Source organism: Quercus suber, unplaced genomic scaffold (genome assembly GCF_002906115.3).
Source record: "Quercus suber isolate HL8 unplaced genomic scaffold, Cork oak 2.0 scaffold_957, whole genome shotgun sequence".
NCBI classification, from domain to species: domain Eukaryota; kingdom Viridiplantae; phylum Streptophyta; class Magnoliopsida; order Fagales; family Fagaceae; genus Quercus; species Quercus suber.
Genome location: NW_027070377.1, coordinates 21,054 through 93,142, shown reverse-complemented (window position 1 = coordinate 93,142; position 72,089 = coordinate 21,054). Strand labels below are relative to the sequence as shown.

Here is a 72,089-nt window from a genome sequence, read left to right as displayed (position 1 = left end):
TTATAGAGAGGTGGATTAATATTATACGTTTATTAATAAAAGTTTGCTAGAGATGTTTTCTCTATTATTTTGCCTACTAGCCTAGTGTTTTTGTAGAACTTAGGTTTCATGGAAGAGTTGTAGTAATTGTGTGTTATAAATTCTGCTTCTACACACCAACGCTGTATCAAAAGCTATGATCACCTCCACAAAAACAAATAACCAATTTACCATTAACTCTTCTTGAGGCCATAAACAAGAAACCATTTGATCAAAACCAATTAAAAAAAAAAAAAAATCCTATTGAAGTCTTAACTCCAAACCTAGAATAAATTTTTAGCTATGTAAAGTTGTGATTTACAACTATGTTTTATGTTGGCTTTATTCCATGACAAAAAGTATTGTAATTGTTTTAATTTTGTTCCTTGTATTTTGTGGGATTTTATTGTATTGGGTTTAGTATTAAGTTGGTAAAGACTCAAGCTGAAATGAAGAATCAGTGGATTTCGTAAGAAGCTCGCGAGAAGCTAACCCGCGAAAAGGCATGTGAGGAGCACATGACTAGAAGCTAAAGAGTTGTGCCAGGCTGTCGTTTTAGCGAGTGTCTCGTGAGTAAGGCCTTTCCGCGAGGTAGTCGCGAAACATTCTGCCTGGAGGATTTTTAAGTATGACTTTCTTACCCTTCACCCATACTATATATACCCTCATTACCCACAAATATATGAGGGGGTCATTCAGAGAGAAAAACTCTAGATAGGTTTTCTACAACACACACACCTATCTTTTTTAGAGAGAGCTACTCATCCTTAGTGAGAAATCATTATAACCTCTTCTCCATCCCTCTCCCATTGTCATACCTTGAGAGGAGATTTGTACCCAAACACAACCAACACATATTCAGAGTGTAGAGAGTGTTTTGGAGCATGGGAAGTTTTGGGGATTTGCCAAAAGAAGCTGGTGAGGCTTGGTGGATGCAATCGGGCGTATTGCGGGATCCGGAAAGCTAGACAAGACACGGTTCTAAGAAGTCTTGTTGGAGTAGGAGCTTAGAGGGCTTAGGTACATCGAGTAGATTAGGCTTGGGGGGTCTCTTGCTAACTCATGTATCTCAACTGATTGTCTAGTGGATCGATTACCACTTGGAGGGCAGCGGAGAGGTTTTTCGCCGAGTTTTCGGTTTCCTCTTCAATAACACATCGGCATATTATCTTGTGTTTGCATTTTCTCCTCCCTTACTCTTGTGCTTTACTTTTATTGTTGGTTGTTCATGTTTATGCACTAGAGTAGTATCAGTTGTTTGCGCTTCATTTACTCTTGCTTCTACACTTAGATAAGTTAGAGTGAAATCAATCGAGCCGTAATCTTTTAATTTGGGGCTCTAAACAGCTCTTGTGTTTTCAACACATTTTTCGATCTTTCAAGCTACAACCTCATGGCTGGTATTGACAAAAGTAAAAGATCTACATTTAAAGTTGGGATTAACCTTTTTTTTTTTTTTTCCTTGAAATCCTTTTGTAGCTTAACAAAATTTTGCTAGCTGTTAGGCAGTTAAGTGAGAGTTCTACACAACTATTATATTATCCAAATTCTAAGATAAAAATGATAAAAATATTTTTTGGAAAAAAGAAATATTTTGAAAATTTCATACTCCCCCTTCATAAATAAATAAAAAGCCAGGGCATTTAGGTTTGTGTATTGATAGCTTGCCCAAGTCTAGCCATGTGTTTTGTACCATTTTTATTTTTTAGTTATAGAAAATCTTTTTGATAATCAGGTATAGCAAATCTTTATTTATAAACTTGGATACAAATTGTATGCTCCTAGTGTTTTTGTATTCCAATCATCTCGGGCTTGGTTCACCTGCACCCCAAACATCTAACATATAACTTGTTACAGTTCTTGAGCTTTAAAACAAAAAAAAAAAAAAAAAAAATTATATAAAAAATTTCTTGGGCTGTTCAAATAGAATTTTATTTTTATATTTATATATATATATATATATATATTTGTATGTATGTATGTATGTATATATAATTCTTTAATTATTGGTGTTTTGAATAAGAACTTTAAACCCAATGCAAATACCATGATAAGTTCGAAGGTAGTGTTTTGATTGACCTTGACCAACTAAAGTTTCCCACACCTTGAGAGCTTTAGGAGCGCAGAAGATAAGAATCCAAAGAAAAATGAGAGGGCACAATTCCATTTGGGTTGAAGAGCTTAGATCAAGAGGCATGGAGGCTCCGACAGTAAGATGGAGGCTTGGACAGGTCGAAGATGAACAATGAAGCTGCGGAAGATGAATGAATAATCATGCGAATTGTGGTTTTTGAAGTTATAAGTATTTAAAACTTTACATGAGGATGGAAACTACACAAACAAAATATCACACAGGAGAATATGTAAACACTTACTAAGCTTAATTCAAATTATCGAGATCAATGAGTTCTCTTAATGTGATCATGCGCAAAGGCTTTGTGAAAGGGGATTTCCAATTTAATAGCTTCTGATAAACTTATTGCATGGTCGGATGAGATTGTGGGCTGGTGTGTAAGCATGCTAATGCTATCTTTCCCACTAAAACCACCTTCTTTGCAACTCTCTTTGTAGGATGTGCAAGACGTTGATCCAACACATCTTCTAGTAGCACACCATGGGACGATGATGAAAATGATGATGATAGAAATGATGAGATCAAATCACCCGGATGCCTTCCCATAATTACTTCCATCGTGACTACTCCAAAGCTATAAATGTCACACCTTTCACTCACTTCCATTGTGTATGCATGCTCTGCTTTAATTTCATCAAGTAATTTAACTTACCTCACAATGTTTTCTACTTTATACAAATTTGTAATATATGCTAACATATATATATATATATATATATATTTCATATAGGAACAACTCTACAAGTTAAGTTGAAAGTACTAACCTCTTGAAAGTAATAGGATTTTGGAATTAGGTGGGGGGAGGAAACTTATGAGCGAATTTCATGCTGCAAAAATTTTGAAGGCCATATAAGAAAGGGTGAAAGCATGATGTTGTCAGTTTTAAGAACACTAGTCACGGAACTGCGCGTTGCGCATAATAATTTATTTTATGGTGATTGGATGTTTTGGTCATGAAATTTATTTTGTATTATTAGAGATTAGTATTTGAAATAGAAAGATGAAATTTTACTGTTGAATTAATTTTTTGGAACATAATTTCTACCATACTTGGTTTGCTAATTTGTACATTTCCAAGTCAATGGAGCACATTTTGCATGTTACGTGTAATTCTCCGTTTCTATAAGGGTAGGGCAGTCACGATCCCAATGACCCACTCCATTTTTCTTGCATGCTTGGTTTTTTGGGATGCAAAATGTGTTTGTTCCAAAAGTTGTATGTCGAAGGATTTGTCGATAGTTTTGCAACAATTGGTTCCCATCTTGTTGGTTTAGAATTGATAATAGTAGTTGGATTCCTTCCTCATTTGATTCACACAAGAGTGCAATTGCAAGTCCATATTTTGCATTTTTGTCCCCTTCTTTATTGGCTTGAAGAAGGATTTCTTTTCCTGCTTTAGTTTTACCTTGCACAAAATATTTGTGAGCTCCAACCCAAAATAGTGCTTGTTTCTTTGCAGCCCTAAAGCATCGATGAATGAGCATTTCTTCATCTTTTTGAAGGAATAAAGGATTTTGAAGAACTTTTTTTTTTTTTTGGTTAGCAGATTGAATCACTTGCTACTGTTTTTTAAAACAAAGAACACATATTAAGAAATTAATGTGCTAAAAAAATACATATTTTAATACTATATAATAAAATTGAGAAACATTTATTTTGCTTTAAACATACTTTTCATGCCTACAATTTGGTTATTTATTTTGTATCCCCATATTTAAAAAGTTAAATTTCATTCCAGAAAAATTATGACTTCTAAAATTTGTGTATGTAATACTAAAAATTTAGGAAAAAAACAAAATACCAAGTTAAATTACTGTCTAAAAATGTATAGTATGCTTATACCATTATGACAAAGCAACTACTTCCCAATTAGAAGAAATGTGAAACTTCATTTAGGCAAATCATGAAGTAATTAAGAAAGTATTACCCTGCCACCTGCGAGTTGATTTTTTGTTCTTTAAATTAGAGTAGAGAAGGGGAAAAGTTTATTCATTTTCTTGACTGTTTGAATAAGGAGAATAGCAAGCAACAAAAGTTCACTTACAACCGTTGGATATCAATTGATGAGCAAGTATTGAATTTTGGCAGAAGTAACTGAAAGAGAGGCATCCAAATGAACATAGATTAAAAGAAATCTCTACAGAATAGGACAAAAGACACTAACATATGTATCCTATCCTAATAATTTGTATATGCTAAATAGCACAAACTATAACGTTCCTAAGACAATATCTATACAGCAGTGACCCAAAAAATGTATTATTAAATACATGTAAATAGCTGCTGTACATTTTTAGACCCTTTAAAACACAAGTTGTTTAACCTAGTTATTTAGCCAAGTGATTACTTAGATAAATTATTCAGATCTAGGTTAACATAATCAAATCATATCATGTAAGTAATGTACAAATATAAAGAACACAAGATATGATAACCCAGGAAAACCAAACCGGTAAAAAATCTGGGGAGGATTTAACCTAGCTATCCTCAAGGTAAAACAAATTCACTATGAAAGAATTAAAGTTTGTACAATAGAACTTAGACCACTAACATTCTATTGCTACCTCGAGTAGAAAACTTACTACCACGACCACGTGATAGCTTTGACTCCACGAACTACTTCTTTCCCTGATCCACTACAACCACAAGTACTCCCACTTATGACTTTGAGACTCCACTCAAAGGTTTCAGATCTTCTTGAAATTCTTTATGCAGCAACTGAAGCGATCACCAAGTTCTTGATATAATCTTGATCTTGATAACCCTAAGTGTGTATGAAGGTAGACACCTCTAGATCTCACAAGAGATTCAACACACAACATAACAAAGATCTTAGAAAGCTTTTGGGTACAAAACCCTAGATCTACAAAAGAGGCACAAGATGAACTCTAATCTCTCTCTAAAAAGCCTCTTAAAAACGTGCTTAGGGTTTCCTTTATATACTAGGAGAAGTAAATTTGAAACCCTAGTCCTTAATGAGCTTGAACTGCTATTTGGGCTTAATTCAAATTCTACAGATACGATTCTAGATTGGTTGAGCCTTACTTTCGATCGATCAAGCTTTACAGTTTTGCACAATAAGTTTCTGCATTCAACTCGATTCAAACTATAACAAATAAACTTTGAGCAAGCCTAAACCTAGACTCATTGTTTTGATCATGGATTGCCAACATATACAAAGTGAAGTTCTAATACATTTAATTCCTAAATTCTTAGAACCTAACAGCTGCAAATTGATTAATGTCCACATCAATTACTTAAGACAAAGTTATTAATTTTGGTGACTGTCAGTTTGTTTTTTAGATTTATATCTTGCCCCATGATATGGTGTAATAACATAAACACGTGGCTACTTGAAGACAAACCTTGAAGTAGCATGTGAGTGGTGTTCATTAGTGTATGAGTCGTTTGAATTGTTCAATCTTCATCCTCTTCAACCTTTGCCTTTTTACAATAAAAGATATACTTGCCACCATTTTTTAATAGATTCATATAAATTTTATGTTTAAACAAGATGACATAATATAGATTTTTTAAATAATTTTAGTTGATAACAATAAAATATTTGTATGATTTTAATTGTAAGAATATTAGAATATTATGGAGAAGAGATGATAGGTTCATTATATTTTTAAAAATGGGAAATTGTCATAAATAATTGAAGTATTTGGTTGTGAGAGGCAAATGATTTGAAAGCTCCATGTTTGATTCGAACTGGGATGGTGTAAGTTTTGAAATAAATGGAAAGGTAATATACTTTCATGAACTGATTTATTAGATAATCGTTATTAGATAATCGAAAACAGAGGATGTTGAAGAGTCTTTGCAATAAAAATTTGTAAATTATGTTTAAAGGTAAAATAAAATATTGTTTTTGGCTGTTAAGTTATAGCACTATTGAGCAACATAAAGAGGTCCTTTTATTTTTCTACCGACATTTAGTTATAAAATTTGATATTAAAAATTACTAATGAATCAATTATTGAAAGCAGTATATGTGTGGTAATGGGTAAGATTTTGGCATAGTAGTTGGTGGTAGTTGAATGTTCAATATGTGTATAAAACACCCTTGAACGTTTAGACCCCAAATTACAAAAATCAATTCAAGCTTATTATCAAACAATTAATGTGCGGAACATGAACATAAGCCAAACATAGAATTGATAAACAATCTAAGCCAATTATAATCACATCCACAACAGAAAATAAATGGCAAAGATAAAGGAAGAGAGATGCAATCACAAGGACAACACACGATGTGTTATCGAAGAGGAAACCGAAGCCCTCGGCACAAAACCTCTCCGCCGCCCTCCAAGCGATCAATAATCCACTAGAAAATGTAGTTGGGATACATGAACAGCAATAGACCCTCCAAGCCTATTCTACCCAGGTACCTAAGCCCTCCAAGCTTCCTGCTCCAACGAGGTTGTGCCGAACCTTTTTCTTTTCTAGCTTACCGGATTCCGCTATAACCCATAGCATCAACCAATAACCATTGGTCCCTTCCAAACTGCTTCCCTTAGCACCAAAATACCTTCTCACAGACGTGGGTGTGATGAGAAAAGGATTTGGTCAATAACCTCTCAAGGATGTATCAATGGAGAGGAAGAGAGTAGAGGAATTTGAAGAGTCTCTTAGTAAAGATTGCGGATGAGGCAATCTTGTTTTTCTCTAGGGTTTCTCTCACAAATTTCTCTCTAAAAGCTCTCTACATTTCGTGAGTATAAAGGTCTATATATAGTCGTGTGTGTTTGGAATACGAAGAGTCAGTTTTTTCCAAACAGGGCTGTTTGGCGGCTTGGCCTCGCGACTGGTCTAAGTCGTGAGTTTAAGTCGCGAGACAACAGCCTGGCCAGCCTGGGACTTTTGTCCTGTAGTGCGACAGCTGGCGTGACCTTCACCTCCCTACATGCTTCTCACGTGTGCAGCAGTTGGCAGCTTGCAAGCCACGAGTCAGTCGCAAGTCCTAACCGCGAGCTCCTGCTTCTTTGTACAAAGTTGAGCAATTCTTCACACTCTCTTCACACACTACCCTTACATGAATCCCACCTAAATATAGGGTTACTAAGTGCTAAATTACAAGCAAATTGGCATGGAATAAAGCCAACAAGATAGTTGATAAATTTCAACCTTACAGTAGTATATTTGGGTACCTCAATCAAATGAAATCCACCTAAATGAATTAGATTTAATTTTTTTTTTTAAATACAACATTGTTTGTATTTTAACACGTTTTTTATAAATAAAAAAAAGTTAAAAGATGAGAGAAAAAAAAAATATTTTTTTTAATAGATTTGGAGGATGTGGTTTAATTTAGATGTTAAATTAAAAGATGATGTTTTGATTGTCAAATAATGAAGTTTGTAATTAAACTTAAATGAGTATATTTCATGAAATAGAAGTAGCTATAGTTGCTGGCTAGTATTGATTTTATCAGTGCTAATGCTTAATCAGATAACAATTTGATTTTCCAAAAGGCTTTTATTTAATGAAAGAAAGTATTTGATTTGATTTTTTTGACACAATATGAAGAAATAATACAACTCTGAAATAAGTTCATATAGGCAGGAAAATATAAAATTCCAATATCATTTGCGTCTTTGAAGCTTCTTCTTCTTTGATGACTTTTGTTTTGTAGCTTTTCGATGATTGGTCAGATCTTGAAGGAACATGTTATCGTCAATTGGTTCCGCATCTTCAACATTAGAGGCAGAACTCATTGATGGGATGGCACCATCATTGTCTTCTTGTTTTGATCCACTTGCATCATTATTTGCATTTGTTAATGGTTTTGTATCAAGAACTTGAAATGTGTTTTTTTCTAAAGTTTAATCTGCTTTTTCCTTGATTTCATAATTCTCTAATGTTTCCTACGCCAAAGTATGTTTATTAAATTATATTGTAGATTTTTTTTTTTTTTGAATGAATTTGCAAATAAATATAGTAGTAGAAAGCTTACTATTATGGTATCAGCATTATTTGTGGGTGGATCACTTGGATCATTATTTGTGTGTGGGGATGGTTTTCTATCAATAACTTCAAATGTTTTGTTGTCAGAAGTCTTCTGGATTTTTCTTGATGTTAGGTTCTAAAGATTTAGGATCTAAATGTTTTAGTACTTCAATATGTAATGTTGGCAAACCATGATCAAAACTTAGAGTCAAGAGTTAGGCTGCTCAAAGTATGTTTATTGTGAAGTTGGAATCAAGTAATTGCAAAAAATTACTATTCACTTTCTGCAAGGCTCGATTGATCGAAAATTAGACTCGATCAATCCTTGTGCAGAATGTTTTTCTGCAGAATTTTCCAACTCAACCTAAGCGCATATGATGTGTAGGGTTTTATGTTTTGCCTTAAGTATGAAAGGAAAAACCCTAGCCACGTTTTCAGGTTGTTGTTTATGCAGTGTGTGTGAATCTCTTGTGAGATCTAGAGGTGTTTGTCTTCATACATTCTTAGGATTATCAAGATCAAGATTGATGTCAAGAGCTTGGTAATCGTTTCAGTTGCTGCATAAAGAGTTTAAAGAAAAACACAAGCGAGAGTACTTGCGGTTGCTGTGAATCCAAGAAAGAAGTAGTTCGTGGACTCGGAGCTGTCACGTGGTTGTGGTAGTAAGTTTTCTACTCAAGGTAGCAATAAGATGTTAGTGGTCTAAGTCGCTATTGTAAAACTTCAATTCTTTCATAATGGATCTGTTTTACCTTGAGGATAGCTAAATTAAATCCTTCCCAGGCTTTTTACTGGTTTGGTTTTCCTGGGTTATCATATCGTTGTGTTCTTTATTTTCCGTATTGTTTACATGATATGATTTACTTGTGTTAACCTAGATTTGAATCATTTACCTAAGTAATCACTTGGCTAAATAACTATGTTAATCAACTTGTGTTTTAAGGAGTCTAAAAACGTACAAGTGGTGTCAGAGAAGGTTAGCTCTAGTATTTAGATCTTTTGATCTAAGAGTTGATCATTGACCCATGTTGTCATAGAACACAGTCACTCTCTTGTGATCCCACCTCACTTTGATGAGAACAACTATGCCTACTGGAAAGTAAGGATGAAAGCATTCCTGAAATCTATTGATGAAAGAGTTTGGAATTCTGTTGAGTATGGATGGGAGAAGCCCACTACTCCAATTAGTGAGTGGCAAACTTCTGAGAAAGAAGCAACCGCTTTTAATAGCAAAGCTATGAATGCCATTTATAATGCTGTTTCTATGGAGGATTTCAAGAGAATCTCTAATGTTAAGGTTGCTCATACTGCTTGGAATATTCTCCAGATTGTGCATGAAGGCACAAATGCAGTTAAGATTAACAAACTGCAGCAATTAACTACTAAGTTTGAAAGTATTAGAATGTCTGATGATGAATGTTTTGATGAATTCTATGCTAAACTGAATGATATTGTTAACTCTGCTTATAATTTGGGTGAAATCTATGATCAACCTAAAATTTTTAAGAAGAAACTTAGATCTTTGACTGAGGACTTCAAACCCAAAGTGACTGCCATAACTGAAAGCAAGGATGTGGACTCCATCCCTATTGATGAACTTGTAGGATCTCTCCAGTCCTATGAGTTAGACCCACCCAAGACAAACAAATCCAAATCAATAGCTCTTAAATCAGTTGATATGAATGGATTTGATGATGAACTCTCTGCTACAAAGATTGCACATCTTGCCAAGAACTTTAGAAACTTCCTTAGGAACAACAACAGAAGGGTAAAAGGTAAAAACAACGTTGAACCTAGAAATTTTAGGTGAAATGATCCTACTAAAGTGAACAATACTGAAAAACCTAAAGAGAAAGTAAGTCAAACCTCTAATAATTCTATTGGTCAACAATGTTTTGGTTGTTAAGGGTATGGTTATGTGAAATCAGAATATCTTACATTCTTGAGATCAAAGGGTAAGGCTATGGCTATAACCCTTAGTGATGATGAAGTTTCTGATCATGAGTCTAATAGTGATGAGGATGGAAACTTCATTACTTTCACAGCTACTGCTGTAGTTGATGAAAGTGTTGTGGTTGATGAGAACCCTTCTGATGGGGAACTCTCTGAGAATGCTGATTTGCAAGTAGCCTATAATAAGCTTTGCAAGGTTGCTGTAAAGGATGCTATGAATGTTGATTTAGGCTTATAGAAAATTGCTTCTCTTGAACTTGATAAGAAAAATTTACTCTTGAAATTGTTTGATGCTAATGACTTGCTTGATAAGGTGAAGATTGAGAATATGTAATTGCTTGATAAAGTGAAAATTTTGGAACTTGAATTATCTGTTGTTAGAGAACAAACAAATAGGTTTGCTAGTTCCAAACTTGAACACATTTTGAGTATTCAGAAGTCTCCCTTAGACAAAACTGGTCTAGGTTTTGAAGATAGCATCACTGTTCCTAAGACTCATTCCACAAACTTTGCTTCTTCTTCTGAGCCCCCCGTGAGTGAGATTGTCAAACCAGTAGAAGTTACACCTCCTAGGAAGATTAGGGTTGATCTTAAAGAGTCTAAGCTTAAGAATTTCACCCTTCCTAAGGATAACTTGCATGATAGACCTGCATGGGTTTGTCATTTTTGTGGAAAGTCTGGGCACATTCGCCCAAACTGTTTCAAGTTGCAAGTTGCTAAGCGAGCAAATAAGCCAAAAGTACCTATGCCTCGAGCACAAGATCCCATAATACTTATTGGTGAGTTGGTAAAGCCTTTAAACCTTTATTCCAATCTTGGAGTTGCTCATCATTCTAATATGAATAATAACTCCAATGCAAAAGTTGCATCTAAAAAGTTTTGGATGCAAAAGGCTTAATCTAATTGAGTCTTTCTGACATAGTCCTTGTACTTCATCTCTCTATTCTTTGTGACCATTCTTCGTAGCTGTTTTTGTTTTCTTTGTTTCTAGGATTTGCAATGCATAACATTCATGCATTTCATGCTAGGTTGTTTTTGTTATTTTTTCAAAAAAAAAAAAAAAATGAAAAAGGAAAGAAAAATGTGTTTTGCATTATTTTTCTTGGACTTGAAATCAAGGTTTGCCATATTATCTTTACATAACATGCTTATGTACTTTGTTTAGCTTGGATGAGTTTATTTTATTGCACTTTACTAGTTTGAGCTTTGTAGTGCATGTTGTGTGGGAGTTGTTTATAGTTTTTGATCACTTGATCTTGAAGTCAAATGCTTTTGATTGTAAGGACTAAAAAATCCTAAGAGAAAGACATAAATAACCATCTCACCACTGTTTACTAGAAAATCATGAACACCTTAGTGCATATCATATGATTTTGTGCTCAAAAAAGTGTAACACATGCACAAAAAGAACATAAAATGTAGTCTCGGCTTATAATAAAATTCAAATTGAAATAAAATTGGTGTGTAAATTATCTTGGCTATCTTAATAACTTTCAAATCAAATAAAATTGGTGTGTACATTATGAGGCAAATCAAGAAACTTACATGATTGCAAGCTTATTTTCTAGGAGATGTGAGAGTTATATGATGTAACTCTTTAGGTGATAGTCACTTTCAAACTTATGTGATGAATTTTGTAGAAATTGTGATTGATCACTATTTACTTATCACCTCACATGTATCTCAAGCTATTCTAATTGCACACACTACACAAGTTATTCTTTGCTAAGCTTAGTACATGATATTGTGTGTGATCTTGTTGTGGTCATCCAAGATTAAAAGTTTCTTGATTTTAATGCAAAATGTGTTTAAAGCTTGAGATTTGAGGACAAATTGATTGAAAATCTTGTTTTTGGAAGGTCTGGGTCAAATTCAAGGGTTTTTGAAAAACTTTTCATCTAATACTCATGCATTCTATTCATAAAACATTGTGATTTGAGGAGTTTCTACATTAAAATGCTTTGTTTTTCAAAAAATTGATTTTTCTAGATTTTTGATCAATCAAACCTGTTGCTCGATCGATCGAAATTGTGATAAAAAATTTGGTTTGAATTTTCCTAGCTCGATCACTGCTTGATTGATGCTGGATCGATCGAATGTGATTTTCGATTGATCGAATCTAATTTTTGATCTATCAAAAATCGTTCAGATAGTTTTTAAAATAAGCTTTTTTACATGTTCTTCACTATTTCAAACTTTTCAAAAAGCTATTCTCTCTCTCTCTCTCTCTCTCTCTTCAACCGATGCAGATTCAAGTCCACTTTTTGTCGTTTTCCTCCCAAATTTTTCTCAAGGTTTTTGTCTTCTTGTGCTGGTAAGGCATTTCTATCCCTTCTTTTTCATTTTATTCACATATTTCATGCATTTTTCATGCATTTTAGGTGTAATTTTCGGACTTAATGATTTTTGGGGTTTTTGATTTTTGAGTTGGTTTTTGTCCAAATTGATCAATGGGTTTTTGTTCTAAGATGATGTAAACATGATTCTCATGCTTTAATTTGATTAAAATTGTGTTTTGGGACAAATTTGAAATTCTAGGGCTTGAAACTACAAGAATTTGGAGATTTTGTTCAATTAGGCTTAATTTGGTAAAATTGACTTGTGAAATTGATTGGTTATGTCATTATATGCTGATTTCTATCTAGTGTAATGATTAATTACTCAATTTGGTTGAATTTTTTAAAGGTGAGTTTTCAAAATTTGGGGTTTTTGTTATAAACTCTATGTTCAAGTCAATTCTTGGTTTTTAAAATATAATTGGATTGTTCTCAATGCATTAGAGCATGCATCATGTGGTTATTCTGTTCATGCATCATATAGAGTGATATTTCCAATTGTTGTTTTCTCTCTAACCTTGTCTGATGCAGTTTTCCCTTGGTTTTTCTTTGTTTTCTTTCTTTTGTCTCTTTTCTACCTATCCTTTCCAACCCTTAGCATCATGGTTAGGAAGACTAGAGCCCATAGGACATCCACCTCCTCTTCTACTCCAGTCTTTGATAGTGATAGATTTCGTACTGAAAAAAACCAAGAAACCTATGAGAAGCTGAACATTTTTAGATCAATTTAGGCTGAGAGGAAGGTAATGTTAGATGAGCTAGATCCTACGATTAGGAGAAACTTTGAGCGTAGGGATTGGCTTCCTTTGTTAGATATCTCTCATCCTCCTCCGGCTACCTTGATTAGAGAGTTCTACTCGAATATCTCTGTCCACTCTGTAAGGTTGTATTTAATCAACCATCTTGTTGGCTTTATTCCGTGCCAATTTGCTTGTAATTCAGCACTTAGTAACCCTGTATTTAGGTGGGATTCATGTAAGGGTAGAGTGTGAAAGAGTGTGAAGAAATGCTCAAGATTGTGCAAAGAAGCAGGGACTCGTGGCTAGGACTCACGGCTGGCAAGCCACCAACTACAGCACACGTGAGACGCATGCGAGGAGGTGAAGGGTCACGCCAGCTGTCGCACTACAGGACAAAAGTCCCAGGCTAGCCAGGCCGTTAACTCGCGACTTGAACTCGCGACTCAGACCAGTCACGAGACCAAGCCGCCAACTTACCCTGTTTAGGAAAAACTGTCTCTTCGCATTCATTTCTCACCCCATTATATATAGACCCTTATACCCACGAAATGTAGAGAGCTTCCAGAGAGAATTTTGAGAGAAACCTTAGAGAAAAAACAAGATTGATTCATCTACAATCTTCATCTAAGAGACTCTTCAAATTCCTCTACTCTCTTCCTCTCCATTGATACATCCTTGAGAGGTTCTTGACCAAATCCTTTTCTTACCACACCCATGTATGTGAGAAGGTATTTTGGTGCTAAGGGAAGCAATTTGGAAAGGACCAATGGTTATTGGTTGATGCTATGGGCTATAGCAGAATCCGGTAAGCTAGAGAAGAAAAAGGTTCGGCGCAACCTCATTGGAGCAAGAAGCTTGGAGGGCTTAGGTACCTGGGTAGATTAGGTTTGGAGGGTCTATTGCTGTTCATGTATCCCAACTACATTTTCTAGTGGATTATTGACCGCTTGGAGGGTGGCGAAGAGGTTTTACGCCAAGAGCTTTGGTTTCCTCTTCGATAACATATCGCGTGTTGTCCTTGTGTTTGCATCTCTCTTCCCTTTATCTTTGCCTTTTATTTTCTGTTGTGGATGTGATTAAAATTGGCTTAGATTGTTTATCAATTCTGTGTTTGGTTTATATTCATGTTTCGCACATTAAATTGTTTGATAATAAGCTTGAATTGGTAATTTGTAATTGAGGGTCAAAACGTTCATAGTGTTTTATACGCTATTTGAACTTTCACACTCTAATGATTCCAACACTCAATTTGTGAAGAATTGGATACGGGGTGAAGAGTATGTCATTACTCCTGCAGTAGTGGCCTCTGTTCTTGGGTTGCCTAAGTACAGCATCCTGTGTACCCTTATGATGAGAACCCTCATCTAGATGACATTATGTCATATCTCACTAGTACTTCCATTCAGTGGGGTACTAATCCTCGGATTACCTCTCATGAGTTGACCGAAATTCATTATTTGTTTTTCCGAATTTCTTGTCATTCCATCTGGCCCATCTCTCACTTGCACACCATTCCTATTGAGAGATATGCATTTTTGTATGCTCTTGTCACCGATGCTTCTATTTCTTTTCCCTCTCTATTTATTAGCTCTTTAGTTGAGGTTTATAAGAGTAGCTCGAGAGCACATGGTCTTTTCTTCCCTATTTTCATACATCGGATTTTATTACATCTAGGTTTAAATGAGTTTTCTGCTTCTGAGCCTGTACACATTATAGCTCCCATAGGTGCCACCTTCCTTCGGCAGAGAGCTGCTCAGATGAGAGCTAGCTCTAAACGCCCTCGTGTAGAGTCTTCTTCAGGTGTTGCACCACCTCCTTCCCCTTCTTCAGGTGATCTCATAGTTGAGGAATATGTTGATCCAACGGCCGCTGTTGATCCTCCACCTTCTACTTTAGGTGATTCTAGCATTCGGAGTATGTTGGATACTGTCATAACCGTTCAGGCAATTCATGGTTAGCATTTGGTGGATGTGCTTACAGAGCTTCAGGCCCTGCATGCGGATTTGGTGAGCATTAGACGGACACCTCCACCACCTCCTTTTGATGATAAGACTTGATTGCCCTTTGGCAATTCGTCACAAAAAGGGGGAGTACATATGGATGGAGATAGAGGGAGATTTTGAGTTTTTGGAGCTTTAGATTGTATCTAGGTGCTTCATCTTGTATTTATTTTTTGGCCCATGATGTATTTATCTTGATGTAGTTATTTTTATGTGATATATATGTTAGGGGGAGACATTTTGTTTTTTTTTTTTTTTTTTTTTTTTTTTTTTTTTTTTTTTTTTTTTTTTTTTTTTCACATTGGGCTACATTGGCTATTGATTTATATTATGAGGTTATTCATGGTCTATGTCTTTTATTTTATGTTTTGTGAAATTAAGAATTTATTTTGTTTTACTTGTATTTTCTACACATGCGTTTATGTGTTTGTTCAATGTTTCAGGAATATACAAGTTAATTCAATCGTGCTACTGTCTACACTTTCAATTGATAGATAGTAGTTAGGTTGAATTATTTTTGGTTAGGCAATTTTATTGTAATGGGCTGTTTTTGTAACTTTGAGCATTTTGTTTTATTATGTGTTTTGTCACGGATTGTCAAAGGGGGAGTTTGTTAGGTTCTAAGGATTTAGGATCTAAATGTTTTAGAACTTCAATATGTAATGTTGGCAAACCGTGATTAAAACTTAGAGTCTAGAGTTAGGCTGCTCAAAGTATGTTTATTGTGAAGTTGGAATCGAGCAATTGCAAAAAATTAATATTCACTTTTTGCAAGGCTCGATTGATCGAAAATTAGACTTGATCGATTAAAGCTCGTGCAAAATATTTTTCTGCAGAATTTTCCAACTCAGCCCAAGCCCATATGACGTGTTGGGTTTTATGTTTTGCCTTAAGTATAAAAGGAAAAACTCTAGCTATGTTTTCAAGTTGTTGTTTATGCTGTGTGTGTGAATCTCTTGTGAGATCTAGAGGTGTTTGCCTTCATACATACTTAAGGTTATCAAGATCATGATTGACGTCAAGAGCTTGATAATCAGTTCAATTGCTGCTTAAAGAACTTAAAGAAAAACAAAAGTGGGAGTACTTGTGGTTTCTATGAATCCAAGAAAGAAGTAGTCCGTGGACTCGGAACTGTCACACGGTCGTGATAGTAAGTTTTCTACTCGAGGTAGCAATAGGATGTTAGTGGTCTAAGTCGCTATTGTAAAACTTCAATTCTTTCATAGTGGATCTGTTTTACCTAGAGGATAGTTAGGTTAAATCCTCCCCAGGTTTTTTACCGGTTTGGTTTTCCTGGGTTATCATATCTTTGTGTTCTTTATTTTCCGCATTGTTTACATGATATGATTTACTTGTGTTAACCTAGATTTGAATAATTTACCTAAGTAATCACTTGGCTAAATAACTAGGTTAATCAACTTGTGTTTTAAGGGGTCTAAAAACGTACACTTGATTTCATCCTTTTGCGGTGGTTCCTAAAACACAGTCTGTGGATTAAAACAAAATGTTTGATTTTGCAAATAATGGTAAGTTTGTAATTGTTGACAGCTTACTATTGTGCTATGATCAAGTTTCATTGCCGTTTGATCATGAAATATTGTCAAACAACTTTTCAATTGTATATAATTCCCAAGAAAAGTATAAAAATAAAAGGACACGGAAAAAGTACTATGGAAACCCAATGAGAGAAACAAAAACCATAAATACATGTGACCAAATCTAATAGTGGAGAAGTTCTTGAGTAAATGCAGCTTATTTGATCAGAGTAACGTAAAGAGTAATCATTCAATTATCACTAGCTTGGGCATGAACATTTTTACAAATGCCTCTGATTGAACAGTATGCAATAGTAGTCTAAAAATTGTCAAATTTAAAAGTTACATATCCCCTTTCAAGATACTGCAAATAAAAAATTGCCCTACAATTTAGGTCTTCCTTCCAATTTCATTAAAAAATTGCCATTAAAAATATATCATTCTCACATGAAATAGATCTATGAAATTAATTAAAAATATTTTCTCATAAATTAATTACATACTTTCAACTTCAAATATTAAATGGGAAAGACGTATTGAAAATATGTAGAAGACGTATTGCTCAAAAAAGAACTAAAGACATAATTTATATAATGTTTGAACTAAAGAACTAATTTGCTCTGCTTTCTATTTTTTTTAAACTAAGTTGAACTAAAGAACAATTTTTTTTAACTAATTTGAACTAAAGAACTAATTTTTTGAAGTATGTAATTAACTAATTAACTAAATAAGAGCAAAACATTTTACAATATGTCTTTCAAGTTAATTACATATTTAATGGTTAGTTGAAACTTGCAAGTAAGAACCACCCAGATTAATAGGATGCATAAAATGTTTACTATAATGTTTTGCTCTTCTTGAAAGACGTATTTTAATGAGTCCAAATCCTCTGTACCACTTTTTGTATACCACTCTATGTTCCACCTATCACTATTTGCCATGTTTTTATTTTACCTTCCTTATATAATAACTGAAGTTTAAAATGGAAAGCAATCATACACATGGTAAGTAGTGATTCGTGGAACATAGAGTGATACACAAAAAAAAATGGTACAAAGGATTTGGACTCTATTTTAATAGGATGCATCAACTTTCCAGATGTATTTCAAGTTAATGACATATTTAATGGGAAGTTGAAACTGATACATCTTAGGTGGGGAGAGAGGTTTAGGCCTTATAAATCTCGACTAAAAAACACAATCTTAGCACAAAATAAAACACTTGCACAGTGACTTAAAATTGAAACCATGAATATCAAACCATGTCTAAACCAAAGACCATGATAAACACAATTATGCAGAAATATTACCACAAAAATTGAAACACCAGGAAAAAAATTTGCTTTGATTCTAAAACCCAATCCATGTTATACAATCATGATATTGAAGTACGCTCTAATATCAATTGTTGAAAAACAACAGAAGCAAATAGAATTAAAAACCCAGCAATCAAAAAACTCAAAATGAACAGACCCAAAAGAGGTAGAGATCTAATTAAAAAACTCAACAATCAAAAATTCAACACCCTAAAAAAGATGTAGTAAACAATCAGCTACACCATGGCAGCCTTATAAATCTTGATTAAAAAACACAATCTTAGCACAAAATAAAAACACTTGCACAATGACTTAAAATTAAAACCATGAATATCAAACCAAGTCTAAACCAAAGACCATGATAAACACAATTATGCAAAAAAATTACTGCAGAAAATTGAAACACCAGGAAAACAATTTGCTTTGATTCAAAAACCTAATCCATGTTATACATTCATGATATTGAAGTAGACAATGGAAACAAACACCACAGCACTATGCTAAGAAATCAGAGTCACACTAAGTAGTCAGAATCACATAGAATTATAACAAAATCTAATAAGGGAAACAGAAACCATAAAGCAAAATAATGGGGCAAAAAAGAACTGAGATGTAGAGATACCTCAACCGAAGCAGGCAAGTTCTGTCAATATTTATACACCGTGTGAAAAGGAAGACATGAAGGAAGGAAATCAAATAGGCAGCCGTTACTGCGAAATGGAAGAGTAGGAAGGTGGGTAGCTTTCAAACTCTCTGTTTTCTCACGCAATACCTAAAGGCTTCAACATTTTTTTTTTTAAGCTTCCCTCCACGTTACAATCTTCAAACACTCTGTCTCCTCACGTTTCTATTTGGTCATGCAAAACCTTGAAGGCTTCAACGTTTTTTTTTTTTTTGTTCCTTCCTTTAAGCTGAAAAAGCTCACACAAAAACCTGAAGGCTTCAACATTTTTTTTTTTCCTTTAAGCTAAACTAAAAAGGCTTTGGGTTGGGCTTGATAGTGGAACTAAATAAATAAGAGATGGGCTGGATTAATTATACAGATTTATTATAGGGTGATAGTGGAAGTAAATAAATAAGTAGTGGGCTGGATTTATTATAGGGTGATGGTGGAAGTAAATAAATAAGTAGTGGGCTGCATTTATAGGGCTGGGATTTATAAGGCTGAAAATTGTAAAAACAATTTTTAAATTGTAGGACAAATTATATTAAAAAAAAATGACGTGGTAGCTAATGTGGCACAACATGAGAGCAGCAGCATTAAACGCTCAGCTTCAGCTTTTAGTAATACTAGTCGCTAACCCGTGCGATGCACGGGAAAATTCCAAAAGAGAGAACTCCAACACTTACGCTTACTTATTACACAATCTAGAAACTGTCCTACAGGATATCTGTCCTACCTATTTCACAAAAAGCATGAATTTGTTCTAACACATCCGAAATCTCCTTCAAGCATGGTTCCTACAACCCAATTAATGCCAGCAACTGAGTTGGCAAACTTCGCAATCAAATCCCCGATCCACAGTTCATGACAAGAGTGTAACACTCAATAGAGCATAGCAGCCATCCACAATGGGTTTCCTTGACAATGAATTAATTATGGACTATAATAGGAGAACCATGACTATCTCTAAATATAATGCCCAAACCTGCATAATAGATGGCTTTGAAAAAAGCCAGTGCCATGTCTAGTTTTGAGATGAGGGAAACATAAGCTGCAATTGTTGGGCTCACTTAATATTTTAGCTTATGTTTTTTAGCACAGTAAAGTTTAAAGATCTTTTGGGCTGGTAAGCAAATAAAGTTATTTTGGTATATGTGGGATAAGAATAAGTTGTCATCGGGAAAAAAAGAGTATTATTACTGTATTTATCCTTATTTGTGAGTATTAAATATTTGTCATTATCAATTCCTTTTGAATGGTTCAACAATCTTCTCTTGCTCAAGGCCACATTTCATCTTTCCTTGACTGGCTCTTCATTCACCTCCTTAAAGAGAAGTTCAAATTTCATACAACATTGGAAATTTCAAGTAGAAAAATAGCAAGCATATATTTGGAAGTCTATATTCAATATCTAAAAAGGCTAGTGCTCATTGATCTTTAAAATAGAATTACAAAACCTTATAAGAAAAACATATTAGTCCAACAACAAATGACAATGCACACTTCAATGCAATGTGCATTTCTTGTATGGCCAAAATAAAATAAACAAACAACTACTCAAAAACAAAGAAGGATTGCAATAGCATATTTTCTACACTTTTTTTTTTTTTTTTTTTTTGCACAAAGTCATAATTGAGACATATTTTTTTTGTTTGGATAAAATTGTACCTTAAAAAAAAAAATATATATATATATATATATAAGTCAACTTTATTAATATGAAAATAAGAAAAGAAAACAGTACCCAGTACACAGGAAGTGTACTAGCAGTGCAGCAAAATTAGAGATAAGTACAGCAGTCAAGAAAATCTAACAAACTAGAAAAGGAATGACTACTCATAGCATCCCTCCATTCGTATGTAGTGTTTGGGAACATCCGCATATCTCCATTACGATGTTTATAGCAAACCACCCCTCCAACATGCCAATTAATCCACTTCCCTCTTTGGTATAACCCAATGCATCCCAAACAAACAAAGAGCTAAAGTCCAAAGTTCTCTAGTCATGGAATGGTGTAATAGTTAATGATCAATGGATCCCCCCATCTTGCTTACACATGCAACACCAAATCACAATGATAATACCTCATCTTTGAAGATGATCAACTCCCAATTGAATTGAACCAAAGCACGCACAAATGCCTATAAATTAAAAAAAGACATACTCATTAACAACCCAAGGCCCGCAACTATGATCGACCAAATGACCAAAAATTACAATTACAGAATTATGAAAATACCTTTGATTCTTGCAAAAGCCAAATAAACCTAATTAACTACCATGGACACATATTCTTAGGTTTTGCCTTAATTTTAGGCTTCCAAAGAGGATTTGTTTTTACTAGACACACGATGGTTACATCATCAAATACACCAAGTTTCACATGAGCACTCTCTAAACAGTAAACTTTCTTTAGCCTTTCTAGAAATCCTGTAAGAATGATATCACAGAAGTAACATTATTTAAAACTTCACATAAATAATATGACTTCAATGACTAATAATTATAACTTATCAGAAGTTCAGAACTAGGATGATTTAAGATTCCAAAAATACCTAGAGAAAGGGGGAACTGGCTTCAAATTGAGCCATTTTCAAACTATATTATTGCCCAAAAAAGATCATAAGAAATAGAGTTCATTTTCACGCACAAACATATACAAAATATTACATCCATGTAATGGTAGAAGCAATATTTACACACAACACAAGCATACACATAGAAATTGAAAGAATTTTTCGATAACCCACTTTTTCTACCACCGTGTCCTGAAAATGTCTGGAGACAGGCACCTTTGCCAGCATTCCACATCCAAATCCAAACAGTGCAATCCTCTGATCCGGCCAGCTTAGCTAATACCAAATGTCCTCCCGGATGCCACTGTGATGGAACATAAAATTCATAGTCAATTTTCAAATAAAGGAAACAAAAACAACGACAATTATTATTATTATTATTATATGAAAAATGTAATTTAATAAAAATAATTATATTACATAATTATAATAGAATTTTTTATCTATAAATGGAGAAGATGTTATTAAAAGAACTTTCTTTAAATATACTATGATCAGTTGGCTAATTTGAACATATCCATGAATATTTTAAAAATATATACAACCCCATTCCATAGAACACATGTAACATGTTATATTAAGTTTAAATTATTATATGATTCTAAAAAAAATAGTTTAAATTATTATATAAGTTTAGAATTGTAGCATTTTTTTTTCCTTTCCAAATATAACTATAATGCCTATATTATTGAAACTTGAATTTTAAGGAAATTTGTGAATATTTATAATATTTATTGCTTTTTTAGGGCCCATAACTCTAATTTTTAATGCATTTTTTTGTTTGTATTTTTTAACCCAAAATAGATAAAATTACATACTTTTCAAACATTGATTAAGAATTACAGTAACTTGTTAGAGACTTTGATTTTATTTTTCAACCTATAGGCCATAGCTCTAACATTTGGTTTTATTTTTCCACTTGCTGGAACCTCCCACTTCACATTTTCAATGCCATTAAAGTTAAAAGTGTATTTGGATACCACTTATTGCTGAAAACTGAAAACATTATAGCAAAATAATTTTTAAATATGTGAGCAGTGCCGTGAGACGTAGTTTTGAAGTTGTTTTTGTTGAAAAAAGTACTTGCGGGTCCCGTAAATAGTGCACAAGACCCACTGGAAAATGTGAGACGCAGCTGAAAAGTGCTTTTCAGCACTATCCAAACATACACTAAGTGTCGTCTAGATATGGACTTCTTTTGCAAGGTTAATAAGTAAATATTCTGCTTCATGATGATCTACCTTTCTTGCTGTGGTGGGCCTTTTTGTGTCTTGGGCTGGATCACTCCTGCCATACTGTGGCCCTATGATTCTGGGTGGGAGAGTCAGGACTGGCCTAACTGAAATACACCTTAGGCTAGCTTGTGCACAAGTTAGAGCCCTAGTAGTAATCTTGAGCGTGTCATGTGCCCATGACAGGAAATACTGTTATAAAACATTATAGCAGGAAAAACACAATGCAGCAGGGTAGCTAAAATACTTTAACTAAAATATTCCTACTGATAACAATAATGCTTAAACAGTTCCACAAAGGAGAAGTATGATAATGTGATTACAACAAAAATAGATTAATAGCAGAAGAAGTCATGCTAGCTTTTAAACAACCATGGCAAAAGAAAATAAGATCAGTCTGCTAAAGGAATGGGCTTGACTCTTTGGTAGATTCAAGTCCAAGAAGGGAACCACCTTCTAATGTGGGTAACCTCAGAAAGGGATCTTGCTGTAGAGATTACTCACTTTGGAAAATGGGCCTATGTGGCTCGAGCTCAGATTTCTAATTTGCTAGAGAGTGGGCTATTGAAAGGGAGAGAAGTGGGTGGCCTACTGGTGCATGCTCTTATTCCTATCACTCATATTTTTTCTTCCTTACTCTTGGTTTCCTTTTTTTTTTTGGTATCCTTACTTGTTTTCCTTTCTTTTCCTTTGGTGTTCCCTATCCCTCTATGTTGTTCTGTGTTGTTGTTTACTGTGCACATCTATGGCCTTTTCTCTTGCCTGCTATGACAAGGTTTACCATTCTTACTCCTCAACTACTTTTGGCCTGTTGTGGGTGTCCTTCCAAGACTGCCCACTGGTCTACCGACTGCCCAACAACCACCACTACCTTGTGTGGCTACGCCACGCCTCATTCTCAGACAAAAGTAGTTTTGTTTTTTATTTATTTATTTATTTATTTTTTTTGCTTCCCTTGGCACTCCCATCTGGATAAGGGCTGGGTTTCTCTCTTACCAACCTCTATAGCATGCACCTAGTGATTCCAGTTCATGTTTACCTATTTTGGGTAGGATGTCATCCCAGCAGGAACTCCAAAAGAGCTTGAGCGGGAACCCCAAAATAAGCTCCCCTTTCTTCCCACCGCCAAACCACACCCTCTCTTACCTTTGACCCATGGCCCACCTCCCCCATATTGGCTGGGTACAAGTAGATGGTGCCTGAAGCTTGTGTGCGTGCTCCACTCCTATATAAGTCCATTACTGTTCTGGCATTCACACGTTTGCAATTGCTTTCAGATTTGTCTGATTCTGTTGCACATTCTGGGGCTTGTTTAACTCTTATGGCATGGATGAGCTTTTGGGTCTTCATTCTTTGTATCTCATTCCTTCTTTGGGCTGGACAATGCTTGGGTGTGGGCTTCCTTTTTTTTTAATTTGACTCATGTTTCCTTTCATCCCTTGTTCGTGGGCTGGCTGGTGCTCTTGCCACACCATTGCATTGTTTTCGTCATGATATCGTTTAAACTTGTTTGTTGTACTACCTCTAGGCTTGCGGGCTGAAATTCATGCCATCCCATTTTCATGGGTTACTCCTCCTTTTAGTTTTTTTTTACCGCCCAACATTCTTGCTGGACCAATTTACACAATATCTTACGCTTCCCCAACCCATTTTATTCCTTGGGCATTCTCAGCCCGTTTCATTTTTTGGGCATCCTCAGCCCATTTCGTTCTTTTCTACTTTTTACATTCCCATGGGTTTTTGTTAAATCATTTGGGCTTCCCTGGCCCAATTGCTACATTCTCTTCCTGTGAGTTAATTGGCCTTTGTACCAATCTCATTTACCAATTCTTTTCTTTGGCCTCCTTTAGCCCCTTTTTTGCTTTTTTTCTATTTCTTATGATTCCCATGGGCTTACTACTTCATTCTTTGGAACTTCCTTGGCTCGTTTGCTTTCCTTGGAGCCACTTTGTTATTTTGTGGGCTCATGGACCATTATTCTTGCCATTCGGGCTCAATGTTCTTTACTTTGCTATTTTCTTTCTTCACCTTTTTTCATATTGTTGGGCTTCTTCATTAGACCATTTTGCCAAAAATGGGCATCAACACTTGCTAACCCCAAAGGATTGGTTAAGTGGTTCCTAAGCTCTAATAATATCTATGAGATCTTGGGTTCAAAATATCTTGCTAGCATGTTGAGGATGAGATTTCTCACTATAATAACCTGGTTTGTGTGAAACAAGGGACTGCTACACTCTTTATGGTGGAGTGCTTCGAGTAGGATCTGATCCCATTACAGCAATCAAACCCCTTCCTAACCTGGCCCACTTGCCTCCAAAGTTGGAATGCCTTTATAAAGGAGGCTACCCAAGGAACTAAAATTTTTTAAGTAGGATGTAGAATGTGATTTTAGTGAGAGAATAGTCACATACTTGAAAGGTTTGAATACCGTCATTTGTCAACCAAAAAATATCTACCTTTCTTAGTACTTGTAGAGCTGCACATTTCGCTTGTTAAAATGAAGCGTGTTTCATTAGAGCAGAAACATATAAATCTAAATAGATGAATATCTGGACAAAAATTATGTACAGTACCTTAGGCGCTGTTCTTTAAATTTCTCTCTTAAGATTCTGCTATATGACTACTTAACTTAAAAAATATAATTCCATTCATGAGAAAAATGTCACATGGCAGAATTTTAAGAGAGGAACCTAAAAAGCAGCACCTAAGTACTGTACCTAAGTCTTGCTCATGAAAATATATATTCACCATGGCACAAAAGCATATACCCTTATGAGTTATCTCTAATCTCTATTTCTCCTTCTCTTTCCAATTTTTTATTAACCTTCGCATCACCACAACTCTTTAAAGCAAACCACTTTATGTTTCAAAATTCCAAGTATCAATTTTTTTTTTAGAATAGAAACATATCAATTAGAATGGATAAACATAACCACACAATTTTTGCAAAGCAGCACTCTTTATAAATAGGAAAAAATATCAGTTTGGTTTCCTACATTAGGGGTTATTGTAATTTTAGTTCCTACATTTGGGTAATCGTCAATATGGTCCATGTTATTTTTTAAATTTGTAGTCAATTTAATCTTTGCCGTCAACTCACTAACAGAAGTTGATTGCAAATTGAAAATAACATAGACTAATTTGACTGATACCAAAATGTATGGACCAAACTAACTGTTACCAAAATGTAGAAACCAAACTAATAGTGACCCAAAATGTATGAACCAGCAAGGTATTTTCATTTTATGAATGTGCATCTAGTATTGGCGGACCTGTTTGTCAAGTTTTTTCATCGTAGGTAGAATGTCATAAATGCAGTTTCAACAACTTCTCTACAAAATTGAGATGCAAAGAAATCGTACCCCCTAAGTTTTAATTCTTTCTTATAACTCACTGTGATTTTCCATATCCACCAAATTAACCTTTAGGACTAACTTTCATTAGCCCTTGTGAAAATGAAAAATTATGAGACTGTCATGTGATCATTGGCGTGAATCAGTTAGTAAGTATTCTTAATGTGATTTTGGGATTGTTATGTGATCTTTTCGTCCATAAAAGCTGACAAAAGTTAGTCTAAAGTGTCAATTTGGCGAATATGAAAACTCCATCAAGTATTTTTGCAATTGATTTAAACTCCGGTGGGTGTTTTTGTTTTCTAGCAAAACAAAATCCCTAATTTGGCTATCTGATATAGCTTTTAAAATAATAATAATAATAATAATAATTTTCTAGATTTTTTAAAATATGAAAAAAATAAAATTCTAAACTACATCACACTAACAATACTAAGAAATCAATTGATTTTTTATATAGGCAAGATTCAAATCTCATATCTATTATTCAACAAGAAGATACTTTACTAACTTTAATCTAACACCAAGTGTGAAAGTTTAAAGTTTGGTGAGTAGAATTTTGCTTTCACAGTCACCAACCACAACCACACGGTCCACACCCACACCTAAACTTTAAATAGTTCCTCTTATCAAATGAACTCTATAAATGAATTAAAGAAGCAAAATCTCATACAATTATGTACCCAAGCAAAAGAACAAAGGCAATGGCAACAGGAATGTGCATTAGTTCAATTGTTTAACTCATTTTTTGATTAATAAAAATGGATTTGAAAACAATTACAACACGCTCACAAGACCCTCATCTTTGCCCAAAATAATAAGAAATCGATTCAAAAAAACAGAACCAATGTGAATAAAAATAAATAAAAAGAATAAATCCTACCGATCAAGAGAATCAGAGTGGTAATGTGTGAAAATTAGAAACCCTAGAATACTAGAGATTGGAGTGGATGATGTCAACACCACCAAAAGAGGCTATGGTGGTGTTCATGGAGGACGGTCATTGTTTGGATTTTAATTTTTTGAAATATAGGTTTTTTTTATTAGAGTGATTCTTTGTATCCGGTTGTAATCTTTTAATTGTAAAAAAATGACGTGGCATGATAACTTTGGAGCTATAAAAATGGACTTTTACGCTCAGTCTTTATTGAATATAATCTCTTTAGGAAAAATGATTTGATTAGGCCGGATACAAGGTTGACAATATGACATAGGGAGTAAGAGTGGTTCTTGAACCATAATTCTTCCTTAAAACGTGGTAGATTGTAAGTAGTTAGCTATCACTTTTACGTGAAAATGCCATTTTTTCTCCACTGCTTACCATCTATCATGTCACAATTGTGAAAATGTTACGACAAAAAGAGTTATGGTACTATATTTTCTCGTTCATGGGGAGTACACAACAATTTCACCTTGTGAGAAGTCCAAGTCCAAATCCAACATACAAACTTTCACACAAAAAGTTGGCGCATATGCATGCACTGCAAAATTTATGTAGTTTGGCAATATGCCTACATCCACAAGTGGCGGCAAAAAAATTTCCACTATAAAATAATGAAATTACAATAGTAGCACACATACACTCTCACAATAACCAAACTCCAAATACATCATCGGCTCTCTCTCACAAAGAATAGAGCACCCTTATTGTATTTTGCGAGTGTTGCAACTGCCTCTCTTTCTCACATACAATTGCTACAACACACACACATCTACATAAAAGTTTGAGTTCAAGTTATACCTAATATAATTTTAAGTAATATTACACCACTTGATATTATTTAATTGAATGCATATTTTGACAAATCCATTGTTACATTACATTATTTTCATATATTCTCCATACTTGCAAAATTTCAATGTGATTAAAGATCAATAACTATGTCATCAAATTACACACACATCTACATAAAAGGTTGAGTTCAAGTTATACCTAATATAACTTTAAGTAATATTACACCACTTGATATTATTTAATTGAATACAAATTTTGACAAATCCACTGTTTAATTACATTATCTTCATATATTCTCCATTCTTGCAAAATTTCAATGTGATTAAAGATCAATAACCATGTTATCAATCAATTATTTAAATTCAAATTTTTGCAGTTCAAAATAATGCATAAAAGATGGATCAAATGGTAATGGGTAAATCTCAAATTACACCCTTGAAGTTTGAAGGTGTTTGGATTTTACACTTTAAAGTTTTAGAATTTAAAATTTACCACTTGAAGTTTTGGGGTATTTGAATTTTACACCCTAACGTTTCAAAATTTAGATTTTACCCCCAGAAGTTTGGAGGTGTTTGGATTTCATACCCCAAAATTCTAAAATTTTATAATATAAAATTTAAATACTTCCAAACTTTAGGTAGTAAAATTCAAATACTCTTAAAATTTATGAGGTAATATGAGGTAAAATTCAAATTTAAGGACTAAAATCCAATTTGTGTCAATAGTTATGTGGCTAGTGCGCTTGCTGTGCATTAATCCTTAAACTTGGATTTACCTGTTGCACAATCATAAAATCCAAGTAGAATTGGCCTACCTAACAAGGACCGAATTCTCAAGCTACACGCAATACTCTCACTATAAATACAGAAAGAAAAGTACAGAAAGCTTATATTTTACTAGCTAAAAGCACGTGCTGTGAGATTTTTTTTTTTTTTTTTTTTTAATTTTTTTTTTTTATAAAAATTTTTTGTATAATTTTTTTTTTTTAAACCAAATTTTGGATAAGTTTGTTTCGAAGGCATAGATTAGTAGAAAAGTATACCATTTTATAGGCATTTTTGATGGAATTTGAGATATACTTTTAACGGATTGTTCTCAAGTTTTTTTACTCTTAAACTTAAGGTCTAAGAGTATTTCTGGACTAAATAAAAGTCCAATCCAAATAAAAGGTAAGGGGGCTTGTGAGGTCAGATTTTTGAGCTTTTAATCATTTCGCGGTAGCCATTTTGTTGTCGGTCTAGTTGCAAGGGTTCATTAGGGATTTTGAAGATTACTTCTTATCGTGATCACAAGTTTGGTCGAAAGTCTCTAACAAGTTACTGTAAGTTTAGTTTGCTTTTGAAGTTGAGGTCTCTAAAGCATACATAATTACCTATATATGAATTAGTGGTATGGGGTCTATTGGTCCTCGGTGAATGTCAGGGGTGCCCCCATTGAAATACATAATTAACTCTTCTTCTTCTTTTTTCTTTTTTTTTTATAGGTAATATAAGAATTATTATTAATGAATTGAAAAAGAAACATACAATGTGTTCATCAGAATGAACACAGCAAATCACAAAACATAACACAACAGAAAACAATCAAGAGACTAAACTAAGAGGAGAAAAAAATTGGACAATAGAAGAACATTATGTAAAACCACAGTACCGAGACCAATCAAGAAGACTTTTCTGGCACACTCCTATTAACTCAACCCAAGACTTTTCAGAAACTTCTAAGGACTGGCAATTACGCTCCACCCAAACAATCCACATCAAACATCCTGGAATTAAATTCCAAATATCTGAATTATGTTTCCCAAGCCAATGATTCCAACAAAATAATAATTCCGCAACAGAGCTAGGTAATACCCACTGAATACCGAAAGCTTGAAGTATAAAAACCCATAAAGAATTTGCCACATGACAGTGAATAAGGAGATGATCCAAAGATTCCCTACTGCACCGGCACATATAACACCAATTTGCCAAAGGGCGACCTCTAAGCATGAGATTATCCAATGTAAGAATGCGATTATGAGCTGCCGTCCATAGATAAAAAGCCACCCTTTTGGGAACTTTTGCTTTCCAAATGTCCTTCCAAGGGAAGATAGAGTTGGGAGTCGCCCTTAACTCATTATAAAAAGAACGGGTATCAAACTTACCATTTCCTTTAAGATCCCAACACAAAGAATCACTGCCTACTCCACATGGAAGATGAGCTTGAATAAATTCAAGAAGAGAAAAAGAAGCAACAAGCTCCTAGTCTTCGAAATCCCTATGAAATCTCAAGTTCGAAAATCTAACATCATCCCCCTCTTGATGACTCACAACATCAGAAATACAAGCTTCCTTATCAGTTGAAATCACATATAACTCAGGGTAGAGGATTTCAAAGGGATCAACCCCAACCCTTCTATCATGCTAGAAACAAATCCGGGTACCATCACCCACAACAAAGGAAAAATGCTTAGAAAAGCTTTCCGACCCTTCATTAATACTACGCTACAAATCACACCCATGAGTTCTCCTACAAATTTTAGTACTCCAACCCGCTTGACCCTCTCCATATTTAGTGGATATAACCCTCCGCCAAAAATGAGTAACTCCATGCCTGTATCTCCACAGCCATTTCTCTAATAAAGGTTGATTAAAAGACACCACATTTCTTATCCCCAAACCTCCCATTTCAATAAGTGAGCAAACCTTATCCCATGCCACCAAAGGGTATTTGAAACTCCCCTCAAACAATCCCCATAAAAAGTTTCTTTGGATTCTTTCCAGCCTAGTAGCCACAACTATAGGAATAGTAAATAACGATAAAAAATAAGTAGGAAGGCTAGAAAGAATGCTCTTCAATAAAGTGAGTACACCACCCTTGGATAAATAAAGGCGTTTCCATCCTGATAATTTCTCCTCCATCTTCTCCAAAATGGGATTCCAAATAGAAGCTGTCTTGAACGATGTACCAAGTGGCATCCCCAAGTATTTCATAGGCAAACTGCCCACCCTGCAACTAAAGATATTAGCCAAAGCATCCAGATTATTCACCTCCCCAATAGGGAAAATCTCACTTTTCCCAGAATTATAGTAACTTGTCTATTGGTCCTTGATGTTTGGGAAATCCTATCATTGTCATGCAACCTAAGAAGTACAAAATCATTGATTAAGAATTCCTTGGTTTCTCAGAAACAATGTAGAAATTCACAACGAAACTAGGTTCCTTGTCCTCATCCATACAAAGGGCCAAGAAACCAATGAGCAAGCAATCAACTAAAAAGACAAACAACAAACACAAGCTTAACAGCACATTTTCTTCAGAAAATATAATAAATTTTCATCATTATCATCAAATACTATATCCCAGTTATATCATCAAATACTATATCCCAGTTATATCATCATGATAATCAGTGAAATTTATGGAAAATGAGATGAAACCATGAAAGGATTTTTAATTATGATCATCATCATGATCAAACTGCAGCTTGGATGGCCTTGTGCTTCTCAATCTTCTTCTCAAGCTCATCTTTCTTGGCCCCAACCACCCTGTCCACTTCCTTCCCATTCTTCACCAACACAAAAGTCGGCATCGCCTGCACCTGAAACTCCTGTGCCACATCCTACATACCATTTTGTTTCCCACAAATACCCAAAAAGAAAAAAAGTCAATAATCATATAATCTCAATAATCGTATAATAAAAACTCATAATAATCATATAATAAGGAATGCATCTATAGTGTGTTTACTAGAAACCAAGGTTAAAGAGATTAATGCTCAAAGAATCCAGAATGCTATAGATCCCGGTTGGAATTTTGTTCATAATTATCAATCTCATCGATTGGGAAGGATTTGGCTTTGCTGGGATTCTGACCTGATTCAAGTCAAGTATACCTGGCAATCGGAACAACTCTTACGTGTGAAAATCCTTATGCAGGCTGGTGAGTTTATGACTACCTTCATTTATGCATTAAATGATGGCATGGATAGAAGGCAATTGGAGAGATTTAAAAGATTTGAAACTAGCAGTGGGGGGTGACTCATGGATGTTAGCAGCAGGGGATTTTCATGTTGTCAAATCTCCTATAGAGAAATCTGGTAAGAAGGCCTTGACCTTATATGAGAAGGAGTTTGGGGATTGTTTGTATTCCATTGAGTTTTGGATCATAGTTTTAGTGGTCCTCTTCATTCATGGAGTAATAAAAGAGATGAAGATGCTTTTGTGGCCTAAGAAATTGGATCAAGTTCTTCGAAATACTGCCTGGTTCAATAACTTTAACCATGCCTCAGTGGAATTTTTAAGTCCTGGTACCTCAAATCATTGCCCAGTCTAGGTATCTCTTGGGGATAAGCCTAACTTTGGTCCCAAACCATTTAAACTTTTCAGCTATTGGGCTGATCACGAGAATTTCCTTGACTGGGTGATGGAAGCTTGGGATGGTGACTTCTATGGCTCTCCCATGTTTAACTTATATAGCAAACTTGAAGCAGTAAAAGCTAGATTTAAGATGGAGAACCAAAATATATTCAGCTGTAATTCTCAGAGTTGAAATGGCCAGAATGGCGTTGGAAAAAGTACAAAGCCAGATTATGTCTTCACCTAGCCATGAGCTGATCAAAAAGGAGAAGGAATGTATGCATTAATTCATCTCTATCAGCAATGCAGAAGAGGCATTTATGAAGCAGAAGTCTAGAATTTTGTGGCTTAATCTTGGGATCATAACATAGGTTTCTTTCATAGAGCAAAAAATGCAATCAGAAGCTTACTTAATGAAGAGGGAGACAGAGTGGAGGATCCTGAAGCTATTAAAGAGCTTGCAATAGCATACTAAAATAAAGCTTCTTGGTCAAACACCTGCTCCTCTCAGTGATGATGATGGGATTGCCAAGTTATATAATCTATTTTCTGCGGGATTAGAGATGATTAAATTTACCATATCCTAATATGCTGTAGCTTTAAATTTCATCCTAAAGGTGCAAAATTTGAAGCAACAGGTCCTAAAAACCCATTGAATAATTGCAAATGCAAAATTGGAGACAATTAATAAAATAAAGGAGGAAGGTACGGACAGGTAATTCATCGACGTCGATCTTTGCGAATTCGACTTCGGTGAACTTGGAGGCCATGGCGTGGATGGCGGGCTCCATGAATTTGCAGGGCCCACACCACGACGCAGCGAAATCAATCACCATCTGATAATTCATTCATTCAATCAAAGCCAACAAAGTGAATCAGATACCTAAATAAAGAGAGATTAAAAAGAAAAGAAAAGAAAAGAAAAGAGAGAAGTAGTACGAGTTGGGAGGAGTCTTTGGAGTTGTTGAAATGGAGCTGCCATCTGGCCGGAGAATGAAAGGAAAGGATGCGAGATGATGATGTCTCCGATGATGTCGCTGCTGCTGCCTCTGCGGTTGCGCCGCCTCCTAGGAAGCTTGATATTATAGATCCCATTCTCTCTCTTTCTTTTATTTTTCTCTCTCTAAAACTCCAAATGGACTAGTTTAAGACTTTAAGTGCGACTTTTTGGTTTTGTGTTTGTCTGTGTTTCAAACTTTCGAAGTCTCTTTCTTTCTTGCATGCCCTTTTTCTTTTTTTCTTTTTTCTTTTTTCCTTTTTTTTTAGTAAAATATGCAAAATATTTATGATATCTATCGCAACAAATTATAAATAACAGATTATTGCGAACTATTATTGACAAAAAAATTCAAAAAAAAATTAAATTAGAACCAATAATAATTTATTAGTTATAATTTGTTGTAAAAGCGTTATAAAAATATTATAAACCTATTACTTCTCCTAAAATATAGGCCGAAAGTCTTATCACAACGTCAAATTAATTTTTATTTATTTATTTATACTACCCTCATTACACACATTCTGCATGTACAATGATACTTTTTTTTTTTTATATAGTTTAATATAGTTTTTTAATTCAAATTTATCTATTGTTAGTGATATTACACAGGAAGAAAATTTTAAGAAACTAAAATTTAAGATTTGAAAATGAGTAACCTGGTGGGTTTAATGTGTGCTAGTTTTTAGGGAAAAAACAGGTGGGTTTATGATCAAAACTAACTTTTGATTTTATCCTTTCAATCCTCCAACTTTTTTTTTAATGGATAATCTATCAACTTTTTTTTAAAGAGTTTCAACCTATAATGTCAACTCTTAATGATAACTCTTTATCATCAGACTAAGACACCAATCAGTTTTTGGTATAAGCGAAAATTGAACTCCAAATTTCTTATACAACTATCAGAGACTTTACCAGTTGAGCTAACTAGAATCCACTAAGTCTACCAACTTTAAGTGTTAGTTATTTATTAGTTAATATAATAATTAATTAGTTGTCGGTTCCATTTAACTTAACTAGTAAAGTCTTTGATGGTTAAATCAATAGGTTGAAACTCTTTCAAAAAAAAAATTAATTAGTTAATATAAAGTGTTATTTATTATTATTATTATTATTATTTTGTTAATAAGAGGAAAGAAGAAGAACAAAAAGCCCAATATTATATTCAACGAAAACTTTCTATTCACATATTCAACGAAAGATTTCTATTCAAATGCAAAGAGTCAACCAAATACACTGTGGACGACTAAATTTCTCGGTTCGAAATAAGTCAAACAAGTAAGATAGTGTCACAAATGCGAATTTGTATTGATGAATGTGTGGTACAATTCTCTGTAATTACAAAAGAGTTATCCTCTGATTCGATCTCCTTGAAAGATTTGTTAATTGGATTTGTGGTAATGTAATTTTGATTTGAACACAAAATATCCTTCAATTTGGTTGAGGGATAGATCGAAGATTGTTGAAACAGAATTACAATGAATCTCTGGCTATGAGCTTGTTAGAAATCCCTTGTTCTTCACGTTCTTCGTGTTTAGTAAAATCAAAGTGTGTGTTTAGATACCGGTTATAAGCTAATTTTTTGTTGTTTGCTTTTTAGCTTTTTTGAACTCATTATTTCTTACCTTTTTAAAGTACAAGCATAAGCCATTCCCAAATTGACAAATCTAAAACTCAATTTTATAAAGAAATTCAAAATTAGTTATGAATCACCCACACCACAATCCAAAAATCAAACCCCAACATTGAGACCCACCTATAACCAATAAAATTTATGGCCAAATAAGCCCAAAAACAAATCACACAAAAAAAAAAAAGAAAAAAAAAAAAGGAAGGTGCCCACTCCATCAATTACATGTTGCCCACCAGCCATAGTCACATAGCAAACCCATACGTGCCTCATTGAAATCTTCCAAACACTAACTCGAGTACAATGAGAAGGTTTTTCCTTCGATTAGCAACGAGGCGATGATGTCCATGGTGGTTAATATTGTCATGGCCCGCGGAGAAGTAGCAATGGTGTAGTAGATGGCAAAGAAGTTAATGTTCGTGGTGGCAAGGGTTGGACCGTTTTGGCCTTTCGAGTAGAGAGACACAAGAGACGGAAATCAATGAAACATAAGAGATCAAAAATTAGTTTTTGGTACTAGAGAGAGGAATGATATTTTTTTTTTTGGTAAACTACATATTTGGTTCTTAATTTTTACACTATATATCAATATAGTCCCTAACTTTTCAGATGTGTCAATTTAGTTCTTAATCTTTTGATATTATGTCAATATGGTCTCTAACGTTAAGTGATAAATGGAAAATGATAATAGCTTAAAAAAAAAAAAGTTTATTGCTGCATTGACTGCCACATATACTAACATGTCAACATAACCTTAAATTAATTATTATTATTATTATTATTTTTAACAATCAGATAAGTGATTAACTTAGCACGTGAGGAAAAATTTAGGATCAAAAGTTGATTTCTCCATTTATATAATTCACATCTTTCAACCACACTTGTTTTGTACATATAGCTAGCCTCAAATCTCAACCTACCTACAAATAGAAACTCATGGAGATTCCTATCTTTTTCTTATTTTTTGTGTTGTTGTTGCACTATTTTATGGCTGGCTTAACTGTGGCAGTAAAAACTAGCATCACCACAGACCAATTAGCTCTTCTTGCTCTCAAAGGCCATATTACTGATGACCCTTACAAAACCTTGGCAAGAAATCGGTCTACCTCTTCCTTCGATTGCAACTAGATTGGGATCTCTTGCAATGCCAAACACCTTTGAGTCACTACCTTGAACCTTTCTCACATGGGTCTTATAGAAACTATTGCTCCACAAGTGGGAAACCTATCATTCCTCCCTCATTTATCCTTTAGAAACAGCAATTTTCATGGCTCTCTGCCCAATGAGTTGGCTTATTTGGGCCAATTGGAAGTTGTCTACTTTGGACTGAACTCCTTTTTTGGAGTGTTACCATCATGGCTTATCCCTAACGATTTGTTCTACAGTTGTGAGTTAGGGATTTTGATCCCAAAATTTTCCTCATGTGCTGTGTTACTCACTTATCTAATTTTTTTTTTTTTAATTTAAGGTTATATAGAATATTAGTACAGTTGGTAGTCAAATTGTCAATATTTTTTTTTTTTTTTTGGCTGTTAGCCACATCATCATTTTCCATCCATTACTTAATATCATGGACCATTTTGACACAATAACAAAATGTTAGGGACCAAATTGACATATTTGAAATGTTAGAGACCATATTGACATATAGCCTAAAGATTAGGAACTAAATATGTAGTTTACCATTTTTTTTTTTATTGAAATGCCAATGTTTAATTTCTTCTATTTATTTTGTTGCTTTTTTTTAATTAAATCTATGGGTTTATTTAGTTTAAGAAACTCAAAATTCTCTAAATTTTGGCAATCATGTTGCCGAAATCTCTCTCATTTTTTTACTATTCTCTCTCATATTTAGGCAATTGTATTGCTACAATTGCAAAAAAAAATTTCTCTCCTAATTGGGGCAATGGTATTGCTACAATATTTCTCTCTCCTCCCTCCAGTCACATCATTTTTTTCTCCTCTCTCCTACTTTTTCTCACAATTTCAACAACATTATTACTAAAATTCATGTATATCCTCACACGCCTAAATAACTTTAAATAGTACACATATCACAAATAAACTCATATTTAAGCAAAATTAGCTAAAATACTCTTACTCTTCTCCTCTAATATTTGTGTCAAAAGACTCAAAACCTTTCCCTCGTACAAATTTAAATTTTGCAAATGGGGTTGTGTGTAACATATTAATTTTCAATACTCTATATGGAGCACCTCCTAATTAATTTGTTAAACACAGATAAAAGAGCAAACTTAATTGATATTCATATAATAAAACACAACATCAAAAGGTATTTGTAGAGAAAATCTGGCAAATCCTTATTCTAGTCATATTAGAACCAGTTTTCTTGTCCTGCCAACTAAGTAGTACTCTCTTACAAGTGCAGCTTTACAAAGGCTTGGGTTTTATAATATTTGGATCCAAACACATTTAACATTGGGCCCATGGTAGATCCAACACTTACTATATACAAATCGACCTTCCTATATTTTCATACATATATCCCTCATTCAAAAAGATGCTTCTCAGACTGCTTTGTTAATTTCCAAGGCCAACTGATCAGTTGGGAGCTTAATTTCACCATCACCTTTATATCTGTACCACTTAGCACAAACCAAGAAGAACCCAAAGTTCAAGACCCCTAAAGCAGCAACCATGTGATAAAAATAATCTAGTTTCCCTTTGTTAAGATCCTGTGACAGCCATTTTCCAGTCGGAGCTCTTGCTGTGATCCTGTTAACTATGGAAATTAGAAAAGCACTTAGATAGTTTGAGAAAGCCTGGCCACAAAAGAATATTGATCCGCAATGCTCCTCATGTTCTCTGGGAATTCCTTACAGAGAAACTCAACTTGGCCAATGGCACAAAAAGCCTCACTCAGTCCAGTAAGTACTAGTTGAGGGATTAACCATAAGCCAGACATGGATGATATAGCACCACTTTCTGGAGCAACTCCTAGTGTTGGTCTTGTAAGAGCTAAGTTTCTTCTCTTCTCTTCAACCAAACCAGAAACAAGCATAGTCAAAACTGAAAGAACGATTCCAATGCCCATTCGTTGAAGAAGAGTGATACCACCTTCTTTGCCAGTGAGCTTTTGAAGAGAAGGAACAAGAACTTTGTCGTAGATTGGAATCCACAAGGAAACAGTTCGCATGGTAAAGACTGCATAAGATGCTGCAGGAACCTTAAAGTTGCTATTGCCAAGGCGTCTATCTGATTGAAGGGCTTGGAAAACTGCATAACTATTTTGAGACATAATAACGGAAAAAATTATTAATGATGCCCAAACGGGAATTACTCTTGCCAAGCATTTCACTTCTTCTACTTGTTGCAAGCTGCAAAGTTTCCATGGGTTAACAGCTGATCCATTGGGATTGATTTGGTCTTCTGCTGTAATGATTGCAGCCTTGTCAAGGAACCTGAGGCCACATGATCATTTAGTTTAGACTCAAATTAATATCACATACATTTTTTCATCTTAATTGGTATTAGTAAGAAGTGTGCAATGTATTGCAAACAGCTAATTAAGTAGGAAAAAGCGAGTAAGCTTTGTATTAGGAAAAACAAAAAGGATTTTTCACTATGAATTGCGGATATTTTGAGTAATAAGATGAAGTAATTAAAAAGAAACATATTATCTAAAAAATAAATTAATAGCAAAAATATTTTTCATCTTTGAAATAGTACATGTTCTATTTTGTTTTAAAATAAAAAAGTTCAATTTTCATCTCTAAAAATTTAAAATATCGTACATTTCGTTCTTTAGTTCACCTTTGTTAAAAATCTTTTGTTAGTGTATCTAATTGAATAGAAAAAAAAAAATAATAATAAAACCTAAACTATATCTTGGAACAAAAAACAAATATAATTTATGTTTTATTTTATCCCTAAAATATTATTCAAGTTTCATTTTTGTCCTTATAACTTAGCAAAAGTGGACGGAAGAACAAAATATAAAAGTTTTAAAGGGACAAAAAATGTAACTTCTTTAAATTTGAAGGACAAAAATATAATTTTAACTATGTTTAGAAACAAAAATAATATTTTAACCAAATAAATAATGTAACTAAATGTGAATTACAATGTAGGTTATCATAATCAACTACAAACCAATTTTCATGAAATGGAAGTTATTAGTTCAAATCTCATTTTCCCTCGGTCAAATTAAACTCACACTTATAAAGGAGAAAAATATGATACAAATTTTCTTACCTAAACTGATCGGTGTAAGGTAGTTTGGAGTTCATGGAAGTGCTTGGCATATAGTTGAAAGGGTTAAATTCGAGGTTGTGAGGCAGATTTAACCGTCTCTTCTTAGATGCAGCCACCACTACTTGTGCCACAATAGCTAAGGGGCTTCCATTGGGTTTCACTTTAACATAAAGTCTCGAGCCCAAGAAAAAAAGTACACATGAAATGAACATGAGGCACGTAGGATTTGCAAACCCAATGGCCCAGCTGATGTTTGACTGCACATAGACGATGAAGGATACTGATATCATGACAGCAAATGTGAAGGTAAAATAGTACCAATTGAAGAAACTTCGCATGCTCCTCTTGCCAGACTCGGTTTCTGGATTGAATTGGTCAGCACCAAAGGCTAGGTTACATGGCCTAATGCCACCAGCTCCGATGATTAGGAGGCTGAATCCGGCTCCCAAGAAGGCCAATTGCCCAGGCATCGGACCGACACATGTGCTACTGTATTTTGTTGCACAATGTGGAGGGTGCAATTTGGAGATTGCAGCTGTTAACGTTAGTGCTATCAGCCCCTTGGAAGAAAAAGGAAATAAACGTTATTGATTGTAACATATGGTTCTGATGATCATGTTGAAAGAACATAAGACATGAATGTACATAAAATTTTAAGTGCTTCAATCTGAAATTGAAATGATACATGGAACTCCAATCTTAAAATGGTAGACACGAATTGTCCAAATTTAAAGGGATTTAGCAATTTTCAGGTTCTATTAATCAATTGCATTCAAAAGTGACTCAAAAGAAAATAAGCCTTAGATGATGACAACTAGATTTTACCTTATTAATGATAAGTTGATAATAATTACTATATGAAAACCTCTTTTTTTTTTTTTTTTGGTGGGGGATATGACAACTGTACTAGGGCAAACAATATAGGACAATATGCTTCTATTAATGGAAACAATAATGAGATAAAATTTAGTCTCATTTGGATAAATTAAAGTGGTGAGATAAAGAAAATTTTACAATCTTTCTCTAAAAATATAGGAAAATTTGAACTTTCATGAAAATGTAAAAGAAAGGGAGCCAGGGAACGAGGAAAGAAAATCAATATAGCATCTCATTTTCAGTCCTTGTGTTGAAGAATAATTGGAAGATAAATTATATTAAAGCAAACAAACAAAAATGTAAGCAGAACTAATTAATAACTTTGAATAAGTATTAGTAAGTACAAACTACTAACTTTATCAGCGCTTAAGACAATTATAGTTTTGTCTTGTTAGCTAGCATTATTGAAGTCTTGCTTGCAAAGTTGATCCATAAAGCAAATTAAAAGAGATCCACGAACCTTTGAAATTGGGAAGAATTAAATCTGACCAATAGTCTTAACTTGGACTAGAAATATTCTTCACAGATAGTATTTATTTATTTATTTTTTTTCTTTTCCTTGTTTTTCTTCTTCAATCTCAACTCCCAAGATAGAACCAGAAATTAATCCAAATGCTTTTCCACCCAAAATTACTAGGGACAACTTTTATAATAATAATAATAACTTTTTTTTTTTAATATTAGGCAAGAATGGTGATGGGGTTACCAAAAGAGAGGAGATGGAAGCAAAGGCCATGGTCTTATAACGTCCAAAGTATGAATCAGAAGGGAATGCCCCAAGCAAGGGTGTCATGTTTGAGGTTCCATTGATGATGTTAACGATTGTTGTGGCTGTCACACTCTTCATGTTGAACACAGTGGTCAAGTAAACCAGGAGGTTTGATAGACTTCCATTTGTTCCAAGCTTCTCAAATGTTTCATTTCCTGCATTTTTTTTTTTTTTGGTTATTCATGAATAAAATTATAGAAAAGAAAGAGGTGGGTGCAATGAAATACCAATAGCTCTATCACGTTTTCTTTCTTAATTACCAATGTTAAAGGCCATGACTGTAATTCCTCTATAGTTGATTACAGGCTCATCATCAAGTGAAACAGCATTCTCCTCCTCTTTCTCCATTTTGTTTCTTCAATAATTAAAAAGGAAAAAAAAGAAATGTGGCTTTCTTTAAGTTCTAAACTGTGGTTTTGGTTTTAAGGACATAATTTGTAAAGAGTAAATAGACAATAGACAATAGCTGATTAATTACAGAGAGTTTATTAGGAATGAAGAAAATACCTGAGTCAGTTAATCTCACCTAATAGGAACACACTCACTATTTACTTTCTATTTCTCTCTCTTTCTTTGTCTCACTCTTATGAAGATTTAGCCTCTCTCAAACTCTATATTTATAGTCACATGCACATGCACATTTTTACCAAGTAGTCTCACATTTCAAATTAATATATTCCATGATTTAGATTAAATATTATAAATCTAAATGATAGAGCTAGTGGTATTAATTTGGTCACACCCATCTCTTTCTTTTCTTTAATTTTATTCATGAATAAAAAAAAAATGCAGGAAATGAAACATTTGAGAAGCTTGGAACAATTGGAACTCTATCAAACCTCATGGTTTATTTGACCAGTTGACCACCGTGTTCAACATGAAGAGTGTGACAGCAGCAACAATCGTTAACATCTTCAATGGAACCTCAAACATGAAACCCTTGCTTGGGGCCTTCCTTTATTATTCTTACCTTGGACATTTTAAGACCTTGGTCTTTGCTTCCATGTCCTCTCTTTTGGTAACCCCATCACCATTCTTGCCTAATATTAAAAAAATATATATATTATCATTATTAAAAAGTTGTCCCTAGTAGTAATGGGTGGGAAAGCATTCGGATTAATTTTGGTTCTATCTTGGGAGTAAAGATTGAAGAAAAACAAGGACAAGAAAAAAAAATACTATTGAAATGGTATTTAATGTCATGTCTAAAATTTAAATGACATAGCACCATATACAATAACAGATATAAGAATATAAGTTTTAAATGACATGCCGGCTTACCAATATATATCCATGTAATGTTACAGTTACTAGCTGAGTGACATTGCTTTTTAAGTTGTAGGCAGCTGGCGACCCATGCATATGGCGAATGATGGTGAACCTGGTAGCCTAGTACCGGTGTGTGGTGCAAAACATCTTGCACATTATATGACGTTTAAGCCAATTAATGTAAAATTACCCACATTAAGAAAAGGCAAAAGGTAGAAGTGAACAAGAAGGGAATTCATACTATCCTTAACTACAAATTAACTTGACTGCTCAAATAATTTAACGTCCCAAAAAGAAAGTAATAATTCCGAAATAACTCAACGACAGCTCTTGTGGAATCACTAACAAGATAATGACTAATGAGCACCATTTATTATGATATGATAATAATATGAAAGAAGTGAAAGCATATGGGAATGGGAGTGTTTAAGGCAGATATTATCATGCATGTACGTTTTTCATGAAGAAAAACCAATGCATGCTTTTTACAAACCAGTGTCAGAGGGAATTATTAATAAGATCCTATCAGAGGAGTGAGGAATGCTAAAAGGCCTCCTCTACTTAACTTAATGGACTTTTCTCTTCATGCAAGTGTAGTAATCTCATAGATTGGGCAGGAATGCTGAGCAAGGCCGACGTAGCTACTGTTCAGTGCTATTTTATCATATATATGGAGCTGGATTTGGGAGATCCTCAATGTTACAGTCACTAACAGTGCAGTATAAAGAGTTCTAAAACGACCAAGGTTTATGTTTTGTTTTTTGTTTAGCTAGATAGAAAGCATTCCAATTTCCTAAGTGCAAAAGTCGCATCATTAATGACTTTTTGTAAATGAAAGGTCTTTTTTGGAAGAATATCAGATACAAGAAAAAGCACCCACTATAAAATATGAGCGGTGCTTAACTAGATCTGAAAATATCAACGTGGAGCCATGTGTTTCATTCAAGATGGACTAAAAAACAAAGGGAGGATAGAAATTCATCTCACCAAGGCTTGCCTGTCTAAGGATTTCTTTTGCATCTCCAGCAAAAGTTTTGATTGTTAATTCATAGTTAAGATCTCAGTGGCCACTGGATGAAGTTTATAAAAATGAAATGACTGACGTTAATTTGTGGTTCATAGCGGAAAATTCAACTTTTTGTTGCATCACAAGCAAAAACGTCTTCTTCGGTGAAAAACAGAGAAGTCTGTCATTAATTCCAGCAGATTTGCATCTTTTTCCCTTTAAAAAAAACCATCTATTGTGATAGGATCAATTTGGGACTTAAAAGGAACCACCATCCACCAACCAATGTAAATGATCTTGTACACTTTACAAGGTGCTTGAAGATGAAGATGAAGATGGAATTAGCAACTCCACTATCAGCAAGTATGTGTGTACTCACAGCCACGCGTGTGTTTGAGAATTCTTTAAGCTCCATCAAAGAATTCAGGCATGTATGTTTTCATGACGCTGAACAGAACTATACATTTCAATGAAATGTAGATATGAGCCAGAAAATTTACCTTTTAACGTGCAGACAACCACTTTATGACATTATTCACTAAAAATTGGATAGAGTGGATGAATGTAAGGGAACCTCAAACTACAATAATCAGATGCCACCTAACAACCAATAGCCAAAACTGAACAAGTTGGTTTGGTGATGGCTTAAAGTTCTAATGTACATATAACATAACAAATGCCATGCTATAACAGACCTTTTACTGAAATGGAACCGGAACACCTTGCCTCTTGTTTACAATAGCCATTGCCAAATACCGGGTACCCATTCCTATAGGCGCCTCTTCATCAGGTCCCTCCCAGAAGGGGGCTTCACCTTCACCCACCAGACGCCAATATCCGGTTCTGAGGGACTCAGCTTGATCATCTGTGCAATTCTGAAGTAAAGCATCCACTCGGAAGTTTATCCCAAGAGAACCAAGAAACTGAGACTGAGTCATTGGGCCATGGACAGAAACATCTCCTGTAAAATGTTAAAATATTGAAATTCAGCTCAGATTCTCTGTTCCTCCTTTACTTTTTTAAGGGAGAGAGAGGGAGAGATTGAGAGAGGAAAATGTAGCTACAACAAATGCAATGGGGACATGCACCTGAAGCTTCCTCAGCGGAGTGCCGGATGGAAGCAAAATCAACATATGCACTGAGATCAGCAGATCCAGGATTATCCAGAATGTCGACAAACTTATGTTTTCGAATTGCCTGCAGATAATGTTATATTGGGAAAACTAATAAGAGGGGAGAAAAAACAAGAAAAGAGTATATCTCAGCAAAAACATCCAAACATTTTATGGTAAACTAAATAAATGCTGATGGACCAAACATGAAGAATTCATCCTCTGATATTATGGAAACAGTACAATAAAAATAAAACAGCAAGGTAACAGACCTGCAGACTATCTGCGACTACTCCATTCAATCCATAATCAATTATAAGAGCCCCACCTCCATCAGAGCTTATTCTATTGGCAATGGTTTGGGTCAACTCCATTGCCTTGGGGCAAACCTCAATGTGATCAAGCTTTGCTATCTCTTCAGTCGCAGCCCACTTGCAGCGCTTCATCAGGAACAGAGTTGCAGGTGTAGGCTGAGGAGATAGAACAAAACGAAACCTGACCGATATTATGTAAAGAGTATCAAATAAATAATTTGTTTAGCAATTGCATCTGCACAGAGGCTAATGTCAGATAAAGTTCTAGATCATTACGATGAATCTTCTGCCACATCAACCATCTTCTCACACCAGCCCCGAGATGCCTTCTGTAGTTGAAGATAAATCCAGGATGAGAAAGTAGTTGAAGTATGCCCATGCAAACAACAAGATACAACAGAGTTACTAGTATTAAACCTAATGGGCATAATGAAAAAAAAATTCTGTAAACCTTCAAAACCATAATTTTTTTTTTTTTTGGCAGCTGCTTGAGAGGCTATCACAGTACTTCACCTAGAGTCAACAGGTGGCATCTCATTTGATTTCAAAGAAGTGCGTAAGCATAGATTTCTTTTTTGGCTGGCTAGATAGTTGCTTTTTTTTTTCTTTTTTTTTTTTTCCCTCTTTTCTTTATTAGTAAGTTACACATGCATCCAATGCGTCATGAGACTCATGAGCCCACGACTTCACCCTACACCTTGTTCTCATAATGGAATGAGATGCCATTTGAGCTAGAGCTATGGTTAGCTGGTTCCTTTCTTATGGTTCCAGTTTGTATTTTACTAGCAGCTTCACTTTACTTGCTGTAAATTAACAGCTAGTTTGTACCCTACACAAAGGAACTCATTCATCCAAAACATATACCATAGAGATGGGAATCTTAGCCTAGGAAACATATATAAATGGTCAAAGTCAAATACACATGAATGTATATCCCTTGATTTCTTCCTTATTTGGAAACTAGTTTGGAGGTTGTATAACATTCCTCACATTTTCACTTCATCTAAAGTGGGGGGACTACTGGGGGCATAAACCACATTATTGTCTTAGTTTTGCAGGGTGAAGTTTATGTGCTAGTAAGCTATCATCATAAATTTTGAACTATCTATTATGATTAACTATTTCTTTTAACTTATTACACAGATGACATAATGGCTCATTGTTTATGAGCCATAAGGAACAATCTTGTATGAAATATAATAACAGCCACTAAATAAACAAGATTAAAGCAGAAATATGGTACAACATGTGACTAAACTAGACTACAAAAAGTCAAGGAACAGCTAAGGTTTCATAGAATTATGATACAACACTTGAATATCCAATATTAACCTAGGAATTTGATTAAACCTCTATCTCTTCCATTTTCATACAAATAACAGTTTGCATAAGTTTCCTGTCATTGATGGTAATTATATATAATATAACAAGAGACACAACTATCATCCAGAACAACTCAAATTAATAAGACAAACCTGAAATTGATGAACTGGTAAAGCATCATAAAACTCATGGGCAATGATGATTGTAGGCACTGGAATTTGAGGAAGTAGAGGAAAAGTTGGTCAGGAAGATAGGAAAACAAACCATCACATTGACTCTTAAAAATACAGGAAAACAGGACACAGTTTGGTAATATCCCTCAGAGTCAAAATCAGAATTGATAATGAAGAAATGCATTAGGCCACACAATTATAAAGCCTGGTCAACAGAGAAACTTCTCCAATATGATAATACATTCAGCATTTCATAAATATTAGACATGGAAACTCGAAATCTCTATCAAATTGAATTGCTTGTAGAATATAACAATAGCATCATTCCTGTCAAATCAGGCATTCTGCTTGCCAATCACAGCTGATTTGCAGAATTGTAAATAAAACATCTGCCTCCAAAGAACTGACATCAAACATCTAATAGTCTCTTTGCCTAGTATGATTGCAATTGCAGCACAAAACCTTTAAAAAGGAAAACATGAGGTAATGTAAGAAACAAGTGATTCATAGGATGATACCCTGAACATCTGGTTCATGTCCTCAAATATCATCCTATGAGATTACAGAACAAAAGTTTTGTCTAGGGATAGAAAATTAATATCTACTATCTAGAGAGATAAAAAGAGAGAACAGCTTAGAGATATTTTTACCCAATTTTCAGAACACATACAAACATTAATCACACACACACACACATATAAGAATTTATCTATTGACTTGAACACTATTGTGTGTGTCTGCTTGTTTTAGATATTTTCATACATCCTGAAGGAACCTGCTCCAGTGCAGCATGCCATGTCACAGGAGTCCCAGTCAATGTGCTGACACTCCTTTTGTTATCCTTGTCATCGGTATTATCTTCATCCTTGCATTTCAAGTTGCTGTGCTGAAGCTTCTGCAGTGTTGGGCTACATTCCACCATATGTATTTGTAATGATTCAGTGAAGTTCTTAAATTTGGAGGCACCCTACAATAAAAGCTACAGTTCTTCAACCTAAAACTTGAACCCATGCCATATGCTCATTAATTAAACAACAAGAAGAAGAACAAAAATCCAAGAAAGATGAAGGAATGTGAAGACAAACTAATGTATTCACTTGAACATTAATGATTAATCAAAAAACAAAAATCCAAGAAAGAAGCATGTCAAGGAATGTGGTCACTTACACGAAGAAGATCAACCATCAGAGTTCCTCGTCCTGGACCCAGCTCAACAAGGTTAACTTTATTTGGTTGTCCCATTTGCTCCCACAGGCACATGGCCCAAACACCAACCATCTGAAGTTACATAAGCAGGACATGAGAAATCATTCTTCTTGATTGCAGATCTTCAAAAATGAAAGCAACTCAGATAATAATGTTCTTTTTCCTAGAAATGAAAGCCTTCTTCTTCCGTACTTTGTTGGATTGGAGTGCTGCTTTTCTGTCTCCCCCTTGTTTTTCTCTCTTGCACTTGTTTGATTATTGTATTTTGAATTGACTGTACTTCTCTCCTAGTACACCGCTGGTGTACTAGGTTTGCTTTTTTCTAATAAAATTTTTCGTAACTTATCCCCAAAAAAAAAAATGTTCTTTTTCCTAATCTGTCCTAGAAAATTGAGAGGAGATATGAGTGACTGGAAGTTCAATAGTAAAAACTTACCTCCCCAAACATTTGGCTTACTTCAGGGGAGGTTATAAAATCACCCTCTGCTCCAAACACATCCCGATTAATGTAGAAACCAGCCTTAGGATTTGTCAAAACTTCCTCCATGTACTCAGCAATCGAAATTGGCCCACCACGGAACTGAGAACACAAAAGTAACAAGGACTAAGATCACAACTACAAGCCATTCCCTTATACAAACAGAGCAATTAAGACACATTTAAATGCTAAGTGGAAACAGAAATTACAAGAGTAGCACCAACATACCAAACTCTATAATTTGAATTTATCGCGGAACCAGAAATAAAAGCAAGTGAAATTCAATTTCAAAGTGTCACAACTTTTTGATATTCAGTATCTTCTTATAACTGAATTGAACAATGACATACAAAACATAATCGAACACAAACCCCACAATCAAAATCATTAACTAATATTTTGTTCCTTTAGTTCCAATAAAAAACAAAGAAAAAGTAACCACTCTATACCTCCATTAGTTCCGAAGTGCCAAACCCATTACAATTTGTATTGAATTTCAATCAGAGACACTACCAAAAACAAAAACCCAAAAAACAAAAAAGGGTATTTTCCATAATGAGCTTGTCAATTTTCATATTGATGATAATGGCAATGTCCACACATCACACCAAAAACTGCACCGTTTTACACACAGAAAAATGCAAAACATTAAAGAGTGAAATATGAACGAATTGCGAACCTTGATAATGCCTTTGAGGTGCTTGACGAGCTCGGAGTCCGAAGAAGGCTCATGAGAATGCTCTGTCATATTCAAAATTCACCCACTACAAATACGTATGTGTATATATGTGTAAGAAAGCTAGAGAGAGAGAGAGAGAGAGAGAGTTGTTATTGAGATTGATTGTTACCAGGTGGGTTGTAGAGGCCGGAGCGGTCGACGGAGACGGTGGCTGAAGGAGGAGAAGTGGAGTGGTTTGCATTGTCCTCAACGTGTTCGATGAAAGAACTGTTGGGGCTTTGGGACGATGAAGAAGAGGAAAAGAACCGAGGTGAATGTGATGGTGCGGAGTAGCGGTAAGCATTGGAGAGTCGACGACAAGAAGTGGGAGCTTGGAGCAGTAGACGTCTCAACATTTTTGTGATTTGTGATCTCTCTCAGTCTCCTGTATGAGCTTCAGAGGGAGTGGTATAAACTGTGACTTCAAATGAATTGAAAATTATAGTAAAATTCATTACAAGGGTTCAATGAAATAATGCGATGGGGATGTAGCTCAGATGGTAGAGCGCTCGCTTAGCATGCGAGAGGTACGGGGATCGATACCCCGCATCTCCACTTTTTGTTCTTCCTAAATTGCAATTGTTTTTAATATAACGTTTGTTTTTATTTTTCCATTTCTATTAATCTGATTTTTTTATAATAAAAAAAAATTCTTTTTTTCTTACAATACATGACAAGGAAAAATCCTAGCCACTTTATTTTAAATTAACATCCATAAGCAAACATAAGAAATTAAATGAAGATGATAAAGAAGATAATTCATGATCTTGCATAATGTTTGAACTCAACAGGCTTTGTTGAAACCACTTTTTTTTTTTTTTTTTTAATTTCTTTTCCTTTTTTTTCTTACAATACATGAAAAGGAAAAATCCTAGCCACTTTATTTTAAATTAACATCATTTTCAACAGGCTTTGATGAAACCACTTTTTTTTTTTTTTTTTAATTTCTTTTCCTTTTTTTTTCTTACAATACATGAAAAGGAAAAATCCTAGCCACTTTATTTTAAATTAACGTCATTAAGCAAACATGAGAAATTAAATGAAGATGATATAGAAGATAATTCATGATCTTGCATAACATTTGAACTCAACTGGCTTTGATGAAACCGCTTTTTTTTTTTTACAATACATGAAAAGGAAAAATCCTAGCCATTTTATTTTAAATTAACATCCTTAAGCAAACATGAGAAATTAAATTAAGATGATATAGAAGATAATTCATGATCTCACGTAACGTTTGAGCTCAATAGGCTCCGATGTAACCACTCATAAGTCTATGCGCAAATGCTTGCCAAAGATGTTCAAAAATATTCATAAAATATATAAAATGAGATTAAAAAAAAAAAACCACAAAACCTCAAATATGACCAAAATATCCTCATTAATATATAAAATGACTAAAATACCCCCTCATTAACATTTGTACTACCATTAAAAATAATAATAATAATAAATAAGCTTTAATATATAGCCACCATAGTTGAAAAGGATTTTTTTTGAAAATAACTATAAAACCCAAACTATTTTATTAGTTAACTAAGGTTTGAAACTAATTTGGTATTTAACGATTCTAGTTCTCTAAACTCGATTTTACTGTAGCAAATCGAGTTTAAGCCACTCGATTTTTGTTTTTAAATTTATTGTTCACCATCTTCTTCCTTCTTTTTTTTTCTTCTTCCCTTCTTTCTCCATTTCAGGTCCTGTTCACCATCTTGTTTTCTGGGTTTCTACATTGGTGTTTTCTAGGCTGTGTTGTTGTGTTTCTGCGTTGGTTTCTGGGTTGCATAGCTGTGATTTCTGGGTTTCTAAGTTGGTGCTTTCTGGGTTTCTGCGTTGCTGTTTTCTGGGCTGCGTTGCTGTGCTTTTTTCCTGCTTGGAAGAAGATGGTGAACAGGACCTGAAATGGAGAAAGAAGGGAAGAAAAAAGAAGGGGAAAAAAAAAATGAAGGAAGAAGATGGTGAACAGTAAATTTAAAAACAGAAATCGAGTGGCTTAAACTCGATTTGTTACAGTGAAATCGAGTTTAGAAGACTCGAATCATTAAATACCAAATTAGTTTTAAACCTTGGTTAACTAATAAAATAGTTTGTGTTTTATAGTTATTTTCTAAAAAATCCTAGTTGAAAAGGTCCTAGACTCTTTAGTGCATTCTAGTGAATGTGAAGTGACAAGAAAAATATAACAAGATTGGTATGTAAGTCTGTTTATCACGAGCTATTTTATTTAGTTTTTTAACTTATTTAGTTTATATAAATTTTTTTAAAACCTCACTTTTTCAAGTATAAGTATACTTTTTGAACTCACTTTCAAAATAATAATAATAATAATAAATGAAAGACCAAATAAACCGAAATTCGATGGTAACATCCCACCATGCTCCATAGCCGATGTTCACCATAGCTCACTCTAGCAACACTAACCCGATGATAGCCCTTTCTCTTGTTGGTGGCTTCACTCAACTATCAGTAATTTTAATATAGACTTAGGTCGCCCCCTCCAAAATCCTACCACAAAGCCGCAACTCATATGATCCCATACTAATGAGCTACATCTAATTCCTCGACATGGTGGTTGGCTCTGATACCAAATATTAAGAACCCATAAATAAAATTCACCCTTAAAAACCAACTTGCAAAGGGAGAGTGTCCAAGAATTTATAAACACATGGCTAATCTTACACTTAATCCATGTGGGACATTAGAATCATAACATTCTTGCCCTAACAGGGATACAAGAAAGCTCAAGATATGAACCTAACTATAATACTGATTTTTTATTGTATGGCCTACACTTCACCTAATGGATTCGATATTGGTCCTTCATTTTTTTATTCTATCATTGTTAAAATGGTTCTTATAACTTATGCTACCTTTTATTGGTAAGGATATACTTTCACAAACACCTCCTTCCTTTGGAGGCACTGAGGCGGTTAGCATAGAGTATCCAAAGAACAGGGCAGAGCAAGCTCCAACTGAAATCATTCTCATTCTCCTTACTCACGAGAAAATACACCATGTACTCGATGTATGTTTCTTCTCTCTTACATGAGGCGGACCTCACATGTGTGGGGTCCACTTCCATTTGAGAGGGAGGATACATGCACTAGATGCATGGTATTCTTCTCCATACCCACAACTGCTATATGGGGTATGTGAAACTCATTTCTATTAAATCCTTGACTATCATATTAACTTTCATTGGCCAATATCTAAACTCACAAACATATTCTCTTTCATGATATCTTTGGTAAGGGTACGTTTGATACACTGTAATAGCTCCTGTAATGTAATAGTTATTCATGTGTAATATCAATTTGGTCATTTGGTTGCATCTTTATTACATGGATTAGTTATTACATTGGAATAACCATTCTTTAAATTGAAGAATAGCTATTCCTCTTTAAAATTGATGTAATAGCTATTCCTTAGTGTATATAATAGGTTTTAAAATTAATATATTTCCAAAAATATAAAGTTTCTTTATACATCATCTTTTATAAGTTTTCCATATGTAACAATCAAACTTATGAATAAGAATAATTATTCCATTACAATGTCTTCTATTACCTGTAATAAAGATTACTATTCCTAATGTAATCTACATTCAGTATACCAAACGTACCCTAAATGTTTAAGTTCATTGGGCGTCGAGGCAGTTAGCATAGAGTATCTAAAGAACAGGGCAGTGCACAAATCCAACTGAAATCATTCTCATTCTCCTTACTCATGAGAAAATACACCATGTATCCGGTGCATATTTCTTCTTAAGTTCATAACTAATACACACTTAAAGACAATATTTTAAGAAAACCTTAAAACAGCTATTAGAAAAATTAAGGATTGCATATTAGATTAATTTATCTATTATAAATTTTATCCCAACATAAAACTTGAAAAATATTATACAAGTTGAAGTTCAAATCAAAATTATATACAAACCACCATGATGTTTCCAGCTGTCGTCTCAAATGTATCAATTGTCTTCAATTGATTATCAAAAAAATTGTCTTCAATTATATCGTATAACTCGGCAAATCAATGGGTCTTAAGTCAATTCTATTAAAGTTTTACTGTTTTGACTCAATAATTTAGTAGTTTCCATCAACATGTTTAAGCAGTGCAAATTTCCTTGATACAAAAGATACGAAATAATTAAATTGATAAATCATACCTCTGAAGCATTTACCACATACACCTCTCGAGACTCACACTGACCAGATCAGAAAATAATTTGAGGGGGAGGATTGAAAATAATAGTTAGGTTGAAGTTGCATCTAGTGAAACTCTAAATAATTTTATACCACCTAGCTAATATGTAGCTTTAAGTAATGTTATATCACCTAATGTAACTCTAAGCAATATTATTAAATTCATATTTTGAAAACTTCATCGTTGAATTATATGTTCTTTATATTCTTAACATGCATGTCAATTGGATTATTTAATCCGTTTGGCCCGCCTCGCCCCTTTTCCATCTCTAGCTCAAGACTCATGCTTTTCGATGTGGAGCATTTAAAATTCCCTTCTAGGAACTTAATCTCCCCCTTCTATCCTTTTTAATATTATTAGAGTAATGCTATATATATAAATACAAATTGTTGATATGACAAACTTTAATTGATTCTTATTTGAGTTCATCATTAATATCATATTTTTTTTACCAATAACCATTCATTACATTCGTAGTTTGTAAAATAGTTTTAGTTTTAACATTTTCCATATTGATTTTAGGGACTTTAAAAGTTCAACCACAAGTCAAAGCCGTGTGTGGAAAGCTAAACAGCAATTCAAAACCTTCGGTAATAAGTTTATTCTATTTAGTAAATATTTTTTGTTCATATATATGTGAATAAACTACGTATTTAGTTTTCCATTGTAAAGTTGTTGCTTACAACTATATGTTTTGTTAGCTTTTATTTCGTGCCAAATTTGATTATAATTTTATTCAATCTATTGCACCATGTATTTATTGTGAGATTTCATTGTAAGGGTTGTGTGATAGAGAGAGTGGTGTGAAGTCTCAAGCATTTGAAGACTGAAGAAAGTTTCGCAAGTATCTTGCGACTTAGCATCTCGCGAAGTATATCATGTGCCTTGCATATGCTGGAATACGAAGAGTCAGTCCAGATGGAGACAGCTGTGTCTCGCGAGTATCTCGCAGGTAAGGCCTTCCCGTGAGACACCTGCGAGACATTCTGTTCTGCCAGCCTGTCCAGTCTGATATACACTTTTTGTGCTTACACTATTTATACCCACATTACCCACAAATGTAAAGGAGAGCTTTTGAGAGAAAACTCTAGCCAAACACCTTGAGAGTTAGAGATTGTTATACCTACAATCCTCTACACATTTGTTTTGGGAATTTCTCATCTCCTATCTCTCCATTTCCATACCATTGAAAGGTTGATTGCCTAAACACTTACCACACCCTTTGAGAGTGTCAAGTGGAGTTTTGGTGCTGCTGGGAAGTATTGGAAGAAGCCAAAGATGGCAGATGCGACATGGAGCTTGTTGCGGGATACGGAGAGCTAGAGAAGACACGGTTCAAAAAGCTTTATTGGAGTAGGAGCTTGGAGGGCTTAGATACATCGAGTAGATTAGGCTTGGAGAGTCTCTTGCTAACCCATGTATCCTAACTGATTGTTTAGTGGATCGATTTCCGCTTGGAGGGCGGCGGAGAGGTTTTTCGCCGAGTTCTTCGATTTTCTCTTGATAACACGTCTCAGTGTTATTTGTGTTTGTATCTCTCTTTCCTACTCTTGTTCATTTTATTTTTACTGCCGTGTTACTTTAAATATGGATTAGAGTAGTTATCTTGCTTATACACTTGTGTTTACACTATTCCACACTTAGTATTAAGTTAGTGTAAAATCAACCAAGTTGTTTCTTTAATTTAGGGGTCTAAACAGTTCTTATGTTTTCGACACATTTTCGAGCTTTCATCCTTTACACCATATTTTAATTTAGTCTTTAACTTTCCAATTGTTTTAATTTGGTCCATAACCTTTCAGTGCCATGTCAATTTAACCCCTGCCATTATCTTTTGGATGAAAATTACTGAAGTGACAAATGGTTAAAATAAAAAATTAGTTTATTATTGCATCAACGGAAACTAATTTTTTATTTTGGCCACTTGCCATGCTAGTAATTTTCACTCAATACATAACGTTAGAGATTAAATTGACACAACACTCAAAAGATATGGACTAAATTGACACAATTGAAAGGATAGAGAACAAATTGAAATATTGTATAAAGAATAGGAACCAAATATATAGTTTACTATATATATATATATATATTTTAATAAAAGAAAAAGAAAAGAGTAATGATGGCACTCACTCCTTTCACCTTTGTGTCAAAACCTGTGGTACCCCTGAATTTTTAGTGTAAATCTCAACCATTAACATTAACACGGTGTTGTTTTAATTTTGACCGTTAATTTAAGTATAATATGAACCTGTTTACGGGTAGAACAGGTTAGTTTATAAAATGCAAAAAAAGAAAAGAAAAGTTATTCATCCTAAAATCGTTTTGAATTTTTTTTTAAGGTAGGAATCAAAAGAAACCCTAATTTCTCTACCACTGTTTTGTCCCTACCCCCACCCCCACCCCCCACCCCCCTTCTTTTTTTGTTGATTTTTGAGAGATTTATGGAATTTCATTGCACTCCCTTTTATTTTAAATATATGGGGATGAAAGACTGTGTTAAGTAGTTTGTTATTGTAGCACCAATAGTTGGAGCTTAGGGATTTTGTTGTTTGTTGATGCTGCCTTTCCCTTGTGAGGCCTTGTTGGTCGTTGTATCTGGATTCGGGGCTTTGTCCTATGTTTGCTGGTTTTTCCAGATTGGTTATTAAATGATTCTTGATTATCAAGAAAAAAAAAGGGTGAGTGAGATTGGAAAATCAGAGGCGATGGAATGCGTTAATATTGTATTGATAACATATTGCTTTTGAGTAAGAATACTGACTGCAAATCAAAATTTCCTTCAATAAACTTTTATACGTTGAGTTCAAATTACATAATGTTGTAACTTTAAGCAAAGTTACATCACTCAATTTTTTTAAATAAATTTTGACAAATTCAACATTGGATTTACATTATTTTTGCTTATTCTCTATATTTGCAATAATTTAAGGTGATCTAAGATCGATAGCCATCCCATCAATTAATTATTTAAATTCATGTTTTTGTAGTTTAAAATAATACATAAAAGATGAGTTCATGAATCAAAAAGTGATTAATCCAATTGACATGCATGTTAANACTAAAATCCTTCTGTTGCTAGCTCAGGCCTTTCGATCTAAATCATCCGATCACATCTGAAGTCTTTGAATTGAGGACTGAGGTATAGTTTCTCTTTCTTATTTGATTTTCAGATGCATTTTTTTGAGGTATACTTCTATTTTGTATAAGACTGCCTGAGGCTGTTGGGTGCTAGGTCTGTTTCTATTCTACTTGAGTTGCTGGTCATTAGGACATGAAGTAGTAGTTTGTTGTTGTTGTTGTTGTTGTTGTTGTTGTAATAAGATCTGTTTTGTTTTTAGTGGGTGGTCTTATCTAATAAGACGTGTGTGTGGCCATCTTCTTGTCTGGCTGGGCTTCTTAGTGGGCTTGGTTTAATAATATATTATATATATATATATATGTAAACGCAAGTTATTGGTAATATAATGAATAAGTCTTTATTTATGCAAGTTGAGATTGCTAAAAACTTGTTATTGTTTGGTGAAACTACAACAATACTTTTTATATAAATCAAGTTTTATTGCTCTACACTTGAAAGTTATTTTTTATTCTAATTTTTATAAATATATTGATTAATTAGAAATGTCTACTAGAAAATGTGCATCTGGATATGAAAAACTTAAAATTAATAAAATCATATCTAAGATCTACAATGTCCCAAGAAAGATTAAGCGGATTAGCTATATTATAGATTGAAAAGGAGATGTTAGAAGAACTTGAATACATAAATTTAATCAGTCAATTTGCATCTAAAAAGGCAAGAAAAATAGATTTTAAGTGAAATATATTATAATATGAAAATATTAAATAAATATTAATTTAATTAATACATGAATATAAAAAGACCCCATTTTAGTGCTTGTCTTAGGCCCCAAAATGTTTAGGGCTAGTCTTGCTTTGCACTGAGAGATGTGTTCAACTTGACCCACAACGGACGAATCCTCCTTTGAAATACCCAGATGATTCCAGCAGACCCATAAAATTGAGAGGTTTTCAGCTCACCTTCTTCAATGGTCTCCTTCTTCCTTAGTTTTGAGTGGGAGAAAAAGTGTGAGAGCGTTTTTGAGAAGAGAAGGTGTTTGATCTGTTTTGTGCTTTGATTTTGGCATATAAGATGTTAGTCTAATGGCAAGTGGGGAGGTGGGTTACAGAGTACTAACGAAAAGAACTATAGGTGGGTAAAGTGTCAAAAATCAAACCATCGGTACGTAAGTTGAATTTTGGGCAAAACATAGATGGGTAAGTTGTAATTTGCCATAATAAATAAAAAAGTAAGTATAATTTTATAATTTTACATTTGAGCCACTCTTCCAAAAATCATAGCCCTCCTCTATAGTAAATTTACATTAATTTTATTGTAAAAACATTTGCATTAGTTGCAAAATAGTATAAGATTCCAAATTTTCCTAATCAATCCCAAAATTCACCTACATCAATATATACATTATTGTGCAAAAATAAATTCATGCTATAATAACTATGTAAATTTACACATTAATATAGCTATACAAATGAATATTTTAGTAAATCTTTAGATCAAGGGTAGTGATTTTTGGTTGAGAAAGAGAGAGATGTGATTTGAGATGATAAAAAAAAAAATGATATTCTAATGAACGTAGTGTGAAATAGATAATCTAATGTCGAGTGTTTTGAAAAATAAGTATTAAAAAAAAAGGTTTTTACGATAAAACAAACAAAAAATTTTGGACAAGCTAATGTGAAATTGCAAATGGTCTAATGTAGTAAAAAATAATAGTGTTTTGTGTTTTTGTCTTTGTTAATATAGATGATTACATTGTAATGTATTATGAAATAATGATTTTATATCTTTGTTTTTATTTTATTTTTCTTTTATGAGATCGTTTGTTTTTATTATTATTTATGAGAGCATTCTTTTATTTTCTTTCATAATCACATGTAAATATGTAATAATAGCCATGATAAAAGTGAAATAGCAATGTGAACATCGACTAACTGCATCATTTTATAATATGCACAATAAGAGACAAAGGGGCTTCTTATTGAGTTATTGTGATATATAAAGTGAGGCGAACTCCCCCCCCCCCCCCCTCTTTCTCTTTTTTTCTTACTATCCTAAAGGGAGTTGAGGTGGTTTTTTTTCCTTATGTTAGTATTTAAGCCAAATTAGAGGGACGACTAAGGGTGGCAATTCATGTTCATGTATTGGGTTCGTCTCATATAAATATATAATAATAGCCACAATAAAAGTGAAATAGCAATGTGAACATCGACTAGCTGCATCATTTTATAATATGCACAATAAGAGACAAAGGGGCTCCTTATTGAGTTATTGTGATATATAAAAGTGAGGAGAACTTCTCCCCCTCCCCCCCCCCCCCCCCTCCTCTTTTTTTTTTACTATCCTAAAGGGAGTTGAGGTGGTTTTTTCCTTATGTTAGTATTTTAGTCAAGTAAGGGGCATGACTAGGGGTAGCAATTTGTGTTGATGTGTTGGGTTCGTCTTATGTCAATTAATGAGTATTCGACTATATGGATCAATACTAAACCGATATGTTTATTAAACAGGTTAGGATTCCTTAATCCTAACACTATATTGTTTATTAAACAAATCAATTGTGTTGGCCCGTTTATCATATATTATTAAAGTGAAAAAATATAAATTTTAGTATTAATTCAATTGATTTGAATTATGAAAAAAAAAATAAAGAGTTAAATATATATATATATATATATCAAATTCAAAACTAACAAAGTAACTGCATCACAAATAATTATTCAAAACTAAATCATATTTCAATATCACAAATAATTAATTACAGTATGTCAAACAAAATAATCCACAATAGCTAATGTTTGATCCCAGCAATCAATTTAAGGAAAATAGATAAAGGTAAAAGTAAGGACGATGACAATTAGGCATTGGTGGCAAAGAGTTCAAAGATCAAAGTAAAGGACAATGACAACTAGGGTTTCAAGTGATAGAGAGAAGTGAAAGATAAGGGCAATGATTACTTGGCCCCGCAATAACAAAGGGTGACAGTGGCTAAGAAAATAAGATAAGGTAAGATGAGATTGAGGTTTGAGAGTTAGAGGCAGCCACGGGGCTTAGGAAAATGCAACTAGGAAAGAAAATGAATGCATATACCTAGTATTTTGAAGAGTATATTGTTAAAATGACATTTAATTTAACGGGTCAAACAAATTCCGTGAGTTAGACACAAACATGACACGTTTATTAAACGAATTAGTTTTGTCAATCCAAATATGACACAAACTTGTTAAGTCTCAACTTGTAACTTGTTAACTTCGTATTGTATTGTGTTCACGGCTCATGTCAGATTTTGCCACCCCTAGGCACGACTTAAATTGATGTCTTATTAGTTTTGCATGCATTCATGGCCTTCTCTTTTAAGACAAGAACGTATGGCTAAAATGGTTTTTTTTTTTTTATTATTTTTTTTTTATTATTTTATTTTATTTTATATATATAAGATAGAATTCTATTTTAGCCTAATCTAAGTGTATATGTGTGTGAAGCTCTCTTTTGGAGACTTGAACCCCGGCCCTTCCCCCCCCCCCCCACCCCACAAGCATTTATACTTTTGGGGTGACCATCGCACCAAGAGTTTGTGGTGGTCGTATGGCTAAAATGTTGAAACATTACAAGTGTGGTCATTTTCTATCAGTGAAGAGCGGGCTTTTAGGTGGTGGACATAGTGTGTTTTGTTCATGTAACAAACACCCATTGTTGAGTGTTTATTTGTGATCGAGAAAATCACAATTGGAGCTTTGGACGTGTAAGGAATCTTGAGATATTGTAGAACAACCTTACGGATTTGCAACACTTATTATGGGCATAATTCGGTATACCAGTAAACTTGACTTACGTTCGATTTTTTTTAACATTGGTATCAGAGCTTCTTGATAGGTTGTTCTCAATATATCCATGATTTGTTCTGGATGTGTTTTGTGCTTTGATAATATGCCATGAATTAAAATGAATATTATGCACCTCACATAGCCTTCAATGGAACATTTAAATTCTGAACATTTCTAGGCTCCAAATTATATATGTTGTTTCGATAACATGTTTTGGCCCCCGCCTCGCCCCTTTTCCATCTCTAGCTCAAGACTAAAGTATCATGCTTTTCGATGTGGAGCATTTAAAATTCCCTTCTAGGAACTTAATCTCCCCCTTCCTATCCTTTTTAATATTATTAGAGTAATGCTATATATATAAAATATTTTACAAATTGTTGATATGACAAACTTTAATTGATTCTTATTTGAGTTCATCATTAATATCATATTTTTATTTACCAATAACCATTCATTACATTCGTAGTTTGTAAAATAGTTTCTAGTTTTAACATTTTCCATATTGATTTTAGGGACTTTAAAAGTTCAACCACAAGTCAAAGCCGTGTGTGGAAAGCTAAACAGCAATTCAAAACCTTCGGTAATAAGTTTATTCTATTTAGTAAATATTTTTTGTTCATATATATGTGAATAAACTACGTATTTAGTTTTCCATTGTAAAGTTGTTGCTTACAACTATATGTTTTGTTAGCTTTTATTTCGTGCCAAATTTGATTATAATTTTATTCAATCTATTGCACCATGTATTTATTGTGAGATTTCATTGTAAGGGTTGTGTGATAGAGAGAGTGGTGTGAAGTCTCAAGCATTTGAAGACTGAAGAAAGTTTCGCAAGTATCTTGCGACTTAGCATCTCGCGAAGTATATCATGTGCCTTGCATATGCTGGAATACGAAGAGTCAGTCCAGATGGAGACAGCTGTGTCTCGCGAGTATCTCGCAGGTAAGGCCTTCCCGTGAGACACCTGCGAGACATTCTGTTCTGCCAGCCTGTCCAGTCTGATATACACTTTTTGTGCTTACACTATTTATACCCACATTACCCACAAATGTAAAGGAGAGCTTTTGAGAGAAAACTCTAGCCAAACACCTTGAGAGTTAGAGATTGTTATACCTACAATCCTCTACACATTTGTTTTGGGAATTTTCTCATCTCCTATCTCTCCATTTCCATACCATTGAAAGGTTGATTGCCTAAACACTTACCACACCCTTTGAGAGTGTCAAGTGGAGTTTTGGTGCTGCTGGGAAGTATTGGAAGAAGCCAAAGATGGCAGATGCGACATGGAGCTTGTTGCGGGATACGGAGAGCTAGAGAAGACACGGTTCCAAAAAGCTTTATTGGAGTAGGAGCTTGGAGGGCTTAGATACATCGAGTAGATTAGGCTTGGAGAGTCTCTTGCTAACCCATGTATCCTAACTGATTGTTTAGTGGATCGATTTCCGCTTGGAGGGCGGCGGAGAGGTTTTTCGCCGAGTTCTTCGATTTTCTCTTGATAACACGTCTCAGTGTTATTTGTGTTTGTATCTCTCTTTCCTACTCTTGTTCATTTTATTTTTACTGCCGTGTTACTTTAAATATGGATTAGAGTAGTTATCTTGCTTATACACTTGTGTTTACACTATTCCACACTTAGTATTAAGTTAGTGTAAAATCAACCAAGTTGTTTCTTTAATTTAGGGGTCTAAACAGTTCTTATGTTTTCGACACATTTTCGAGCTTTCATCCTTTACACCATATTTTAATTTAGTCTTTAACTTTCCAATTGTTTTAATTTGGTCCATAACCTTTCAGTGCCATGTCAATTTAACCCCTGCCATTATCTTTTGGATGAAAATTACTGAAGTGACAAATGGTTAAAATAAAAAATTATTTAGGATTAGTGGAGAGAAAGAATGAGAAAGGTGGAGAGCAAGAGTTGAGAGAAAGAGGCAGAGAGCAAGAATGAGAAAGAGAAACTGTAATAATTTTAGAGATTTGAGATTTCTTATTTGTTTTGTGGTTACTTTCTTGGACCGGATTTGTAGTTTATCTTGTTGAATTTTAGTTTGTTTAGAGGATAATAATGTTATTTTTGGGACAATTGATTTTATTTAGACCAAAGATTTTTTAGTGGTACCAATGTTTAGTTGGATATATCAGAATTTATGTTCTTTGATCACAAGGACGTGCCAATTTTTTTTTGGATTCATTTGAAATTAAATTTTTTTTTCTACTACCTCTTCTTTTCCAAAATTTTGAGGCCCCCTTCCACTTGGGGCCTTAGGCAATGGCCTAATTGGCCTAATGGAAGGGCCGGCCCTGGCGCAAAGATCCGGATTATGATCATCTTTGTACAAATTTGATTTTTTTTTTTTTTTGAGCATTGGTTGGTATCCAAATGGACAGCTAGCATATTCGTCCAAGGGGCTTTGTAAAATTAATGTTTGGGCATAATTTGCAGGGAGCAATGATAGAAGGGGATTTCAAAAAAGTTGCATGGATGCTTTGAGAAATCCCAAATTGATTTTCTGATTGAAGCATGTTGATGCTAATTAAGCTGCTAATGTTAAGGTGTTTTGGTATTATAGGTGCATGATTTGTTTGTTTTGTTTGAATCTCAAGTCAAAACTAAGGTGCTTCAATCTTTTTAATTTCTTTAGGATAATATATGTTGGCTTATGTTTCTGGGATCATCATCTTCAGCATAGCTATGCATTGTGGTGAACCTGTCTAACCATCATCTGACATTTTAAATTATTTAGGTATCAAGCCCAACTTCAAGATAACTTAACATATCTAATTACCTCTAACATTGAGAGTACCACCAAAATTTTAAAGAGATAGATACACGTGCCTGAAAATAAACAGGGACTTAAATAATAAATAATTACATGAGAAATGCTCTGAGCCAAAAGTAATAAATAAAAGGATTAACAGCAGGCAATAAACAAAAACTTAAATCTTTAATGGTCTCATTCCTTTTCGGTTTTGAGTAGGTGAGCAAGTGTGAGAGTGTTTTTGAGGAGAGAGGATGTTCGATCTATTTTGTGTTTTGATTTTGGCATATAAGATGATGTTAGTCTAACAGCAAGTGAAGAGGTGGATTACAGAACAGAGAACACTAACAAAAAGAATCACAAATAAATAAAATGTTAAAAATTAAACTACAAATAAATAAATTAAATTTCAAACAAACTACGAATAAGTAAGATGAAATTCATCAAATCTATTATTATCTTAAGATCTTTTTTATTTATTATTATCTTAAGGTCAACAGCCTGTGTCCCTTTTAGGCCCCACATGGTTCCACAGGGGCGGAGCCACATAGTGGCTTGAGGGGGCTGAGGCCCCTGCAAAAAAAAAAAATTTCCCATTAGACTAGGAAGAAAAAATAATTAGGCCCCCCCAACATTACACAGCCGGCCCCCCTACCCATTTCTCACTCATTTTCCCAGCCCCCAATCAAAAATTAGGAACACCTCAAATTAAAAAAAAAAATATATATATATATATATATCAAAAAAGCAACACTGAGTCACCGACCAACAACAAAAAAGGATAAGATAAAGCTAAATTTAAAAAAAAAAAAAAAAAAAGACAAAAACACTAAAACATAAAAAAGCAAATTCAGCCAATCAGACTCTCAGAGAGTCACAATTCAAAAGAGAGAGAGACACTTACCGAGATGTGTGAATGTGTGATCAGAATTTAAAGATAAAAGAATAAAGAGTTAAGAGACTCTTCACTCTTCATAAATATTCTTTCATTTTTTCCTTCAGTGAGATAAAGAGAGAGAGACTGAGAGAGAGTTAGAGAGAAAAAGTGAAAAACCTTGTCCTTGAGAGGGAGGGCCGGACTGCCGGAGCAGAGCGAGGCAGGGAGCAACTGCCAACGTCAACGAACACCGCTGCACAGCCTGCATCGGAGCAGAGGCAGCACCGTAGCACGATCTGCGATTTCAAATTTTCAATGAGATTAGATAAAGAGAGAGACTGAGAGAGTCAAAGAGAAAAAGTGAGAAATACCTTGAGAGAGGGCTGGAGGGAGCACCGTCGCACCGAGGCGAGCACCGGAGCAGAGGTAGAAACTCTGCGATCTCCGATCTGCGATGAGCGGCGACCGAGCTGCGGCGACGATGACGGCGACGTCAACGTGACCGTGGGTTTGATGGAGTTGACGAGCTTTAGATTGCTGGAGTTTGATGAGCTTTAGATTTGGGGTTGGATGGAGTTGACCGTGGGTTTGCTGGGTTTGAGCTTTGATAAACACCTCTGTTTTAGTTTGCTGGAGTTTGATGAGCTTTAGATTTGGGGGTTTGATGAGCTTTAGCATTGGGGATTTGGGGTTTGATTTCTCTGCCACTGCCAGCGATGTGATGGGTTTCTGCTCTCTGCCAGCGACGACGCGACTTGATGCTCTGTAATGGTTTTTTTTTTTTTTTTTGGTTGAGAATCCGTGGGCTGGCCATGAGCGAGCTTGGGCTCGCCGTGGGCTTGCCTTGCCTTGGGCTTGGCTTGCCGTGGGTTGAGGCTCTGTTACATTTTTTTTTTTTTTTTTTTTCAGATTTTAGTTCAAATTTGTTTTGGGCTTTTTTTTTTTTTTTGCTTGAAAGTAGAACAGACTGTTTTAGACTTTTAGTGTTTTTATCTTTTTTTTTTTTTTTTTGGCTTTATCTTATCCCTTTTTGTTGTTGGTCAATGACTCAGTGTAGGTGTTTGGTGAAATATTAATTGTCATTTAGTGTAACATGTGTTATGATTTGTGATTGGCATTGCGAAATTTTCTGATTGCAGCTAGCTATTGTGATTGGGGCGCATTTTGTGCTTGTCTGTTGGCTATTGAGTGGGGTAGGGAGGGGGTAGATGGGCTATGGGCACATGGGGCCGGGTGCAGCATAATAATTAAAGCAATGTAATGTGCTACACATTACATTGCTTTAATTATTGTGCTGCACATGGAATGTATAATGTTCGGCTCTTTTAATGTAATATGTACGAGGGGCTAAACAATATAACAAATTAAAGCAGTATAATTAATGGCAAATAAATTAAAGTAATATAGTTTATTGTTAAACTAAACAATAATAATTAAAGCTATATAATTAAATTAAATAATACATTATAAAAGACAAATTAATTAAATTATTTTTGTTTTTATTTGAGGGGTTATTATTAATTAAAGTTGTATTAAAAATTGGCTGACTGTTTAAATTATAGTGAAAATTTTGTTTTTTTCTTGAGTATGAATAACATTCATATAACTAAATAAAAATTTCTAATTAAATTTTTTTTAAAAAAATTCTTTTCAGGTTAATTTTTGAGTCATATTCTTAAAGCTAAAAGAATTATGAGCAAACGAAAAACAATTGATGCATTCTTTAAGAAAAAAAAATGTTAGCAATTCAGAAATTAGGACACATGTAGCTGTAGAAACAAATGTTAATACTTCAATGCCTGATGAACACCCATCCAAATGTCCAAAACTTCAATTTGAAGAAATAGATCGTGATCCAGGATCACGTAAACAAATATGTGAATTTCCTATCAACAAACAAGATGAAATCCGACGAGCTTATCTCATAGAAGGTCCATATCAACCTGAAAATATAGAATATCCATACAATGATGATACTCATCGTCGTCGATTTCAACCTTCATGGTATGGTTCACATAAGGATTGGTTGGAATACTCACTTTCAATGGATGCGATATATTGTCTACCTTGCTACCTTTTTAGTAAGAAACCAATAGGTCGTCCCGGATCAGATGTATTCATTTCAAGAGGTTTTAATAATTGGAAAAATGTGAAAGATGGAATGAATTATCCTTTAATTCGTCATGCGATATAAAAGCCTTTTTTTTGTGATTAGGGTTTTGTCTTGTTGTTGTTTTTAAGAAAGAAAAACACTGTAGCAGCACATTGTAATTTTCTTTGATAATAATGAAATTCCTGCAACTCTGTAGACGTAGGCAAATTGCCGAACCACGTAAATACTATTTTGTGCGTATTATTGTTTTTCTTTTGACGTTTAGTATATTTATGTTACAACTCGACCTCACCTTGTATTTATTCCTAACTACGCCCCTGTGGTTCCAGCTATTGATAAAGGGAAGGTATGCGGGAATACGAGTCTTCCCTCTCACAAATGGGGTCCCAGCTGTGGGACAGTGGGAGTGAACTCATATTTCGTTGAGATGGTATATTTTTCCCTGGATAAGACGAGTGGAAGGTTCGAGTGTCGTGAAGGAGGGCAACTTATTCTTTTAATGGTCAGCTTTGTTAACATTTTTTTATTGCTTACCTAGGTACCTAGCTATTTGACTTTGAGGGTGACGGGAGTAGTAGTTGGAGATGAGATGATGAATTGCGTACGGTTCGTACTGCATGACTGGAGCAAGGGGATGACCGGCTGATGATAAAACTTAGATAGTGTGTATCTGATTGAAACTGGATGTGAGGCGAAGATAAATAACTGTCTTTTATGATTTTCTTTTTTCTTTTTTTTCCAGTTAGTCCAATATATATGATATTAACAACGTTTACACCGTCTACAAAATTGTGACTAAGCTCCTCGTGCACAGACTTAGACCTCTTCTACCTAAGCTCATTTCTCCCATGCAAGCTGCGTTCCTTGAAGGCAGAAGGGGTTCTGATAATGTTATTATTGCCCAAGAGCTCATCTATTCCTTGAGAAATAGGAGAGGAAGAGATGGTTACATGGTGGTTAAGATTGATCTTGAGAAAGCTTATGACCGCCTAGAATGGAGTTTCTTAAGGATGGTGCTCAATCACTTTGGTTTTCCTGACAATATAATCAATCTTATTATGAGTTGTGTATCAACTACCTCTACCTCGCTGCTCTTTAATGGAAGTAAACTTCAATCTTTTTGTCCTTCTCGGGGTATCCGTCAAGGGGACCCTATTTCCCCTTATCTGTTTCTCTTTTGTATGGAGTTTCTTGGTGCTCAAATCACTAAGATGTGTGAGGAGAATAGGTGGGATATGATTAAAGCTTCAAGAAATGGTCCTGGATTTTCTCATGTGCTCTTTGCGGATGACGTTTTACTATTTGCTAAAGCTAACAATAAGAATTGCACGGCCATTATGGAGGTCCTGCACAATTTTTGTAACCTTGCTGGGCTGAAGGTGAATTTTGGTAAATCCCGAGTCTTCTTCTCTCCCAATGTTTCTGGTAGGAGAAAAAGGACAATGTGCAGAAGGCTTGGTATTCTAGCGACAACTAATATTGGTAGGTATTTGGGCTTCCCTATCATTACTAAAGGTAGAGTGGGAAATGCCTTCAATTTTATCCTAGATAAGGTCCAAAGCAAGCTGGCTGGTTGGAAAACTAGGCTACTGTCGAGAGCTGGGAGACTTGTGCTTGCAAAGACAGCCGCTGCCCCAATTGCTGAATATTATATGCAATGCCATTGCATCCCAGCTAAAGTTTGTGATTCTTTAGATAAAATGATGAGAGATTTCATTTGGGGGTCAACTGAAGATAGAAGGAGAATGCATATGGTTAATTGGAGTAAGGTTACTCTTCCAATTGAGTTGGGTGGTTTGGGTATCTATTCAATGAAGCATAGAAATGAAGCCATTTTAGCCAAGCTTTGTTGGAGGCTGGCGCAGGAGGAGGGGAAGCCTTGGGCTAATATGCTCGCAGCCAAATATCTCCGTTCCAGTAGAGTGACTGGGGAAGGAAGTAAAATGCCTTGTTCGCGAATTTGGGCTGCTTGCAATAAGGGAGGACCTATATATGTGAAGGGATTGCGATGGACGGTGAGTAACGGCGAGTCTATCAATATGTGGAAAGATTTTTGGTGGCCCTTNTTGTGGGCGGTTAAGGGAGCTGGTGGAAGGCCCTTTAAACAGGGGAGAAGATGAGTTAACAGTGCAACAGTGTTTTGATGAGAATCGTGTTTGGAAGGATTCATGCATATCCTTTGAGCTACCAGGTAATGTTCTAAACATCATTCGAGCTACCCTTTCTCTTGTGATCCTCATACTAGAGATAGTCTTAGTGGGCTCACTCTAAGAATGGGTCCTTTTCTATGCAAGCAGCCTACCTTATCGCAAGGGGCTTAAACCCCCTGAACCCGGCTTCTTTGTCTTGCAAGTGGATTTGGAGAACTGATACTTTTCCAAAGGTTCAATTCTTCATTTGGCTTTGCATTCATGACAGTCTACCGACGGCTTATGTGCTGGGTTCAAGAGGTTTAAACCTCGAAAAAATATGTAGAATGTGTAATAAAGGCAATGAAACCATAGAACATTTGCTTAGAGAGTGTGAGACTGCCCAGTTTTTTTGGCAGCAAGTTCAAGTGCCCCATTACTATAGATACTCCTTTAAACTTCCTCTAAAGGAATGGCTGGAATACAATTGTAAAGATGATAAGAATACATATGTTAAAGGGGTGCCTTGGAAAGTGTTATTTCCGATGGGATTGTGGCATTTGTGGTTACACAGGAATGAGTTTTTGTTTAAAACTGGTACTATAAACCTGCAAACTTGGAGAAGATGCTTTCAAAGTAGTGCTGAGTTTTTCTCAATTGGCTATGTGAATAAGGCCAAGCAATTGAAATCTGTAATTCCTGTGGGTTGGGAGAAGCCACCAAGAGGTTGGGTCAAGATTAATACGGATGGATCAGCTATGAAGGATCCGTACAGAGCAGGGGGTGGAGGTTTGCTGCGTGACCATGAGGGGAATTGGCTGAAAGGTTTTGCTAGGGGGATAGGTTACACTAACAGTGCTTTGGCTGAGCTGTGGGCTCTTAGGGACGGATTGATTCTGGCAAAGGAGATGGGGATTCAGCAGCTGTTGATTGAACTTGATGCTTTGAGTATTGTGCTCCTGTTAAATAATCATGCTGAAAATTTATTAATGGAACCACTTTTGACCGATTGCAGGAACCTGTTGAAGGAGTTTCCAGAAAAGCGTGTGGCCCATGTGTTTCGGGAAGCAAATCAATGCGCTGATGCTTTAGCAAAAATGGGCGCACAATCTTTGTATAGCTTTCATGTTTTTTGTAACCCACCGCCTGTGGTGGAAGGATTATTGGCTGCTGACAAAGCCAACATATTTTGTAATAGACTGGTTAATTCTTAGCTTTTTAATATATCATGGTTGACCGAAAAAAAAAAAACAACGTTTACACGCAATTAAAGTTCATTGTGTGAATCTCGTCCGTTGATACTTGATGGACCACGCCCAATATGACTGGATTATTATTATTTGTTTAAATGACTTTATTTAAAAATTTATTTATAGAAAAGCTTTGGCCTTTATATTTGTTGGTTAGAAAATTATTGTGTACTCCCGGAGTATTATAAATGTGTACTCCCTCCTTTCACATTAATTGTGGGTCTCACATATTAAATTCATGGTGGGACCCACCATTTATATGAGAGGAGGGAGTATGCATTTATGGTACTCCAGAAGTACCTAATAATTTTCCTTGTTTGGATATCACACTAAGGACAAAAGGCGCCAATGACTTGAAATCTGTGAATTTCCTTGTTAAATTGTTATTCGCCATAAATATATATATATATATATATTAATTCAAAAGATAATTATTTATTAATTTTTTATCTTAAGCACAAATATTTCACAACAGTTTACAATAAATTTAATGTGGCATGTTGTTATTTGTTGTTTTTAGTCGACAAAAATCTAATTTTAATGGTAGATTTAAAATAAAAACCTGTAATAACATGTTAACTAAGATTTTTTATCTTTCTCAAAAAAAAAAAACTAAGATTTTTTATGAAAATATTGTAGATATAGGATTTTTCTTTATTAAATGATATTGATTTGTAATAATTTTCCTTTAATATAAAAAATTAAAGAATTTATTGAAATATCATTTTTCATTTTGTTGGGAAAAAAATATTCACAATTGAAAACACTTTGTTCCATAGATGCAACAGATATACATACACTAGGATTTAGAGTAAGTATAACCAATTTATTAAAAAAAAAAAAATTAGAGTTCATATTTGCCATTAACATAATTCAGAAAATTTTAACAAATTTTTTTTAAAAAAAATTGTTAATGTATTGTTACTTGCTTAGAGCATCCACAGTAGGTGTGGCAAATGTGTCAAATGCTAAATATTTGGCACATTTGCCACACCAAACACAAAAATACAGCATTATGAGATGTGCCAAATCTCAAAACTTATACCACATGTCTACAGTACCGTTACAAATTTGCAACGGTACGGACAGATGTGGTAAAAATAAAAATTGTTTTATATTCACTCTTCTCTCTCCTCTCTCTTCATTTTTTCTTCTCTTATCTCTCACTCTCTAGTTCCGTCTCTCTTCTCTCTCACTCTCTGGTTCTCTGGTTCCCTCTCTCTTCGATCTCACTCTCCAGTTCCCTCTCTCTTCGACCAGTCTGGCAGTGATGACGGCATGCTCCGACGACGACCTCACCCACGTTCCAGCCACGATGGCGTTGCTCCGACGACGATCTCACCCACGCTCACACCCACAACAACGACGTAGCTCGATCTCACCCACGCTCCGGCCAAGACAGCGTAGCTCCGATGACGATCTCACCCACGACGACGGCGTAGCTCGATCTCACCACGCTCAGCCACGCTCGATCTCGCCAATCTCACCCCGAGGCCGCCGTCGATCTCACCCTCTTCCCTCTCCTCTCTGTCCGCCTTTCACTCTGCCTCTCTCTGGTTGTGGTTTTTTTTTACCTGTAATAACATGTTAACTAAGATTTTTTATCTTTCTCAAAAAAAAAAAACTAAGATTTTTTATGAAAATATTGTAGATATAGGATTTTTCTTTATTAAATGATATTGATTTGTAATAATTTTCCTTTAATATAAAAAATTAAAGAATTTATTGAAATATCATTTTTCATTTTGTTGGGAAAAAAATATTCACAATTGAAAACACTTTGTTCCATAGATGCAACAGATATACATACACTAGGATTTAGAGTAAGTATAACCAATTTATTAAAAAAAAAAAAATTAGAGTTCATATTTGCCATTAACATAATTCAGAAAATTTTAACAAATTTTTTTTAAAAAAAATTGTTAATGTATTGTTACTTGCTTAGAGCATCCACAGTAGGTGTGGCAAATGTGTCAAATGCTAAATATTTGGCACATTTGCCACACCAAACACAAAAATACAGCATTATGAGATGTGCCAAATCTCAAAACTTATACCACATGTCTACAGTACCGTTACAAATTTGCAACGGTACGGACAGATGTGGTAAAAATAAAAATTGTTTTATATTCACTCTTCTCTCTCCTCTCTCTTCATTTTTTCTTCTCTTATCTCTCACTCTCTAGTTCCGTCTCTCTTCTCTCTCACTCTCTGGTTCTCTGGTTCCCTCTCTCTTCGATCTCACTCTCCAGTTCCCTCTCTCTTCGACCAGTCTGGCAGTGATGACGGCATGCTCCGACGACGACCTCACCCACGTTCCAGCCACGATGGCGTTGCTCCGACGACGATCTCACCCACGCTCACACCCACAACAACGACGTAGCTCGATCTCACCCACGCTCCGGCCAAGACAGCGTAGCTCCGATGACGATCTCACCCACGACGACGGCGTAGCTCGATCTCACCACGCTCAGCCACGCTCGATCTCGCCAATCTCACCCCGAGGCCGCCGTCGATCTCACCCTCTTCCCTCTCCTCTCTGTCCGCCTTTCACTCTGCCTCTCTCTGGTTGTGGTTTTTTTTTTTTTTTGCTGCAATTTGGGTTGATCTGATGGTGGTGGTGGGCTGTGGGCTATGGGCGGTGATAGTGGCAGTGGTGGTGGGCTGTAGGGGTGATGGCCAGTGGTGGTTTTTTTTTTTTTTTCCTGGTGATTGTGGCGGCAACAATTTTCTGGTTGTGGTTGTAGTAGTAGTAGTAGTTGTTGTTGTTGTTGTTGCAGTTCTGGTTTTTCTGGTGATTGTGGCCGCAACAATTTTTCTGGTTGTGGTTGTAGTTGTTGTTGCAGTTCTGGTTTTTCTGGTTTGCGGTGGTGGTTGACGAGGACGATGATGATGGGAAGAGGAATTTAATATATTATTTTAATGGGTAGGAAATATTATTTTAATGTATAGAATTAAAATATAAAACATCTGGTAAATGCAATGTTGTAAAATGATGTGGTAAAATAATAAAGTAGAGTTTTAGTGTAGTAAAATAACATAATTTTTGCCACGTCTGATACGGACGCTCATAGTAAGGATGCGTAAGACTGACTTACGTCGCTAACTCAGTCAGAAGATTCTTTAAATGGGACCCACCTTCTAATCACCATCTTCTAGAGTTCGAGAAATACATTAAAAAAATGTATATGTTTGGTCGCAGTAATAGTACATTCTTAGTTTTCCACTTAGTGGTGGCCCTCCGATCAACCTATTTTATTTTATTTTTCTATAAATAGCTTATCTTTTTATTTTAAAGGCACAAATGGTTTCTCACTTTCTGAGAACATGAGTCTCAGAAAAGTTTACGACACTTTTCTCAAATTTATTGTCAAATATAAATGTTTGGTCGCAGTTTTATCGATATTTGATCCAAAGGCAGCCGCATCTGCACGCGCTCAACTAGATGGGGTTGATGAGGTTGATCGACAAGCCCATGGCGAAGCTGATGTGCCGGGTGATGATTTGGACCTAGAAGCACAAGCCCAACCACCTGGATTGGAAGCTAATGAGCAGCGCAAAAAGGACTGGAACAACGCTATGCTTGCTTTTTGCATGGCTTCGTCCATGGCTATTGCGCTGCTACCAGTGCAACTTCACTCTCAGTTGCAGTCATCACTACCCTGCCTTGCTCTAGCACTTCTTCTCGGCTTTACTTCTTTCTTCCTTAGCGTATTCATCCATGCCAAGTTTGTCGTCGCAGTCCGAGTGCTCCAGAAATGTGGCCAATTCTTCACGGTCACGGCGTTCTTTTTGGCCATTTCCCTCCGGTTTTCTTCGTTCTTCAAATGTACAAGCTGGGCTGTCTATTTCATTTCCTTCCTCGGGGTTGTAATCAGCA

At 34.7% G+C, this 72,089-nt stretch overlaps 2 protein-coding genes, 1 non-coding gene and 1 pseudogene across 4 annotated transcripts; 1 reads left to right on the top strand and 3 right to left on the bottom strand.

Annotated features, from left to right (window-relative positions):
* Window positions 1-30,835: 30,835 nt before the first annotated feature.
* On the bottom strand, window positions 30,836-33,048 carry LOC111992380 (thioredoxin H2). Its single transcript, XM_024024247.2, has 3 exons — window positions 32,823-33,048; window positions 32,597-32,719; window positions 30,836-31,147 (listed from the first exon to the last, which is right to left on the bottom strand). Exons 1-3 carry the CDS (start codon window positions 32,976-32,978, stop codon window positions 31,001-31,003), a joined length of 426 nt encoding a protein of 141 aa, XP_023880015.1. The 5' UTR covers window positions 32,979-33,048; the 3' UTR covers window positions 30,836-31,000.
* Window positions 33,049-36,826: 3,778 nt separating this feature from the next.
* LOC111992375 (protein NRT1/ PTR FAMILY 2.10-like) lies at window positions 36,827-40,718 on the bottom strand (annotated as a pseudogene).
* A 2,410-nt stretch (window positions 40,719-43,128) lies between these two features.
* On the bottom strand, window positions 43,129-48,393 carry LOC111992381 (uncharacterized). Of its 2 annotated transcripts, none has more exons than XM_024024249.2 (10): window positions 48,100-48,393; window positions 47,931-47,992; window positions 47,210-47,353; window positions 46,735-46,845; window positions 46,330-46,534; window positions 45,547-45,605; window positions 44,348-44,400; window positions 44,030-44,252; window positions 43,734-43,842; window positions 43,129-43,606 (listed from the first exon to the last, which is right to left on the bottom strand). In XM_024024249.2, the coding sequence occupies exons 1-10, from the start codon at window positions 48,323-48,325 to the stop codon at window positions 43,344-43,346; spliced, it is 1,455 nt and encodes a 484-aa protein (XP_023880017.1). In that variant the 5' UTR covers window positions 48,326-48,393; the 3' UTR covers window positions 43,129-43,343. The 2 variants fall into 2 exon arrangements, with proteins under 2 accessions (XP_023880017.1, XP_023880019.1); XM_024024251.2 differs by having other exon boundaries at window positions 47,931-48,015; window positions 48,100-48,211.
* A 58-nt stretch (window positions 48,394-48,451) lies between these two features.
* Window positions 48,452-48,524, top strand: TRNAA-AGC (transfer RNA alanine (anticodon AGC)). The gene has a single exon. It is a non-coding gene; the product is annotated as a tRNA-Ala (tRNA).
* The last annotated feature ends 23,565 nt before the right edge of the window (window positions 48,525-72,089 follow it).

Coding starts and splice junctions, on each gene's coding strand:
- LOC111992380 (XM_024024247.2), bottom strand. CDS start 32,978: ATGGGATCTATAATATCAAGCTTCCTAGGAGGCGGCGCAACCGCAGAG. Junction 32,720..32,822: donor CCAAAGACTCCTCCCAACTC/GTACTACTTCTC, acceptor ATGAATTATCAG/ATGGTGATTGATTTCGCTGC. Junction 31,148..32,596: donor TCGACGTCGATGAATTACCT/GTCCGTACCTTC, acceptor AATGGTATGTAG/GATGTGGCACAGGAGTTTCA.
- LOC111992381 (XM_024024249.2), bottom strand. CDS start 48,325: ATGTTGAGACGTCTACTGCTCCAAGCTCCCACTTCTTGTCGTCGACTC. Junction 47,354..47,930: donor ACCTCAAAGGCATTATCAAG/GTTCGCAATTCG, acceptor TTGTGTTCTCAG/TTCCGTGGTGGGCCAATTTC. Junction 43,607..43,733: donor CTCCGCTGAGGAAGCTTCAG/GTGCATGTCCCC, acceptor AACATTTTACAG/GAGATGTTTCTGTCCATGGC.